Source organism: Miscanthus floridulus, chromosome 3, assembly GCF_019320115.1.
Source record: "Miscanthus floridulus cultivar M001 chromosome 3, ASM1932011v1, whole genome shotgun sequence".
Lineage (NCBI taxonomy): Eukaryota > Viridiplantae > Streptophyta > Magnoliopsida > Poales > Poaceae > Miscanthus > Miscanthus floridulus.
In genome coordinates this window covers 78718134-78790222 of record NC_089582.1, presented here as the reverse complement: position 1 = coordinate 78790222, position 72089 = coordinate 78718134, and the positions used below count along the sequence as shown (strand labels likewise).

General features: G+C 43.4%; 1 protein-coding gene and 1 long non-coding RNA gene across 2 annotated transcripts; one reads left to right on the top strand and one right to left on the bottom strand.

The window, feature by feature from the left end:
• Nucleotides 1-15942: 15942 nt before the first annotated feature.
• Nucleotides 15943-19053, top strand: LOC136545977 (uncharacterized). The gene is made up of 4 exons (XR_010781195.1): nt 15943-16221; nt 16923-16992; nt 18030-18106; nt 18795-19053. It is a non-coding gene; the product is annotated as an uncharacterized lncRNA (long non-coding RNA).
• A 21656-nt stretch (nt 19054-40709) lies between these two features.
• LOC136545976 (uncharacterized) lies at nt 40710-46646 on the bottom strand. The gene is made up of 10 exons (XM_066537953.1): nt 46559-46646; nt 46234-46416; nt 44722-44856; nt 44088-44227; nt 42752-42829; nt 42470-42592; nt 41602-41754; nt 41381-41482; nt 40880-41050; nt 40710-40791 (listed from the first exon to the last, which is right to left on the bottom strand). Exons 2-10 carry the CDS (start codon nt 46382-46384, stop codon nt 40738-40740), a joined length of 1107 nt encoding a protein of 368 aa, XP_066394050.1. The 5' UTR covers nt 46385-46416; nt 46559-46646; the 3' UTR covers nt 40710-40737.
• Nucleotides 46647-72089: the final 25443 nt, after the last annotated feature.

Here is a 72089-nt window from a genome sequence, read left to right as displayed (position 1 = left end):
GAGCATCTCCTCATGGACAGCATCCACTCATGGGTAGACTTCAAGCGCTTCTTTGTGTGGAACTTCTAGGGCACGTACAGGCACCCTAGAAATTCCTGGGATCTCAAAGTCTATAAACAAAAAGTAGGAGAGACTCTACGTGAGTACATCCACCACTTTTCCAAGCAGTGCATTGAGCTTCCCGATATTAGTGGATACGGATGTGATCAAAGCATTCATCTCTGGCATGACCAATGAAGCACTCGTTCATGAGCTTGGACACTGCAAACCATAGACAACACAGGAGTTGCTCGACCTCGCAACAAGCCACACCTCCGGCAAGGAGGTTGTCCATGCAATCTTCTACAAGTACAAGGGTAAGGTTCAAGCCAAACCCACAGATGAGGCTAAGGACCACAATCGATGGGGAAAAGGCAAGAAGGATAGCTGGAGGCACCACGACAGCAAGTTCATCACGGTGGTTGACAGGGTCCACAGGTAGAAGACTGGCAAGCTCAACCATGTTAGTTTCAACAAGATAGTCAAGATGCTATGTCACAATCATGGCAATCCAGTCAAGCACACCCCAAGGAGTGTGACCTCATCAAACACTACTTCAATGGCAACTACAAGGCAACTGGAACAGATGCGCCGACTGGATGTATTGGTAATGAGGAGAAAGGGGATGCGTATACTGACCTAAAAGGGTGCCTCATGTTCTTCGGTGGACCAGTGGCGTATGAGTCCAAACACCCATAGAAGCTCATGGCTAGGGAGGTCAATGCGGCCGCCCTAGGCGAAGCTATCCTAGCTTTCCTGAAATGGTTGGAAACCATGATCACTTTTGACAAAAAGGATCACCCCGACCACATTCCATAATCAGGATGCTTCCCCCTCATTGTGGACCTGATCATCGGCAAGACCCACCTATCTCGCGTCCTCATGGATGCCGGGAGTGGAGTCAACATGCTCTATGCCAAGACATACGATGCCATGGGGCTATCATGAGCTAGGATACGACCATCCGGTGCTCCATTCCACAGAGTCATACCCAGGCTCCAGGTCGTTGCTCTCAGGCAGGACAACTTACCTGTGACATTCGGAGGTCAAGCCAACTTTCACACAGAAACGCTCACCTTCGAGAAAGTGGATTTCCTCGGCGCCTACCATGCCATCCTAGATCTACCATGCTATGCCAAGTTCATGGTCATCCCAACTACAACTATCTAAAGCTCAAGATGCCTGGTCCCCATGGGATCATCACTATAGGAGGTGACCTTCAGTAGGCCCACCTCTGTGAACAGGAGAACTACGACACCATGACAGCAGCATGCCAACTGTTGGCATTTCTAAATGCAATCACCAAGTATGGAGTTTTTAAGTCTGTCCTTGACAACGGCACCAGAAATGCTTATTGGCATTTCTTAGCGTCACCACTTGGATTGGTGTTTCCTAGCAATGGCACCAGAAATGCCATGATGATATTTCTAAACACGTGCAGAAATATTCCACAAGCGCATGGATATATCATTGTAGCATTTCATATGAAAGTATTTAGGGTATAGTATTTTCCATAGGGAAGGCATAGGGGTAAAAGACTCTATCAGGTACATGTTGTATAGTATACCAAAGTTCATAGCAGGGGTAAGCCAGGATATATATAAGAATAGTGTGACACAAACAAGCCAAACTCAGAATAAGGAATAAAGAGTAAAGAATAAAGAATAAAACCTAAATAGGAGCAGGCATCCTAGTGTACACAAGGGTAGAGTTGATGAGGATAGAGATGGATTCCTATGATTTTAGGGTCTAAGGATAGATAAACTTTACTTCTACTTGCTTACTTCGGGCATCGGATCACACCTGGTCTGCCAGGTGATGCTAGCCTGTAGCTCTACGCCGTACCCAAACATGGGGGATTATGAGAGACGGACAGGGTTGTCACCAACGATTGCCTACCCCTCAACCAAAGAGTACGAGGCAAACGAAGGTAGCCTCTAGCCTAAACAATATGTCTACACTATCAACTACAACTCTAGCATTCTGGTAGGGTTATCCATCTTTATCAAGGCCCTCTACTAGAGTATCCACTACAAGAATAGACGATGAACCCACAAGCAAAAAAGAGTAAGGATTAACTAACCAAAGGACTTTTACACCAAAAGAACCATGAACACTTACTTAGTGAATGAATCCACAAAATAAGTGTTCGCTGAGGTGCAAGTGAAGGAAGGCTATCGACTAGTCTGGCTCTTCCCCAACTCTCCCACACATCTCTCTCCACTCAACTCTTACTAGCAAACCAGGGCATGAGCCCTAGGATTGATGCTCTTATCCCTAAGGATAGTGTAGCTCTTCTCCTTGTGTGTTGTATGAATGATAGAGCATAGAAGATCATATGCTAAACTAATAACATAAGAACCCTAGCTCTAAATCATGATCATAGCAACATTGATAGAATAAGAACAAGAACAAGATGAAGAACATGACATCAATCAAAATGAAGAACATTGTATTGATCATACCAAATATCTTCAAGGTGTTCTTGATCTCAATTACAAGCTTTGCCAAACTCCTAATACTAAAAATAGTAAAAAGAATACAAGTGGAGAGGGAGAATGGCTCTTGTGTGGTGTGTGAGGTGTGAGAGCCCTCCCCATCTATTTATAGCCTTGGCATGGTTGGTTCTGGTGCTAATAAAATAGGAAACCACCATAGACTGCCTTTGCATGCCGCCATGCAACCGTCGTAGAGAGCTGGGCCCGAGAGGCGGTGGTGGGGGTGTGGGCGCACCCCTAGTGCCACCACACCAGGGCTACCCCCCCTCACCACCATCTTCACGTGGTCAGTTCCTGAGGTGTGCTGGGTCATTGCTACGCTAGTGTTTGGCCCAGATGTGTAAGTTAGATGGGCCCTCTTTATCTTCCTTGGCGTGGATGCTTGCGTTTACGCTTTCGGAGTTGCACCTTTTGACTATATTTCCACCCTAATTATGTTTATGTCCTGCAAAACAATGATTCTCCAATACAAGTGGAAATATGTCAATAGTAAAGGTATATGTGTGTAAAAATATAGTTTCCTCCTTTTTGGATCATAGTTGGTTATTGGATTTTGTCGATAAGAACCACCAACAAAATCCCCCAAGCTTACCCTTTGCTCGTCCTTGAGCAAAAGCTAAGACGTTGGTTGTTGATCAGGAGTTGCTACTATGCCGATTATATTTCAAAAGTGCCATGTTGATAACAAAGTTTCTTCCTTGATTCGAATAAATTAGCATTCTATCCACCCCTTTATTATCTCGTTACTTGCAGGGCTTTTTTAGCCTTCTCCAAGTCTTAGGCATTGCATGATAGAATGGTTCATAGATATGCTTATCATTCGTTCTTTGATCGACTTTCCTTCCAGAGGTTTTGAAAATTTTGCAAAAATAAAGTTAAGTTCCCCAAATGATTCACTCGGTCGCTCAGAAGTATATGATCCTCACCAAAGGCTTTTTATGCTTGCCTTTCTTTTCATCCTACCAACTAAATGGCTTAAGTGGATCTTTGGGTAGTGTTGGTACAGAAAGTGACCAACTAGTGAATATTTGTAGTTTTGATGTACGTTGTGATCGGAGGTGGCCTAGCACTCAATGACACAGGATTTATACTGGTTCAGGCAACGTGCCCTACGTCCAGTTTGGGTCAGTCGATGACTTTATTCCTAAGCCCAGGTGCTCGAAGTCTGTAGTGGGGGTTACAAATGAGAAGGAGAAAGGAGAGGTGTTCAAGAGGCCCGGTCGGGTCCGACCGGAAGGGTCGAGGGCGATTGGAACTCCGCTATGAGCTAGAAGTCCAAGCGTGTGCTTGAGGGGTTGTGAGCTATCGATCTAGTGAGTCTGAGCTTGAAGAAGTCGACCTCTCTTATTGGAGGGAGCGCATCCCCTTTTATAGAAGAAGGGGATGGCTTTATAGGTGAGAGGGAGAGAGTACGGATGTTACTAAGCCTTGTTGCCCATGCCGATGGGGACAGTGATGATGGTAGGCACCCACAATACTGTTGACATCGCTGTAGAATGTCAGGTGTACATGGGAGGTTGCGTTGGCTTCTTTAGGAAGGGTGGATGTCGGTACCTACAAAATACTATTAGTATGTGGGGAGCCCTACCATGTGTACCAGGTATGGTGAATCCTGGTGCCCGCTATCGATGCCTAGAGGCATGTGGGGGGCTTTTTGCCATATGGGAGTCAATGGCGCCTACAATACTATAGACACAAATGTCAGCGCCTACAATACTATTTGTGTCAGGGTGGTTGTGGAGCAATGTTCCTACAGGCGTATAGGGTATGGTCCCGGTATGGTGTTTTGACTTTGTGCACTGCCTTCTCCGTTTGCCCCTGGTCCCTTCCGAGCGGACGTCCCCGGTCAGATGGCCCTAGTTGGCCCTGGCTGCGCCAGTCAGAGAAGAGCGGTAAGCAAGCTTCCTACGGGGTCCCCGGTCATAGATGCGGGGTCGGAGTAGGAAGCAATGTTTTGGGCTAGGCCTTTCCGATTGGAGAGATCGCCCAGTGGCGGCTGGTGCCCGAAGCGAGTGCTCCGGTCGGAGAGGTGGGCCGAAGAAGTTGACGAGCGGGCGCTTGTTCTTTTGGGCAGACCTTCCGGACAGCGATCGAACTGTCCTTCTGGCCCATCGTGTTTTAGACTCTTAGGCCGGCCCATGAACTATATGCTGTTTTCTTAGGCCGAGCCTTGGTGTGGAAGCCGGTCCCTGAGGGACCCTGGGTTTATGAACCCGATAGGAGCCTCCGAGCCCCCGGGTGATTTGAGCAGAATCATCCGGGGGATTTTTGTCTTGCCAGTGGGTGCGCGCGAGCGCACCCTCGGGTGTAGCCCCCGAGCCCCCAGGTGGTTCGGGTAGAACTGGCTGGGGGGGTTTCTGTGTTGTCAGTGGGAGAGGTTTTTTGCGTCGTGTCGGTGGGTGTGCGTGAGTGCACTCGCGAGTGTAGCCCCCGAGCCCCCAAGTGGTTCGGGTAGAACCGTCTGGGGGGTGTTGTTTTAGCGGGTGTGCGTGTTTTTTAGTTTGAGACGGAACTTTGTTTAACCACAATGTCGTTGCGCAGCCAAGGCGGTGAGGTGCGGGGATTGGGTAAAAAAGCAGAACTCACTGATCTTAGGTGTCGATGCGCACCATGGGATTGGGTGAGTTGGAGTTGTGAACGGACCCTGGCGTCGGTGCACGTCGTGGGTGGAGATAGCTTGGTCCGGTTGTGTCAGAGCTCACTGATCTTTGGTGTCGATGCGCGCCATAGGATCGGGCGAGGCGGAGTTGCGAATGGACCCAGGCGTCGGTGCGCGCCGTGGATCGAGAGAGTTAGTTTAGTTAGTTTAGGAATCGGACGAGCTGGAGCTCGTGGATCCTAAGTGAAGCCATTACGCGAGTTCGGAAGTCGCGGTCCCAGCAGCCATAGCCAAATGTCATAGTTCCTGTCGATGCGAGTTCAGGGTCGCGGTGCCAAGAGCCATAGCCAGATGTCATAGATCCTGTCGATGCGAGTTCGGGGTCGCGGTCCCAAGATTTTTTTTAGCGCAGTCGGAAGTGAAGCCGTTTTGAAGCCGAAGCTTAGTTAGTTTGGTTAAAGATTGAACGAGGCGATGCTCGCGGATTCTGGCGTCAGTGCGCGCTGTGGGACCAAGCGAGTCGGAGTCGTGGATCTAGCGAGTTCGAGGTCGCTATCCTTGGCGTTTGTCTTGAGCCCCTGAGCCTTATCGGGCCTTCGTGGGGGTCGATATTAGTATTGTGCGTTACCCCATCCTCGGTTCCTCACAACCAGAGGGGCTGAGTTTCGTCGCCTGTCCCGATCGCTCGGGCTCAAAGACTAGCTCGTTGAGCTCGCTAACGGGTGTGATCGAGTGGAATCTAGGTCCGTCGTTCGTGACGGGGTCGGCATAGCCCTCTTGTGACATTCCACTACTCCTTTACCTGCAACCTGACAGATGCCTAGGTCGTTTCGGAGACCGGCCTAGGTGGCCTAATGGCCTCCCCTTGATGGAGATTCTGTGGGCCTGGCGAGAGGTTTAGGATCAAACGAGAAGGTTGAGATGACCCAATCTGCCGGACTGGGCGAGGGCCACACGGTGCTCATCTATAGTTTTCTCCCCTGGCTCTGTTGGTTGCCCATGTCGAATGAGGCAACCGCCGCTTTGTGACGCAACATGGAGCGTTCTGGTGCATTTCGCTACACGTGCGATGCTTAGTTCCCGAGCCCCCGAGCGATTTAGGGCCTGAATCGTCTAGGAGGCGCGGGCATATGGAATGAATGCGCGTATGGATATATGAATGATTTATAAAGAAATACAGGGGTTTTTAGTAGTGTTTACCTTGATGACTAGAGTGACAGGGCTCAGGAGAGCTTCAGTCAGAAATGCCCGACCAGGACCCGTGCTCGTCGTTCATGACGAAGTCAGCATGACCTACATGGGGCGTCCCTTCGCTTCCTACCTATGTCTCGGTGTTTATCCTGAGCGATTCGATCGGCTCAGGGGATCGGTTGGTCTCCCGGTGGAGATTTTGTTTTTGGTCTCCCTAGGCCTGGCCTAGGGAAGCGAGGAGCTGCCTGGTCATGGTGACGCTTCGATTTTCATGCCCGGTCATGCGATAGTGGTGGGGCATACCCGGCCACACTTTGTCTTGCCAGGTGGCATTCCGTCTGACCCGGCATTGCTCCGTTGGTCAGTGCATGTCCCATCGTTTCCCATTCATATTGAATGGGGGTAGGTGGAGAGTTTTGTGCTCTGACCTTTTTTTCTTTAAATAGGGGGAGGGAGAGGGCTCTCCGTCACAGTCCTTTGCCTGTTCTCCAACTATTGTCTCTCTTCCTTCTTCCTTCTCACCGAGAGTGCCTATATGCCGTGGTGGTTCCTAAGTGAGAGAGAGAGTGAGCGAGGGGGAGAACTTACAGATCCTTTTGTGAACTCGGAATGTGATGTCGGACTGGAGGTGATGCTAGATCTGATCTGTGAGGCCTTCTTTGGGATGGAGCTGTGTGTAGACTCTCTCTGGTGGATCTTTACCAGGCGAGCCTCATCGGAGAAGAGGTTACTCCCGATTGCGCCGGTGGAGGGTTCCGTGCCTACAGCTGCTCAAGTCGGCCAGTTCATAAAGTTTGATGAGATTTCTTCCAGCCATGATGACCATACCTCATACCCAGGAGCTGCCTCGCCTACATGAGAAGGTTAGGAGCTCCATGTTCTCCTGCTGAGAATCTATAGGTGCGACGCCCTTGAGGTACCCATTGCATTTTGCTGAAGTTTTGAAGGAGCGGAACCGGGCGATTTTTGGCGTTTCAAGCGAAGTCGTCGAGTGGCTGCAGTAGTATTTGTAGCAGTAGAAAATGTAATAGTTAGGTTTTGTGGGTAGATCCCCGTGTAAATAGTTTCTTTGTATCAATGAATACAACCGCACTGCCCCTATGACGAAACCACCGTATCTATTTCCTTGTTTTTGTCCTAGCATAACCTTTGTTTTATCCTTTCTTTCTCATACCTTCCCATTTGTCCCGTAAGGTGCGATCTTGGGAGCCTGGAGCGTGGCCTGTGAGGCTCGGTTGCTCGTATCCATAGGGAAAGGCGGGGTGCGTTTGGTTTGGGAGTAAGAACAGGGTTACGTAGGGTAATCAAAGGAATGGAATGTGTTTCCGTTCGAGGAGAAAGTTGTATACCATGTGATAGTAAAGAGAAAGAGGGGTAATACTCAATATTTGTACACTTATGGAGCCCCTGAGCGACCCAGGTTGAAAGCATTCAGGCAGGGCCGCTCTTACAGGAGCATGTGTTTTAAGTGAAAGTGTTTAGACCAATTTTAAGGGAAAAATGACGTAGCTATTCAATGTTCCAAGTGTTGTTGAGAACATTGCCATAGTTGTCCTCAGTCGGTAGGTGCTAGGTCGGATTACTTCGGTTACCATATAGGGTCCTTCCTAGGGTGGAGAGAGCTTGTGTTTTTTTTCGTCGATTGGGTGCTTCGGAGCACGAGATCGCCGACTTCGAGTATCCTTCCTCTGATCTTCCTTTCGTGGTACCTACGGAGGGTTTGTTGATAGTGAGCGAAGCGGATGACGGTTGTCTCACAGGCCTCTTTGAGTAAGTCGACTACGTCTTGTTGAGCCTCCGTAGCTCGGTCGCGGTCGAAAGCTTTTACACTTGGTGCGCCGTGGTCGAGGTCGGAGGGCAACACGGCTTTTGCTCCGTAAGCCAGGAAGAAAGGTGTGAATCCCATGGATCGGTTTGGGGTTGTTCTTAGGCTCCAGAGGATCGCTAGGACCTCTGCAACCCATCGTCCGGCGTGTTTGTTGAGTCAATCAAAGATGCGTGACTTGAGTCCTTGGAGGACCATGCCATTGGCGCGTTCGACCTGACCGTTAGTTCATGGATGTTCGATCGAAGCCCAGTTGATTCTGATGCCGTATCCATTGCTGAAGTCTAGGAACTTCTTCCTAGTGAAGTTAGTCCCATGGTCAGTGATAATACAGTTAGGAACACCGAATTGGTAGATGATGGCAAGGAAGATTTTGACCACCTCTTCCAAGCGGAGATTGGTGATGGGCTTGGCCTCTATCCATTTGGTAAACTTGTCAACTGCTATGAGTAGGTGAGTGAAATCGCCTGGGCCTTTCTTGAGGGGTCCTACCTTGTCGAGGCCCTAGACCGTGAATGGCCAGGTGATTGGGATGGTTTGGAGCTCTTGCGCCGGTAAATGGGTTTGCTGAGCGTAGAACTGGCATCCTTCGCACCTGTGGACGACTTCCTCTGCATCTCGTAGCGCAGTGGGCCAGTAAAAACCTTAGCAAAAGGTTTTTTCGACCAGAGACCTTAGGGCCGCATGATGCCCACAGATCCCGGCATGGACCTCGAGGAGGATCTGCTTCCCCTGACTGGCGAGGACGCACTTCATGAGCACTCCTGATGGACTCCGTTTGTAGAGTTCGTCACCGAGCACGACGAAGGTCTTGGTGCATCGAGCGATTCATCGGGCTTCAGTTCTTTCAGGTGGGAGAACCTCCTCGAGGAGGTAGGCAAGTAGTGGTACTCGCTAGTCGGTTTGATCGAGTGCCAATACGGCGACGTCCGCGGGTGACGTCGTTATAGAGGTACTAGGATCAAAGCCCCTGAGTGCCGGCTTGGTGTTGGGGTCGGAGCCCCCGAGCGCCAACCGGGCATCAGGGTCGGAACCTCCGAGCACCGGCTGGCCGTCGGGGTGTGTCTGGGTTGGTCCTTCTAGGATGCGGGCGGACGGCTCATGGACGTCATTGATGAAGACCCCACTTGGGGATGGATCCTGCCTAGCGGCTAGTTTTACAAGGAAATCGGCAGCATTGTTGTCCCTTCGAGGGACGTGATGTAGTTCGATCCCCTAGAATTTATCCTCGAGCTTGCACGCCTCTTGGTAGTATGCTGCCATGAGGGGGCTTCTACAGGAGGACTCCTTCATGACCTGATCAACGACCAGTTCTGAGTCGCCATGAACTTAGAGTCACGTAGCACCGAGCTCGATGGCGATGCGTAGTCCATTGATAAGGGCATCGTATTCCACGGTGTTGTTTGAAGCCAAAAAGTGGAGGCGGATGGCATAGCAGAGCCTACTTGTGACAGAACCACAAAATTTATACAAGATCAAGTACAGTTGTCCCCGTTAACACGTTGACATGTGCATACTTTCACTTATATAAACCCGGTAGTCCGCCGAGTGTCCCGAAAGATCTCGGTAAATAAACATCACAACCAAGATCGCATGATTACGCAAATACACATCACATACGCAGAGTTGCAACGGAAATAATATTACAAATGAGTTCACAAATAATAGTACAAGTTTGGGTTTCAAAACCGATTAGTGAAAACAACATGGCTTTCAAATGATTACATTAATATAAGTTTCAAATACATTGCTAGCATAAGTGACATCCTCAGATAAAAGCATATAGATGAGATATAACATAGAGTCACCGAGCCCACCGGCGGTTAAACACCATCTTCAGAAGGTCGAAACCTCACCTGCAACATGGTGGGATAAACCCTGACTACTCGAATCTACTTAGCTAGACTTACCCGTCATAAACCAGAAATAAAATGACTCCAAGGATCTTGCAAGGCTTCATAGGTGGAGCTAGCTTGACAACATTTTGCATAAAAAGCGATTAACTCAGTTATACAATTATAGTTCCATCATCAAGTTAATTATAACTATCCATCTCTAGATTAGCAACTATCCTGTGCCAAACATGTGATATATCATTTTAAGAGCATACAATAGTAACCATAACAGGTATAGTAATTCCATGTTTATCCGAGTCATCACATTCCATAATACAATTACTATGATGTTGGGACTAGCCAAGTTTCTCACTATCCGAGAGATACGGCGATTCGAATCGATTTCAACCAGCTGGGAATTTATTCCAAACACAAACCCAGGCATACCAGATCAACGGTCACCTTAGGTCACCTTTGGTACAACTCAGGTCCACATTTCGTGAGTTCGTACCGCGCCGCACAATCAGGGACACCAAATGCCAGGACGTTCAGGCCTAGCCTGCCCTTGAGCTCAGTCTGGCTCCCCACAAGGAGCGCACAACAGAACAGGGCCCGGCCTGAGTTGAGCTACTCGGCTTCATGGTCGGAACATGTTATCTAGCCAGCTAAGTGATAGGCATGCGTTCAATCTTGTCAGAAGCGTCAACAATGGTACGGTCCTTAATCGGCACAGACGGGATCACATGAGTCAACCTACACATAGACTTCGCCCGGCCTCGATTTATATGACCCCATGGTTCTTTTCCACAATAGCAAATATAGCCAACCGTGCTTCAGTATCCACCTATATCTCGCAGGTGATAGGAAATCACCCGACTTCTACCGATCTAAGCATGGCTAAGCATATATTCGATCCTAGACCTACATAGGGTTAAAGGTGTATTTCTGGACAAGGAAATTATATGCATCAAGTGGTTCCAATCAACTCTTATAACCTAATGCATCAATCATAAAGAACTCGAGTAATATTTTGTAAAACACTGGGAGACTTAGAATGCTCCGGGGCTTGCCTGGAATCCAACACTAGGTCAGTGCTTGTTAGATGACGCTTGCTTGGTGAGCATCCCATGTTCAGGCATGTACTCCAGGGATCCTTCCATCTTTGGGAAAAGTCCACCAGACACCGTCTTTGGGTTCGGTTCCAACCTCACGTCCTTCACATGGTTCATCTAGCGTACCTAGATGAGATGCAAGATGCAAGTGCATGAATATGAATAATGGTAATATAAGATGCATCATATAATAGCATTCAAGGCAAACACAAGATTATACAAGACATAGACACCAATAGCTATTTAACTAACATCACACAACTAACTATAGAGAGAAAGCACATCAAGCATGACACAAGTTTAACAAGGTCACAAGTATCATAACTTGACCATCAACAAGGGCATAAGCCACACTTAGCAACACATGGAGTAAACAAATACAACTAGCATCTGTCTATTTCTGGACTGCAAACAATAGCTTCATGTTTGGATCATAACTAGAGTTATACAAATCCAATAGCCATGCAACAAGACATTTTGGAAAGCTTATGAAATTTTCTACAATTCATCTTTAATCATCTTAGCAAGATTCTCCAGTTAACTAAGTCAAATATACCCATTTATGGAAACTGGTCTAAACAAGACAGAGAGCAATCAATTCTATAACCCAACTTTAAACAGGCATAACTCAAAAAAATATTTGGCCAAATGCCCTGAAAATTTAACACAAGATGTTTAAGTGAGTTATCTACAAATTTCTTATTATCATCTTAAGATGATTCACAATTAATCCAATGAATGAATCTCTGTCTAAAACATGGACAGAAACTGATACGCCACTTCAAACAGCTACAAATGGAGTTATACATGTCCAATAAATGTGGTTCTAGACTTTTTAGAAATCTTAGCAAATTCTAAACAACTTTTTTGTAAACACCTAAAGCTAATTCTACTAGTAAAAAGGCCCCACAGTAAGAACAAGGAAACCCTGTCTGGGTTTGGGCAGAAACAGCCATAGAGATTTAAGAAAGTATAACTCAAGATCTACTTCACCAAAAATCATGATATTTAACTTTTTGGAAAGCTTACGAAAAGTACTACAACTCATGTATTTTCATCAAGTCATGATTCATAACTTAACTGAGCCAATTAATTCAAACATGCAAAACTATTTAGAGTAGGAGCAAAGCAATACTGGGCATTTGTTATTTTTATAGCTCTTAAAATATAAATCCTAAACTCCTGAAATTTTTATCAGACAGCAACAATCACCTGGTGAGCATCCCATAAAAATTTCACATTTATTTGAGCAAAATAACTTCAGTTATGAAAAAGACAAGACACAACTAGTATTACAAATCTAACTGTATAAATTGATTTTTACAGCAAAAACTTTAAACTAAATCATGCCATATTATAGATCTAGTGCATATATAATTTCACAAGGATTCCAAAAAGTCCTCATTTGCTATTTTAGGATGTTTCTACAATTTACTACGATTTTTCAAAGTGGATCATTCAAATCTGCCTAAATCAAAGAAAAAGAGATCTAAATCTTGCATCGGGGACCCTGGAGTTTCCATAAATTAAAAGCAAACAAACTGATCCTTTCTGGCACTATTCATCTAAGTCACTGCTTATTCACTTAACCCCCTCCATTCTTCCTTATTCAAACCTACAGTCCTTCATCTCCTTCCTAACGACGGTGGAGCAGGGGAGCGGCCGGCTCGCGGCTCCGGCCAGCTGTGGTCGTCGACGACGGCGGTGGAGTGGCGGGGAGGACTAGGGGGCCCGTGCTCACACATAGGGCTGCCTAGCTCGGCCCAAGGCGACTTGTGGTGGTGCGGCCACGGTAGCAAGTGGTGGCGACGGCAGCGGCTCCGACGACGAGCAGCACAGGCGATGGAGGGAGTTGGCTACGGGGTTTGACGTGCATGGCAAGTGAAGGCGAGGGTGCTGAGGCTCTTGGCTCGGGCTGAGGAAGGGTGGAGTGGCAGAACACGGTGGCGGCAGAGCTCGGCCAGCCAGCCATGGCGGACGCGGCCGCGTGCGGCGTCACAGCGCGAGAGAGGGAGAAAGGGCGACTGGAGAGAAGCTTGGCGAGCGCTCTGGTGCTCCCACATCGATGAGCAGGCTCAGGGCACGGTAGTGGAGGTAGACCATGCAGTAGTGAGCAGGGGCGCATGGCGGCCACGTCCACAACATGCGTCGCCGTTCAGGTAATTCCCCGAGCATGTGGCGGGCATCGGTGTGGGCAAGGAGGGCGCCGAATTGGCTCAGATCTGGGCCGATTTAGACCTCAGGCCCAAAACAAAGTTTGTTCACCTCGACATGCTCTATATTTCTTATTTAAGTTGCCAAGTCATTAGAGCTCTGGATCAGCAGATAATTAGTGTCCAATTAGCAAGTGTCAATGCATTGACATCGATTACCAAACTCCAAAAATTGGTGGTCAAGACAAGGTCCAACGAGTGCCATCCTTTTGCACGCTCTTCTTCCCGATGTATGCTCCAACTTTTATTTTGGGACCAAGTCAAGTTGCTTAACGAAATTAGGAGAACGCGAATGCCAATGTCGACGATGAATTCTAGACTTAAAAAAATTCTAAGTACCGAAAACAGCTGCTGATTCAACGTTTGAGCCTCGATTCGCCTTAGTTCCAAGTTGATCTGGCTCTTGGTCCAAAAACAAAGTTTGTTCTACTCTACTCAAACTTCAACTTTGATTTAAGGTGCAACTCCATGCAAGCAATATAAGTGATTGGTCAACACAGGTCAAAGTAGCATCACGGTAAAGCTTAAATCCAAGTTTTAGACCGATGGAGGTATTTTTTTGTCCTCCGCTCAACATGAACCCTTCATGACTTTTGTTGTAGAGTTCAATTAGAGTCATTTGGGCAAGGTTACATGGTTTGGTTGACGATCTAGAATTCCATTCACTTTATAAAACAATTCAAGCAAGGACATAACTTGTCATTTCATGTGACTTCTTGATTCCAAACTTCATGAAACTTTTCCATGGATCAATATAGATGGATATTGATGTGAGACACATGAAACAAGTACATCCAGCATTATTCAAGCATACTTTTTAGAAAGGCAGCATGTAAGCAATAGTGCATGGTCCAAGTTTAAGTGGTGGCTCATTTTCATATGTTGGACCTAACATCTCCATCACCACTTAACATGCCATGGTTGAGCTTAAACCCATTGCTTAATTGGTGACAAACACCTAGGGTGCTACAAGCCCTCCCCCTTAAAGGAATTACGTCCCAAGATTCAGGACGAAAGACTTTTATGGAAGAGAGACATGCTACCAGTTTCCAATATCAGCGATAGCTTTAGGCTACATAGCTTCAAGCATATGAGAGGCTAATTTGATCAAGACAATTTTCTGATACTCACTCTCCACAGTGGCTCTTGTCCGAAGAATTTCCTTTGTTAATTCCCATAAAGCATTTGTTACTTTGGGAGGAGTCCAAGACAGCACTGTCCTGCGTACTTCGTCCTCGATGTATGAAGAGTGATACAAGCATAGACTAAATACTTGTAACATCTATTTCCCTAGTAGATATAGCACATACCTTATGGACTTTGCACTAGACCGCAGTCTATTGATGGATATTCCTTGCAACGGTGCTATATTTGTTCCCAAGGTTTGAAAAGCAGTTCTCTACTAAAGTGGCTTGAGCACAACTTTCGATAAATGTAACACCCAAGGTGTTTGGCTTCTACTAATTGCATTTCATTTCATAAACATGTGCATCATCTATCTCATCATGCCTTTGTTACTGAAACATGCATATGCAACATTATCCAATTGTGTATGTTTCATACTTGAGTGTTGTGAATAGTAATGGTGTAACATGTGAATGCAACCTAAGTTTCTCATACCTTGAAACATGGCAACATGGTAGTAATGTGACAAGTATAGAATAACAACAAAGTCATGCAACATGTGAAACATTGCATTGCAACATATGAGTGAACTGCTTGTTTTAGTTGCTTTATCACATGTGATCATTAGAAGTTGGCATAACAATTTTGTAAAGTGGTTGATCATGGTCTATTACACCTTAACTACACTTAGGTTACTTGTTGGGACATTGTTCATGTAGATCAAAATGACCAAAATGCCCTCCAAGTGAAGGTTTGACTTTTAATAACCCTAGAGTGGCACTATTTGACTGATTCAAAAGACCAACTTAGAGACCTTGCATGGCAGTGCAATCTTTACCAAAGTTGTAGCTAATTTATTAAGGAACAAAAGTTGTTTTATGATCATTTCATGAAAATGGTTAGAACATGCTCAAACATGGCCCACAAGTCAGTAGTTCATGCTGATTTCACACTTAGAAAATATTCTAAGTCGTAGTTACATTTTCAGTTGCATCAAGCTCACTTTGGCTTCATGTAACTTCAGATCCACGACGATTTAGGTGTTGGTCCTTGAAAAGAAATTGTAGAGGGATGGTAGACCTACAATCTTCATGTACATAGTTTTTGCAAAGGGTCATTGGATTAGTCGTATTGACACGTCGAAAAGTCGCTGACAGTCATTGTCATCGTACACTGAATCGCCGTTTTCTGAAAACCGTCAGTGACAGTCATGGCCGACCGGCTCAGGCGACGCTCGCCGTGTGGCGTTCATGTGCTGCCAAGGTCTCCACATCGCGCGTCCGTGTTCCAGAAGAGGGCCAGCGCCTGCCCGAACGCGCTCACCGCTCCATTTCCCTCTCTCGCCTTCTCCGCCCGCAGCGCCGTGTCCACAGCAAGCTCCGCCATCGCCGACCGCGCACTACAAGAAATGTGTTAATCTATGACGGATTGCTAATGACGTTTTAAGAAACCGTCATAGTACAACATGAAGCCCACGATAAGCCCACCGTGGGCCGAACCCTAACCCCCATTCATTCCGCAGGCTGCTACGACACCCTATCTCTCTCTCAGCATCTCCTTCGTCACCCCACTCTCCCCCTGATTCCGGGCAGCGGTGGCGGCGCCACGGCCCGCACGGACGCCCAGATCTAGGGCCCCTGCCCCCGGCGGCGTGCGCAGGCCCCCAGCTCCTAGCGGTGCCTCGTCGCTGCTGCTCGCCCCTGCTACGCCCCTGGGGATTATCGATGGCGATGTCACGGCGAGGCGCGGATGCCGCTACCATAGCATTCCCGGCATCCAGCAAGGCAAGCTCCTCCCGTCCCGTCCGCTTCCTCCCACTCCCCCTCTCTCTCGCGGCAGCCTCTCTTCTCTGCACAGGTCCATGGCATGGAGGCGACGAGCGAGGTACCCAATAAATCAATGTCTTCTGTTTTTTTGCTCAGGTACTGGTACTAGATCTGTGTGGCTTTCCGCTCCTCTCTTCTGAATTATTAGGCAAATTTGATCCTACAACTTAGCTAGGAGTTGGGAAATGGTGGCATGGACAGGAAATGGTGGAATTATTAGGCACTTGCCAGGCCTGATCTCACTTACTGCACATTCAGTCACCTAAAGCAATTCAGTCAGGGAAAAATAAAACAATAAAGCCACTATAGGAAACAACCAGAAAAAAACTATCAATAATTTTCCATTCCCTAATACATGAGTTGCAGCACAGTCGAAAATTTCACTTGGTTTTTTTTCCTTTTAAAATGAGAAGTTATTTTCCATGACAGCCAAAATATTGGCATCACAGCACATTTGAACAGAATGTTGTTGGCTGTTTTGTAGTCAGGAGTGGGAAAAAGGTGCACAGCTATGGAATACCTAAAAAAGTGGTGGCTGTTCTGAAGTAGCTTGTCATAACTAAGTAGTTTGCGGAACATTGGCTCACTAATTCATTATTTAGGTTTTTTGCCTGAATAAAAAAAGTGGTGGAATAATTATGCCTTTCCCTTGGTAACAGGATGAGTGCGATGATCTTATTTCTTTGGCTGAGAAAGGACTACTGAAACGGGGTACTGTTGTAAGATCAGGTTCTGAATTCTTCTTTTTTTAATTCACTTGAAAATTGTTCTTTCAAACAGCAGCCATTTAGTTTTGTTTGTAAGCTGCAGCCAAGTGTTGGTCCGTCAGATATGTTCATTGTCACCTGAAACCAAAACCAAACATATCAGTCTATAGAACTTAGAATAAACAATATTCTGAAATGTGTGTTTTTTAACGTATAGCAGATAGCAACAGCATGATAACTTGCTGCTGTTCGGTGCAAACCATCACCTGCAGCTTGAGCTGATCTTGATTTCTTGGTTATGTTAGATCTCTGACTCTATTGCAGCAGCAAAGGGCAGCAACTGTTGTTGATTTTTCTGTCGACAGCTAGCTCTGCAGTTTCCTCTCTAGTGCATGCCTGGCTTTTGCTCTGAATTTGTTTCTGTGCAGCTGGTCAGCCCATCGGTAGTGAGCATCAATTTATTCCAACAGCTGGCAGCCTTGATTTTCATATCAACAGCAGAAGCTATTCTATAACAACAGCTGTAGCTATCTACTTTCTCAACCGTGATCAGCTCTACAACTACATAGTTTGGCTCTATTCTCAAATTTGCAAAACTGCAGCACGTTACTTTCAGTAACTCTTATTTGGAATGCAACAGTGAAGGAAATTGTCACTTTCAGCCACACATGCATGCTAGTTAGTAATAGTTTTACCATTTACTTATTCTTTTAGCTATCAGTTTAGTTTAAAACCTTTTGACTTCAGCTTAGCTGTTTGCTTGTCATGGTTTTCAGTACAGTAGCAGCAACAATAGAGCTCCCTGAAGCTTTCTGTACATGTTGATTATTAGAATATTCCTATGTATGACACTTGAAGTATGATTATTTCTTATTTATTCCAACGTTCAATATGTGATCTCCATATCTATTGATGTTCCCTTTAAAAAGTAGCCCAAAGCTTCATTTTTCTTCTCTAACAAAATGCACACACTTCTCTGTTTCTGGTTATCTGTGAATGTCATGTGCATGTGATCTTCTGTAACCTTTGTATACGCATCTGACCGTCTCTTTATTGTAGGTTTACAAAGTGAAGTGCAGTGAAGGTTCCTTTTGTATGATTTTGGCAGGCTCATGAATAGAAACCGACATGACATTGTATGTTCCTGCTGTACATAAAAGCATTCTTCAATAACAATATGCCCTGCAGTACTCCTAGAACTTTTTATTTTTAATACATTTTCTAGTATTTCTGTTACTGCTATTATATGTTCCTACAGTCATAAATTCTGAGTTCCTGCCTTGTGTGTTCCCTTTGGATCAGTTTAAAATACTAAACTTTTCTCAATAGGTTTAGCTTACTAAATATTTCAGAGGCTGCCATTTATTTATGAGTGATTCAGTTCCTATAATTTCTTTGATGGTTTATGTTAGAAGAAAGGACAAGTATTTCTTCTTTGCTATAAACGACAACTGAATTTTTCTAAACTGAAACTGAAAGCCCATCTATTACTGGTAGCAGGAGTTCATATTGAAAGGTCATTTGCTTTGTGAGGGTGACAAGTATGAATTCCCTTATTTTTCTGTCCTAGATTGGATTGATACATGCTAGTTTGCTGCTGCTATTACTGTCCTATCTAACCAATTACATCCAGAGTTTTGAGTGAGTATTATACGTTCTAACCTCCTGTTTGAATAGATGCATAAGATTTCTTTACAGGAATTAATAGTTTTTTGTGTTGTCATTTACAAATCAGTAGTGTTACATTGTCTTGTCTTTGCAGTGCTATCTATTAAGTTCTCTGAATGACCATTTGATTGAACGTTTCTTTTTCATGGTTTTCAGGAAGGGCTGTAGGGCAGTGCAAATAAGAATTGGTGGGTAAACAATATTGGAGAAGTGCTGGATGAAGGAACATCATTCCACCGAGGTGGTTCTAGGCAGTTGGCTGCATTGCTTTAAATCGCTTCATCATCAATGTGTAAATCTTTGTACATATAAACATATTTGACCCAATGGTTGTAAATCTATAACTGGGAATGCTAAAGAAATGTCAGCATATTTGTCATTCAATAAGTGGGCCACCTTTGATTTTAGCCTCTTAATAAATGTCCGGGATTTCTTACAACAAAAAAAAAAAGATGGGCTAGCTCGTGATGTAAGCATCCATGCAAGCTTTCTAGATGATGTGTCAATTCATCTATGACGGTTTAGAACTATCATAGGCATTGGGCTCGGGCTGGGCTAACTAGGCCTTGGGCTATTGTGACAGTTTAAGACCGTCATGGATTCTGTTAATCTGTGATGGTTTTTCGGAAAACCGTCACAGAGGTCAATCCATGACGCTCAATTCATGACGATATCTGAAATCATCACAGATATTGCATTGTGACGGTTTTTTGGTGATCCGTGACAGAAATTTTCCATCATGGATTAACAAGATTCTTGTAGTGGCGCGTCGCCATCATCGTGCGTGCTCGCCACCGCGAAAACGAGTTGCCCAGTCCATCAGTAGCCTCGCCGTGGTCTTCTCTACCCTCTCCACCTCACCGTCGGTCCAATCGAGTCTTGGTAAGGACGAACGTGTCGTTTTCTTCCACCGCCGCCGTGGCTGTTCTCGCCGGAGATGGCGCTCCACGCGGCCAGCTGTCCTCGCGCCCTTGCCATTGCTCCTCTATCTCATGCTAGGTCCTAGGAGTGCTGTCGAAGCTCGTAGGGTCACCGTTAGGGGCTGCGACGCCGTCGTCTCGCTAGAGCCGGCCATGCCGCGGTCGTGCGCCGCCATTGCTCGTTGCCAACCCTGTAGCCACAGCACTAGCCTCAATTGAGGGCACCAATAGATGCACACTGTTGTATTGAACGTAGTAGCATCGCCGACCTCGCCGGAGAAGCCACCGGCGACGAACTACGCCACCAGTCGTTCCTCCTCCCCTATTTCTCTCACTAACGCGCGGGCCCCCTTTATCAGTCGCCGCTACTGAGGAGGTAGCCAGCCTGGGCCACGCCGAGTGCTGGGCTGCGTTTGCGCGAGTTGTGGGCCGCCGGATCTGTTCGGGCCGGCCCAGTTGCGAAGTTGATTTTCTTGTTTTTGGTTTTGTTTATTTTGTTTTTCATAGAATTGTGTGCATGATTCAAAAATGTGTATCTCCTAATTGGTAGCTCCAAATGCTATGGTTCCAATTTTGTTGAGTTCCTAGTAACGTCTAGTATTTAATAAAAATATTATATGAGCACATGTTTTAGAAATTTTGGATGAATGAAATAGGACTTTGAAATGTGTTTCTAGGTGCATGCAAACTTGTTTGAATTTTATCTTGAGTTTCTATGGTCCAAAAATTATGAAATTTTGTGGGTAATCTATTATTGCTTAGTAGAAGCTCTGGTTAAAATTTCAGAGCTAGTGCATGTATAGTTTTTGAGTTATAGAATTTCTTTTTATTAATGGATGGATCTTGTGTGTATTTGGAATTGTATAACTCTTGTTGTGATTGAATTATGGGACTACTTGTATGCATATGAAACTTTAAATGTTAAATTATGTATACCTTTACTATTTCTAAGTTTGTGGTAATGTTCCTAGGTGTTAGGCCTTTAACTGAAGATGAGCATCTTTATCTTAGGTTATGCAAGTTAGGTAAGTTGATCTTGTTCTTTAAGTTAAGTTAGATACATGCTTAAAGTGATTTGAATAGGGCTAGTCTTACTCGGTAAACAAGTGTCCAGTGATGTTTTCGGTAAACACTTACTGTGATTCATTCATCATTGAGCATCATGTCATTCCTTATGTATCCATGATATTTATCTTGTGCATCGGCATGCAATAGGTGTACCGGAAGGAGTGACCCTGCTGGAATTCGAGGAACCGAGCGAGCAGCAGCAGCCGACACCGGAGATTCAGGAGGAGCAGCCTTCAGGAGAAGTGCCAGACGAGGTCGCCGTTGAGTGCCCGGATCACCGTCCTTGCAACTTTGTGAAAGGCAAGCCCCGGAGCATATTAAGCCTCCTAATTTCCGAAATGTAGTTATAGTATTATTGTCATATATATATGTATTGTTGCATTAAGTTTAGGCGTTGGATGCAAACACTTGCTGCATTGGTTACCCAATCCTTGTCCAGATATTGTTACCCTGAATCCTATGTAGCTCAGGCTCGTGTAGTGCTTAGCCCTGCTTAAACACGGTAGAAGTCAGGTGATTTCCTGTCACCTGCGAGATATAGGAAGATACATGTAGCACGGTTGGCTATATTTGCTATCGTGGAAAAGAACCAGTCTTAATTTGAAATGAAGACCGGACGGAGGCTTGTCGATTTGCAGTGACTCTGTCTGTGTCGCTTAAGGACTGATTCTTAGAGCCTTTCCTGTTCATGTTGAACGCATGCCTCTCTCTTAGTTGGCCGTGTCTGAAGACCGACCGCGAAGCCGAGTAGCTCAACTCAGGCCAGGAGTCGATAAGTATAAAGTATGCCTCGGAAGGGAGCCATAGGCGTGAGTCCAAGGGCAGGTGATTTAAAAGTCCTGATCGTCCTAGCAGAAGGGTAATCCCTGAGAGCGCTGGCGCTGATCGAACCCGTGAATTTGGTTCCTGAGTTGTACCAAAGGTAACCCATGGCTACCCTTGCTAAGTATGCCAGGGTGAGAGTTAGGAATACCCCCTCAGCTGAGTTGTAATTCGATTCGAATCGCCGTCTCTCCCGGTTAGTGAGAACTTGATGGGCTTATCTCCAATGTAGACACACTAAATAACATAATGGTTCAGAATTGATGATATGATGATGACAGCCTTATTATACCTGCTATGGTTAATATTGTTTGCTCCTAATAAGTGAGTGCTCTAGTACAGGTGCTAATCTAGTGGACAGGTAAATGATGAGAAGCTTGATGCTAAGTTTAAATTGGTTACTATAATCATAAGCTCTTTTATGCAACTGTGTCAAGCTAGCCCACCTCATAAGCCTTGCATGACCCTTGGTGTCCTTTATTTCTGGTTTTGACGGGTAAGTCTAGCTGAGTACCTTCTCGTACTTAGTGTTTATCTCCCACCTATTGCAGATGACCAGTTCTACTTTGGTTGCTACAAGTACTGCCTTCTCCCAGCTGGGGATGAAGACTAGACCATTGGGCGTGGTCTCTACTAGTTCTCGTACCTGATAATGCTTTTGTGGGACATGACTCAGACTTGGCAATGTAATTGAAAACTATGATGTTTTGTACTAAACTATGTTGCTTCCGCACACTCAAACTTGGTTTGTAATATTCTATTTAAACTCTGATGGATGTAATCCGAATGCTTATTATGAAATGTTGTAATGGATGATGTGTTGTGTTGAATCACTACGATCTTAGTTTGTATGTCGAGAGTTGGTTGAAATCCTTCGTGATTTCCGGACTACCGGGATTATGGGAGCTTAAGTACAGGAATTTGATCGCTTCGGTGATTGTTTTTGTACTTACGTTCTTATGATTTGGTCGGTTCTGTTACAGCTGGTATCAGAGCAAGATTCAACACTAAACATGTCATTTGTGTATTTAAAAGAAAAGTATTTGTGAAAATCCTAAATTAAATACTAAGTGTTGCCAGTGGTCATATCCCTTATGCCCAAATAAGGACTCTTAGGTGGCTTATTAAAGTACTAACTTGGGGGTTCCTGCTTGTTTCTGTTTCGTCGTCCATACGGCGTGTTATTGTATGGATGCCATCCGCTTGGGTGGTAATGTTTGGATCAAATACCTCTATGCTCTGGTAAGTGGGAGTTGTGAGAGCATGACCGTCCAACCGTCGGTCTAGGGGAGAGTAGTTGTGGTTGCTCGCATACTTACATGTTCAATCATGTATCTATGAGAGTACTTAAATGTGGGTATCTCTGATGGGTAGCTGTGATACTAGAGTATATGCATCAGGGGATGCATGTATGAAAGTATTTAGTTTACTGCTTGATTTTTATGCATTTTGGGAAATTACTGGGCTGAAATGAAATTTTCTGCAGGTACACTAACAACGTATCGTTGTAGATCGACTAGCTACCGTATACGAGAGAACATATGTATGCCACTGTATATTTTGCTAGCCTTTAAATTTTTCTAGGTTTGTGAGGACGTACGGATCGTGCATGCATCATGTTCAAGCATACATAGCATTTCTTGCATTACTCCCTCCCTTAAAAATATGATTGTCTCGACTAATTAAAATTTCGTATCCCTTAAATGATTCTCCCCTTATGTTGTAACTTTTTGCTACAGATGGCGCGCACAAAACTCACTGCTCGCAAGTCCGCTAGAGGCAGGGCGCCTTGTCACCGTTTAGCTCCTCATGAGCCCCGTCCTGAGCCTACTGAGGCGGAAAGGCTGAGGACAGAGCTAGCTCGGGTGACTGCTGAGAGGAATGCGGCTCAGCACCGTTTGGAGCAAGTAACACAAGAAAGGGACCAAGAGACCCTTGAGGTTCAGAGGTTGACAGTTGCTCACCGCAACTGTGAACGCATGTTGATTCACGTGATGAACCAACGGAATGAAGCCTGGCATGAAGAGAATGTGTTGAGAGCACGACAGGTGGAGTTAGAGCAGCAAGTGGCAGTTGCTGAAGAGTACAATGACCATCTCCATGAGGAGGTTCACCTGTTACACAATCAACTTCACCCTCTCCTGCCACCTGATGATGAGGATGAGATGGGTTCTGGTGTCATCATGGCTGAAGGTGATGATGACATGGAGGTCAATGGACCTGAGGACATTCCACCTGATGAGGAGGAAGATGAGGAGTTAGAGCCTGCTAGTGATGAAGATGGAGGAGAGATCTTCGACACTAACTCCGAGGACAATGCATAGTTTAGCTTACTACTTAGCTAATGCGCTAGAGCTAGTCTTTTGTTGATCCTCATGCATGAACAAGTAGCTTTGTATCAAGTTAATCATTGGGATGTAATATCGAACCCTATGTTACCCTTGATGTAAGTTTGGAACCTCTATGGCTTCGATGTAACCTATCGAACGTGTTATGCCCCACGTATGTGAGCTTTTGAGGAATTTCGTCCTTGTGGTCTATGGATCTCGATTGTTGGTTAAATTCATCGCATTTATGTGTCAATTGACGCGCTTGGATTGTGATGAATGATTGTGCCTCTGTTGATTATATAAATGTATTCTCTCCAACGGACTCAGTTGGCATAATTATACAATTCATCTACAAAAGTTTCCACATCGTTAGTGCTCATTGGCTATACATTTTGCAGATGGCTTATAACCTTCGTCGCGGTCGTAGCATGGGAGATGAGGAACAACCACCTCCTCCACCGCCCACACCAGCTGAGCTAATGCAGACAGTCGTGGAAAGTCAGCGTATGCTAGCTGAGGCTATGCGCCAGATGGCTAACCGTGAGGATTGGCATGTCCGCCAGGGACCCGAGCCGAACCAGTACAGCAGCTTTAAGGACTTCATGGACACAAAGCCTCCTATCTTTCATGAGGCAGAGGAACCATTACAAGCTGATGAATGGTTGAGCACGATAGATCAAAGATTTGGATTGCTCTATTTGACTGAAGGCATGAAGGCTTCGTATGCAGGACACCAGCTCTAAGGCCCTGCAGGCATCTGGTGGACCCATCATAGGACCACCTTCCCTACTAACGTTGAGATAGTTTGGGACCAGTTCCAGGCAGCTTTCAGGGGACACTCTATCCCTCCTGGTCTCATGGCCATTAAGCATACCGAGTTTATGAAGCTAACCCAAGGCAACAAGAGTCTTAATGAATACCTCCAGGCATTCAACAACCTAGTGAGGTATGCTCCCGAGTTCGTCGAGACTGACGCCAAGAGAATAGCTAGCTTCAAGAGGGGACTTTCCCCTAAACTGATGAAGTCTATGGGCAACTGCAAGTGTGTCACCTTCAATGAGTTTATCAGTGACACCCTGACCCAGGAGAACAATGACAAGATATATGCTGCTTCTAAGAACCGTAAAAGAAACTTTGAGGCTGGTGCTTCTCAGTCTAAGGCTCCAATGGTATCCAAGACCCAGTACCGTCCACCCAATGCTAATGTCCGGTACCGCCCACCTCAGAAGAAGAATCAAGCTAAAACTGGTTTCCGCAAGGGGTACACAATTTCCTTGCCAAAGAATACCTCTGGGCAGGGTAGCTCCAATGCCCCACCAGCCAACAGGCCATGCTAGAACTATAACCAGCCGGGTCATTGGGCAAATAAGTGTCCCTATCCTCCCAAGAATGCTCAAGGAAACATCCGTCAAGGGCGTGTGCACTACACTACTGTGGAGGAAATTCCTGCTGGTGAAGTGGTCACCGCTGGTAAGTTCCTTGTTAATGATCACCCTGTAGTTGTGCTCTTTGATTCAAGTGCTTCGCATTCCTTTATGAGTTCTACTTTTGCGTCTATGCATAAGATGAATATGATTACAATTGTCAAGGGTGGTTATTGTATTAGTGCTGCTGGAAATAATATCCTGACTAACCAAGTAGTTAAAGATGTAAAGATTGAGATTGGGGATCGAGAGTTCCTTACGGATCTTGTAGTTCTACCGGAGGTAGGAATCGATGTAATTCTAGGAATGAAGTGGATGAGCGGGAATGGAGTGTTGATCGATACCTCAACCCGTGTGGTAATGTTGAGGGATCCTGTGGATAAGAAGGGTTTTCTAGTGCAGTTACCTCGTGATATCTCTATCCACAATACATCCAATGCTACCCTAGCCAAAGCCATTGAGGATCTACCGGTTGTCTGTGAGTTTCCAGATGTCTTCCCTGATGACTTGCCTGGATTACCTCCGAACCGTGATATAGAATTCAAGATAGAACTCATTCCGGGTACGGCTCCTATTTCTTGAAGGCCCTATAGAATGCCGCCCAATGAGTTGGCTGAGCTGAAGAGTCAGTTGAATGAGCTATTGAAGAAAGGTTTGATTCGGCCTAGTTCTTCTCCTTGGGGTTGTCCGACTATATTTGTGAAGAAGAAGGATGAATCTTTGCGCATGTGCGTGGATTATCGCCCCCTAAATGCTATTACTATCAAGAACAAATACCCTCTTCCTCGCATCGATATTCTGTTTGATCAGCTCTCCAAAGCTAAGGTATTCTCCAAGATCGATTTGAGGTCTGGCTATCATCAGATCAAAATTCATCCTGAAGATATACCAAAGGCAGCTTTCTCTACTCGTTATGGCTTGTTCGAATACCTCGTCATGTCCTTTGGGTTGACCAATGCTCCGGCACACTTTATGTACCTGATGAATTCTGTATTCATGCCGGAATTGGACAAGTTTGTCGTCGTGTTCATTGATGATATCCTGGTATAATCTCAGAATGAAGAGGAGCATGCTGAACATCTGAGAATTGTTTTAACTCGGTTACGTGACAACCAGCTTTATGCTAAGTTCAGCAAGTGTGAATTCTGGTTGAACAAGATACCTTTTCTAGGTCATGTGTTATCTGGTGATGGAATTTTGGTTGACCCTACTAAGGTGCAAGAAGTCCTTGAGTGGAAGGCACCTACTACGGTCATAGAAGTCCGAATTTTCCTGGGTTTGGCTGGCTACTATCGTCGCTTTATCCTAGATTTTTCAAAAATCACCAAGCCCATGACTCGATTACTTCAAAAGGATGAGAAGTTTGTGTGGACTCCGAAGTGTGAAGAGGCTTTCCACACTTTGCGGACCTTACTGACCTCTGCTCCTGTATTGGCACAACATCGAGAAGCCTTTTGATGTCTACTGTGACGCATGTGGCATCAGTTTGGGGTGTGTTCTTATGTAGGAGGGCCGAGTAATTACTTATGCTTCACGCCAGCTTCGAAAGCATGAAGTCAACTATCCTACCCATGACTTAGAGCTAGCCGCAGTTGTTCATGCCCTGAAAATTTGGAGACATTACTTGCTGGGTAATGTGTGCAACATCTATACTGACCATAAAAGCCTCAAGTACATCTTTACTCAACCCGAGTTGAACATGCGTCAACGGCGATGGTTAGAATTAATCAAAGACTACAACCTTCAAGTGCACTACCATCCTGGTAAGGCAAATGTGGTTGCTGATGCCTTAAGCAGAAAGGCCCATTGCAATTCCTTAGTTAGTGAAGACTTTCATCTGGCACACCTCCTTCATCCTGTAGTACTCCACAATATCACTGTGGATTGCTCTCTTAGAAGTCAAATTATCGAACTCGAGAAGACTGATGTGGGTGTGTTTCACATCAAGCGAAAGATGAAAGAGAAAGAAACCAAGCACTTTAGGGTCGATGACAAGGGAATTCTCTGGTTTAATGATAGGCTTGTGGTACCCAAAGACAAAGAACTTAGAAATCAAATTATGGCTGAAGCCCATTCTTCTAAATTGTCCATCCATCCTGATAGCAGTAAAATGTATCAAGATCTCAAGCTATATTATTGGTGGACCAAGATGAAGAAAGAAATCACAGCTTACATGGCAAGGTGTGATAACTGTTGCAGAGTCAAGGCTATTCACATGAGGCCTGGATTATTGCAGCCACTCTCTATTCCTGGCTTGAAGTGGGAAGAAATTAGCATGGATTTTATTGTTGGATTACCCACTACCAAAAAGGGTTGTGATTCCATCTAGGTTATCGTAGATCGTCTAACTAAATCCGCTCACTTTATTCTGGTCAAGTCTACCTATCACCCTCACAATTATGCTGAGATTTACTTCCAACAAGTGGTACATCTCCATGGTGTGCCCAAATCCATTGTTTCAGATAGAGGACCGCAGTTCACGGCTCGCTTTTAGGAGTGTTTACATCAGAACCTTGGCACTCATCTAATCTACAGTTCTGCCTATCATCCACAAACATCAGGACAGACTGAGCGTGTTAATCAAATTCTTGAAGACATGCTTAGGGCTTGTCTTATCTCTTGCAAAGGCTCTTGGGAGGACTGGTTACCTCTCACTGAATTCTCTTATAACAACAGTTATCAAGAGAGTATCAAATGGCTCCTTTTGAAGCTCTTTATGGCCACAAGTGTAGAACTCCTTTGAACTGGGTGGAGCCCGGGGAAAGAAGATTCTATGGTATTGACTTTGTAAAAGAAGCCGAAGAGCAAGTCCGAACTATACAGAAGAATATGACTACCGCACAGGCTAGACAAAAGAGCTATGCTGACAAGAGAAGAAAACCTATTGAGTTCGAAGTAGGTGATCATGTTTATCTGAAGGTATCCCCTATGAAAGGAGTAAAACGTTTTGGAATTAAAAGGAAGCTGGAGCCTCGATATGTTGGACCTTGCCGCATTATCGAGAAAAGTGGAAGAGTAGCATATAAGCTCGATCTACCACGTGAGATGGGAGCTATATTCCCGGTATTCCATGTGTCCCAGCTGAAGAAGTGTCTTCGTATTCCCGAGGAAAGAATAGCAACAAGCAAAGTCAACTTGAAATCTGATTTTTCTTATGAAGAGAAGCCTATGCAAGTTCTGGATACTCAAGAAAGAGTGACTCGTACGCGAGTAGTTAAATTATACAAGATAGTTTGGAGTAATCATAGTGAACGGGATGCAACCTGGGAGCGGGAAGATTATTTAAAGGAAAACTATCCAGCTTTCTATATTAAATGGTACGCTTTCCAAATCTCGGGACGAGATTTTTCTAAGGGGGGAGGGTTGTAACACCCTAGGTGTTTGGCTTCTACTAATTGCATTTCATTTCATAAACATGTGCATCATCTATCTCATCATGCCTTTGTTACTGAAACATGCATATGCAACATTATCCAATTGTGTATGTTTCATACTTGAGTGTTGTGAATAGTAATGGTGTAACATGTGAATGCAACCTGAGTTTCTCATACCTTGAAACATGGCAACATGGTAGTAATGTGACAAGTATAGAATAACAACAAAGTCATGCAACATGTGAAACATTGCATTGCAACATATGAGTGAACTGCTTGTTTTAGTTGCTTTATCACATGTGATCATTAGAAGTTGGCATAACAATTTTGTAAAGTGGTTGATCATGGTCTATTACACCTTAACTACACTTAGGTTACTTGTTGGGACATTGTTCATGTAGATCAAAATGACCAAAATGCCCTCCAAGTGAAGGTTTGACTTTTAATAACCCTAGAGTGGCACTATTTGACTGATTCAAAAGACCAACTTAGAGACCTTGCATGGCAGTGCAATCTTTACCAAAGTTGTAGCTAATTTATTAAGGAACAAAAGTTGTTTTATGATCATTTCATGAAAATGGTTAGAACATGCTCAAACATGGCCCACAAGTCAGTAGTTCATGCTGATTTCACACTTAGAAAATATTCTAAGTCGTAGTTACATTTTCAGTTGCATCAAGCTCACTTTGGCTTCATGTAACTTCGGATCCACGACGATTTAGGTGTTGGTCCTTGAAAAGAAATTGTAGAGGGATGGTAGACCTACAATCTTCATGTACATAGTTTTTGCAAAGGGTCATTGGATTAGCCGTATTGACATGTCGAAATGTCGCTGACAGTCATTGTCATCGTACACTGAATCGCCGTTTTGTGAAAACCGTCAGTGACGGTCATGGCCGACTGGCTCAGGCGACGCTCGCCGCGTGGTGTTCATGAACTGCCGAGGTCTCCACGTCGCACGTCCGTGCTCCAAAAGAGGGCCAGCGCCTGCCCGAACGCGCTCACCGCTCCATTTCCCTCTCTCGCCTTCTCCGCGCGCAGCGCCGTGTCCGCAGCAAGCTCCGCCATTGCCGACCGCGCGTCGCCGTCGTCGTGTGCGCTCGCCACCGTGAAAACGAGTTGCCCAATCTGTTAGTAGCCTCGCCGTGGTCTTCTCTACCCTCTCCACCTCACCGTCGGTCCAATCGAGTCTTGGTAAGGACGAACGCGTCGTTTTCTTCCACCGTCGCCGTGGCTGTTCTCACCGAAGATGGCGCTCCACGTGGCCAGCTATCCTCGCGCCCTTGCCAATGCTCCTCTGTCTTGCGCTAGGTCCTAGGAGTGCTGCCGAAGCTTGTAGGGTCACCGTTAGGGGCTATGACGCTGTCGTCTCGTCGGAGCCGGCCATGCCGCGGCCGTGCGCCACCATTGCTCGTCGCCAACCCTGTAGCCGCGGCACTAGCCTCAATTGAGGGCACCAATAGATGCGCACTGTTGTATTGAACGTAGTAGCATCGCCGACCTCGCCGGAGAAGCCACCGGCGACGAACTACGCCACCGCCCGTTCCTCCTCCCATGTTTCTCTCACTAACGCGCGGGCCCCCTTTATCAGTCGCCGCTGCTGAGGAGGTAGCCAGCCTGGGCCGCGCCGAGTGCTGGGCTGCGTTTGCGTGAGTTGTGGGCCGCCGGATCTGTTCGGGCCAGCCCAGTTGCGAAGTTGATTTTCTTGTTTTTGGGTTTGTTTATTTTGTTTTTCACAGAATTGTGTGCATGATTCAAAAATGTGTATCTCCTAATTGGTAGCTCCAAATGCTATGGTTCCAATTTTGTTGAGTTCCTAGTAATGTCTAGTATTTAATAAAAATATTATATGAGCACATGTTTTATAAATTTTGGATGAATGAAATAGGACTTTGAAATGTGTTTTTAGGTGCATGCAAACTTGTTTGAATTTTATCTTGAGTTTCTGTGGTCCAAAAATTATGAAATTTTGTGGGTAATCTATTATTGCTTAGTAGAAGCTCTGGTTAAAATTTCAGAGCTAGTGCATGTATAGTTTTTGAGTTATAGAATTTCTTTTTATCAATGGATGGATCTTGTGTGAATTTTCATAATTTTTCTATAGATCCAGTATAGGTAAAATTTGGTTAGTAAGGTTCTTATGCTAGAATGATGCTAGGAAAAATGAGAAATCTGTTGCTTGACACTTTTCATTAGGGTTTCCTAATTATGCTAAAAATAGGCATGCCACCTGTTATTTTGGATACAGCAAGTTCTGCTTGCTCAATGGCTTTGAAATTTTTATGGTAGTCTATGTGAAGCATGAGATAGCTACTGTAAATTTTGTAGATTTTAATGAATAGTTTTACTATATATTGCTTTAATCACCTAATTAACTAAATAAATTGGAAAAGGATATTAAATAATTTATTTAGAAGTTGGCACTATGCTTTCTGATGTTTCTTGGGTATGAAAAACATGTTGGTAAACTTGGGTTGGTCCAATTATCCTTTTGCATCATCATTAAATAATTAATTTAGTAACACTGTCATTTCTGGACAGATTCTAGGTTTACTGGAATTGATTTGGTTAACATAAGAATCATGCTTTAATGTTTACAAATGATTTGTAGAGAATTTCATAAGCTTTCTAGAATGTCCTCATGCAAGTCATTTGGAATTGTATAACTCCTGTTGTGATTGAATTAAGGGACTACTTGTATGCATATGAAACTTTACATGTTAAATTATGTATACCTTTACTATTTCTAAGTTTGTGGTAATGTTCCTAGGTGTTAGGCCTTTAACTGAAGATGAGCATCTTTATCTTAGGTTATGCAAGTTAGGTAAGTTGATCTTGTTCTTTAAGTTAAGTTAGATACATGCTTAAAGTGATTTGAATAGGGCTAGTCTTACTCGGTAAACGAGTGTCCAGTGATGTTTTCGGTAAACACTTACTGTGATTCATTCATCATTGAGCATCATGTCATTCCTTATGCATCCATGATATTTATCTTGTGCATCGGCATGCAATAGGTGTACCGGAAGGAGTGACCCTGCTGGAATTCGAGGAACCGAGCGAGCAGCAGCAGCCGACACCGGAGATTCAGGAGGAGCAGCCTTCAGGAGAAGTGCCAGACGAGGTCGCCGTTGAGTGCCCGGATCACCGTCCTTGCAACTTTGTGAAAGGCAAGCCCCGGAGCATATTAAGCCTCCTAATTTCTGAAATGTAGTTACAGTATTATTGTCATATATATATGTATTGTTGCATTAAGTTTAGGCATTGGATGCAAACACTTGCTGCATTGGTTACCCAACCCTTGTCTAGATATTGTTACCCTGAATCCTATGTAGCTCAGGCTCGTGTAGTGCTTAGCCCTGCTTAAACACGGTAGAAGTCAGGTGATTTTCTGTCACCTGCGAGATATAGGAAGATACATGTGGCACGGTTGGCTATATTTGATATCGTGGAAAAGAACCAGTCTTAATTTGAAATGAAGACCAGACGGAGGCTTGCCGGTTTGCAGTGACTCTGTCTGTGTCGCTTAAGGACTGATTCTTGGAGCCTTTCCTATTCATGTTGAACGCATGCCTCTCTCTTAGTTGGCCGTGTCTGAAGACCGACCGCGAAGCCGAGTAGCTCAACTTAGGCCGGGAGTCGATAAGTATAAAGTATGCCTCGGAAGGGAGCCATAGCCGTGAGTCCAAGGGCAGGTGATTTAAAAGTCCTGATCGTCCTAGCAGAAGGGTAATCCCTGAGAGCGCTGGCGCTGATCGAACTCGCGAATTTGGTTCCTGAGTTGTACCAAAGGTAACCCATGGCTACCCTTGCTAAGTATGCTAGGGTGAGAGTTAGGAATACCCCCTCAGTTGAGTTGTAATTCGATTCGAATCGCCGTCTCTCCCGGTTAGTGAGAACTTGACGGGCTTATCTCTAATGTAGATACACTAAATAACATAATGGTTCAGAATTGATGATATGATGATGACAGCCTTATTATACCTGCTATGGTTAATATTGTTTGCTCCTAATAAGTGAGTGCTCTAGTACAGGTGCTAATCTAGTGGACAAGTAAATGATGAGAAGCTTGATGCTAAGTTTAAATTGGTTACTATAATCATAAGCTCTTTTATGCAACTGTGTCAAGCTAGCCCACCTCATAAGCCTTGCATGACCCTTGGTGTCCTTTATTTCTGGTTTTGATGGGTAAGTCTAGCTGAGTACCTTCTCGTACTCAGTGTTTATCTCCCACCTATTGTAGATGACCAGTTCTACTTTGGTTGCTACAAGTACTGCCTTCTCGCAGCTGGGGATGAAGACTAGACCATTGGGCGCGGTCTCTACTAGTTCTCGTACCTGATAATGCTTTTGTGGGACATGACTCGGACTTGGCAATGTAATTGAAAACTATGATGTTTTGTACTAAACTATGTTGCTTCCGCACACTCAAACTTGGTTTGTAATATTCTATTTAGACTCTGATGGATGTAATCCGAATGCTTATTATGAAATGTTGTAACGGATGATGTGTTGTGTTGAATCACTATGAACTTGGTTTGTATGTCGAGAGTTGGTTGAAATCCTTCGTGATTTCCGGACTACCGGGATTATGGGAGCTTAAGTATAGGAATTTGATCGCTTCGGTGATTGTTTTTGTACTTACGTTCTTATGATTTGGTCAGTTCTGTTACAATAAAGGATGTGATCATAGATGGGGTAAACATCCTTTGAGGGTATGAGAAGCTAGCTAACCAATAGCCAAGCTAGTTGTAGCGGTGCAATCACTCATATGTCAACTAATGGAAAGCTATATAATGTTCCATGTGTGCAGTGCTCTTTTTCTGATAACAACACTATATTATCTGAGTCTGTTGAGTGAGTGGTGAATGTAATAGCTGACTCTGTTGGCTCAATGTTCTCGATGATCATTCCTTAGGGAGCCTTTGTATCCAAGTTGCAACAGTTATCTGGGTTGAATCTGATGCAATCTCTTGGATAAAAACACATATAAGGTACCAAAGGCATATCAGCATTGGAGAACCATCGATGCAGAAGGATGTTAGCGAGGCTTAGAGGACAACAAAAGTTGCAAGTAATCACAAAACTAGGGACTAGTTCACTACCAAGCAGGTTGAGTATAATTTGCCTTTGTGGTGCAGTGGCGCAGTACGTTGAGTTGACTTGCACTATATCAAAACTATCTTTGTGGAACTACTTTTGACATTGGGGCTTCATTTCTAATGTCAATCAATATCTCCAAATCACAATTTTGAAATCTGTTGTTTGACACCTTTCCAATTACTTTCGATTTGCAAGGGTATAAATTGACTCGTAGAACACCTCGATTGCTCGAACATTGTTGATAGAAGAGGCCAAGAACAAGGTACAAAGGGGTCCAAGTAGCCTTCTTTAGGGCATCTAAAGGATCATCTAGCAACAATTATTGACCGCGCTACATACCTTGGTATCAATTGCAAACACAACTTTCGAATGCGAAGGATGATCACAGTCACAAAGAAATTACAGATTCTGTACTCTTTGGTTTTCTATTCATATTTCACAAACTAGTGCTCCATTGAGCATGGATTTTGGTAGAAATATAGATCCATGAGTCGCCTAACTGTTCACCAAAATTCAGCTCAAACGGACACTGTTTGGGTATCCAAACAATGCGGCTACCAAAACTGCTCTATTATGTAATTATAGTGTATCGTATTGACAAAACATCTCTCAAATCCGATGTTTCACTCAACCAATCCTCAAACAAACTTAAGGCATCGGTGTGTCCTAAGTGAGAAATGAGGTCACCAAAGTTTGAGGCCATTCCAACCATGTTTGAGTCACTAATCGTTGGCTTGAAGATGTTCGGTTTTGTACCCTAAAATCTGGACAGATTTCTCATTCTTCTCTTTCTTTGCTTCACACGTTGTGGTGTGTGTTCTATACTCTTGATCTCTTTGTATAGCAGTAGCAGCAGCACTTTTCTATGAGGATGTAGACTAATGTTTTCCATATGTGGTTCTCAGGAAACAACTTAAATCGTTTGACTTAGACACTAACTTGATGACGCACAAGCATTGGACTTGTGGCTATGTTTTTGGGACACAAAGCATACTCTACATGGAGGGACTGTCCTACAGAAATAAGGAACCATTCCTATATATCCTCTAGCACTTCGTCCAATAGAGTTCGGACACATGTGTTAGTGGCACCTAAGGGCACAAAGATGCTGACTAAAACTAGGGACGTGCTTTCGCTAGCTCCTTACGTAGCCGATACAATGTCCTATACTATCTGTGTGATTATCCAAGATGGAATTGACTTGATAGCATAGGTTTTGGAAAACAAAGCAGTAGTTACATTGCTAAACGGCTTGCTGTTACATTGCTTAACATTGCTCTGTGAGACATAACCTTTGTAATTAGCAAAAAGTTGTCACCTAGCTAGAGGTTAAGCTTCCGTCTAGTAACTAATCAGTTGTCTCTCAACACTAACAGTTCTAAATCTTCACTCTTGATAATAAAAATTGTGGTCGAAGCCTAACAGATGGTCGCCATTGAAGTCAGTAGAAAGGGGTCACACCAAAGAAGGTCGGTTCATCTACATGATCCTTATGCACCTAAAGATTGAGAACTTGGACAGGAACTCATATATACTAGGTGACATATTACAGCACATAATATCCTAGTCCATTCATCATCCGACTGATAACTTGTTCAACCTTAAGTGTGGTGCACCTTTCTGATCCAACAAGAATGACATAAGTTGCTCACTAGATGACCGACGTCATTACAAGGGCAGTCAAGTAGAGTCACTTGCCTACCATCTCTTGTAGTCTGTTAAGTTCGTGTTAGTGACCTGTTCTTCAAAGGTTAACCGTTGGACGACTCCAGAAGGAAGTCCTATTGCATCTGATTCAACATACAGATCTTCTACCATGATAACGAGAGATAACCAAGGAAGAGCTCATGTGAAAATAACACATCGGTGTAGTTCTGCAATGGATCGGGACTAGAAACCTCGATACCAGCGCGTGCCGAGCAGCACAGCCTTGTGTGTGCACCCACAGGGGCTCTCGGTTTCAGTCGCTGGCACCATAGATCGCTAATCGTGGCACCATTACTAAACATACAACCCACAAGAAATCTCACATGACACAAATTGGGTTGCATAGGAGCAAGCACTATGCGAAGGAGGGATAGCAAACAAAGGTAGTCACAAGGTTAGGAGTCAACAAGCAGAGGATCCGAAGATTAAAACACAGCGCAAGAGAGCATAGCCTATTTGCCGAAGGCAACTAAGCAGGAGACTCTTGCTGAATTTCTATATATGCCTTGTGTCCACCAAGTGATTATCAGATAATGATTAACCTGAGATTTGGTCTTGTCGAGCAGCAACATGAGATCAAGACTGATAAATGTTCAGAGACTTGAGAGAGTTGGAGACAAAATAAATGAGATTTGAGGGACACAGCCAAAGCACTGACTAGGGATTCAGTTGATAAAGCAATAACATGATCTACGAGGAAAAATGTTCTAAAACTAGGATAGATAGCGATTAGCATTGCACCAGATCATCAGTAGGAGGAGCAATGAGATCTAACAAGGATTTTTTGTAGCAGGGTCCTCCCACACAGGAGCGGGACAACCACGAACATGCAAGCAATTACGAAAACTAAGCTTGGGCCTAAGGTCAAGCAAAGGTATGGATAAAGGTCTTCGTAGCTGCAACGTTCAAGGGCTAACAACCTCGTGTACATGATCAGGCTCCTAAAAGAGAACTTAATTGGAGATGACAACCATGAGATCATCAAAACTTAGGACGTTGTCCCTAGGATAGCGCTCTTCAACACTCGTATGCTTACTGAGGACAAAAGGGGTGACAGCTATGGTATTACCTAGATAACGAGCATCTGCACCTACATCATGGTCTTAAGCAAGCATTTCAAAATACTCAATCTAATTAGCTTAAGCGACTATTACTAAGCACAAAGCTCACACCTAACAAGTAGTCACCTACAACAACACCACTACACATAAACATGCGAACCTAGTGGTAAGGTACTGTTATCTTTTATTTCCTTTGGAAGTAACACACAAGGTAAAGCTAATCACACACTATCTTCAAGCACAGCTATTCAAGCGGCATGGAAGAAGACATTTTGTCTAGCTTCACACAAGGAAGATAGTAGCATCACATTGCTCACAAGTTACTTAGTATTAGAACAAGGTGAGGGAAGCATATTTATGCACAAGCACAATCATGATGCATGCTCGTCCTATTCGTCCTCACAAAATTGCCAGCCTAAGGTGGCAATCACGTTCTATATCGGTGGCATAACACGTACTCTCTCGATATATAGCTAGTCGTCAGCTACATTCAATCTACGCATTCGTGGTTAGCGTACCTACAAGCAAACTCATTGCAGCCCATCCCCACAAGAGATAAATAAGCACCCAAGGAAAGCAGTAAACTAAGATACTCTCCATATACACATCCCACCAGAGATCTTAGTAAGCTGTTTACTGAACGTCGTAATATGCTTAAGAATCATGTGTTGTCTGTTGTTTCCTCTGTTGCACTGACTTTAGACATTTGGTCTGATAATGCTAAGGAAGACTTCATTACTGTTGTTGCTCATTATGTCAGTGCTGATTGGGAGTTACAGAAAAAGGTTATTGGTTTTAGGTTGATTGAGGTGAAACATACCGGTGAAAATATTGCTAAAAGAATTGCTTGTGTGATTGAGGAGTATGGTCTAATTGATAAGGTTTTCTCTATAACTTTAGGACAATGCTTCTTCTAATGCTAGGGCTATGAGTACTTTGACACCTCTGTTTGCTGGTTATTTTGGGGTTGATTCTTCACCTGAGCCTGCAGATCCTTCTAAGGTTAACTATAGTCTTATGCATCAACGTTGTGCTTGTCATATCATTAATCTAATTATAAAATCTGGTTTAAACCTTACATAGAAGATTTAAGATCTGCTATTAACTTCTTGAATTCCTCTAATCAAAGAATTGCTATGTTCAAGAACTACTGTACCGCTCAGGGTGTTAAACCTAGAAAGTTTAGCTTAGATATGGATGTTAGATGGAATGTTACATACCTTATGCTTAAACACTTGGTTCCATATAAGGATGTTTTTTTGTGTTCATTAATGCCAATTATGGATCACAATTGTTGTCTGCAAGGCATTGGCATGTAGCTAAGATATTAGAGTTCCTAGAAATATTTTATGAAAGCACTGTTGTTTTTTTGGTATTTATTATCCAACTAGTCCACTTATTCTGCACCATCTTCTTGATATTGCTTCATATTTGCATGCAAGTGAAAAAGATGTAAATCTAATTGTCTATTGTATATCCTATGAAGCTTAAATTCCTTAAATACTGACAGGACATACCTCTGTTATATTCATTTGCATTCATTCTTGATCCTAGAGCTAAGATGAGAGGTCTATTTAATGTTCTGCAATTACTTAAAGAGTACACTGGTTATGATTACAGTTCATATTATGCTGATGTGAGAACTAAAATTTATAAGTTATTTAACAAATATTGAGAGAAAGTTTGGTGCAGCTTGGTCTCAAAGGCCTACACAGCCTGCAAGCCATACAGGTAAAAGAAAACAGGCATGGGAAAGGATCTTTAGAGGCCCTGGATCTGGTGTTGTTGGTCCTTCTCCTGCCTCTGCCCCCATTTCATCTACATCTAGTTCTGTTATGTGTGAGCTCACAGTTTATATTGACAGTGACAATGTCACTGCATATGAGGATGATTTTGATTTACTTCTCTGGTGGCGTGACCACAAACTAACCTATCCAATCCTATCTATCATGGCTAGAGATATTATGTCAATTCATATTTCTACTATCTCTTCATAATCATGTTTCAGCTTAGCATGAAGGATCATTGAGGAGCGGCGACGACGTTTGTTGTCTGAAACTGTGGAGATGCTGACTTGCATAAAGGATTAGGGGTTAGGAGAAAGAAGGTTACAACATGCTGTTGACAACCAAGAGTTGAAGGATTCCTTCAAGAATTTATATCTCGATGAAGATGAAGCTGGTACATCCGGGGGTGCTGCTGCTAGTGCATTTGGGGGTGTTACTGTTGGTACATCTGGAGGTGCTGCTGCTGGTACATCTAGTGATGCTGCTGGTTGAGACTAGGGGTGCTAGTGTTATATCTGGAGGTGCTGCTGCTGTTACATCTTGAGAGTTGAGACTTGAGAGTTGAGAGTGTGGTCTGTAACTGTAATCTGTATCTATTTTCTATGAGACTTGAGACCATTTGAACATATTTAAGACTTAATTAAGAGCTGTGCTGCACTCTTTTTTCTTTGTAGGGTTTCTCACAAGGGTGAGTTTTATCTAGAAAAGTTTTTAATGAGGCAGCATTGCACAAACAGCTCAGTTATCTTAATTGTCTCTCTTGTGTCTTTTGTTTTGTTGGATTTGGTCATTTGGAGTTGAGTTCAGTTTTGATTTGTGAATGTGAAATTTGGTAAGTGATCTGATTGAGTGACCTGTGAATGTGAACTTAGAAGTTGTAATCTATGAACTTAGAACTTATAATTTGTGCTTGTGATCTGATTAAGAATGTCATATTTGCTAAGTGTTGTATGAGATGAATTTTTTGAGGTGATTTAAAGGGACCGGGACTGTGGGCTGACACGGCCCGCAGAATTGGCCGTGCTCAACAGGCCGGCACGGCCCGACTACCGGCTCATAGGGCCGTGCCTGGCCGTAGAGCAGGCACGGTGCACAATTCGGCATGGCCCGAGCAGCCCGCAGTGCCGTGCCGGCCCGAACCGAGCGGGCCGGGCCGTGGCCCGATGGCCATATATGCCAATGAGTCTACTTTACGGTTGGCTCCTTGCAATTGGACCTCAGTGCCACCTGCAGTGACTTAGGGGCTATTTGGACGATCGAAACGGTTCTAATTCTGGTTAGAATCTCAAGAAACACTTCCAAACACATTAAATGTGAATCCTTTCTACATCGGAATGTTTCTAGCTTTTTGCCTGGCTGAACGAAACGGCTCTAGTGTGGTTTTGCTAGATTCTGTTTCTGATTCCTCCTATAAACTAGCAACAATATTTTTTCTAGTTATCATTTTTTAAGTGAAACAAATTAAAATAAGTTGTATTTAAATTATTCTTTGTCTGCAAAAAGTTTTAATTTTTTTGGAACTTATTTTATTTATATATATATCTAAAAATCAGAATCTAACTTACCATCCAAATGGTTCCATAAAAGTAATTCTGATTCATCATCTAAATCGTTTCTCGATGAAGCGAGAATATGGTCCCTCTCACATCTCTGTCCCTAGGTTTTTATTTATAAAATAATGTCTCTTACGACCAATATGATGGACACAAGGTTAATATATCATAACAATACCATACCAAAACTCACAATATCAGTATTACCACTATCATCTGTTTTAAGGTTCTCGTGCTTTCAACAACTGTTTGATCATGTCTAAATGGTGGGCCCAGCATTGGACCACATTTACAGCTCAGTACATGTACATATAACACGTATATAACACGCAATAGCCGTTCAAAACAGGAACAAGTTCCACACTGAAGAAAAAGCAGGATCCAACAAAAACACAACACCACATGTTTTTTGGACGGATGCTCATCCGTCATTATCTTGTCTGTGCCACTGTATTACCTAATCGTATCAACAACTAAGAACTAAGAATCTCTGTTGTTGCCTGTGCAGTAGTACTATACGACTATACGAATAAGCGTAAGGAGTAACAGCTAGGAACCTCTGTTTTTCCTGTGCAGTAACAACCTTCTTTCTTGCCCTTACACTAACAACCTTTCTTCACGGATGGTCCTTCCCTGCAAAATATGGTGGAAACTTAGAGCACAAGTTAAGCACACAGACAAACTCGGTTAAGTGTTAACTTCATGATTAGTTATTTCTCCTAACATAATTGGAAAACAAAGATTTTCAACATTGGGGTAAAAGTACATAAACCAGTCATACATTAGGGTACTAATATGTTACAAACTTTGTTTCTTTCCATATGAACAGTATACACTATTGTAAGACATCCATCCTACCGTATTCGAACATTCTATTTTAGCAAATATATTCAATCAAAGAATAAAGGCAATCAAGTGGAAGTTACCCGAACTGCTTTGTCAGTTGGTTTGCTTCAAAAATCCGAGTTCAAGCCAGGCAAGAGTGCTTCGCATGTTCTGCCATACTCCTAAAGACAACAGAGCGAATAAATAACGATGGAACATGACACAGATTATGGAAAATCAAAAGTCATTGCTATTTGTATCACTCCCCACCTTGACCAGAATAAGAGCTGCTCCTTGCTCATAGCAGGATTTTGATAAATCCGGATGCATATCTTTGTAGGTAGTAGCATCCTCCAAAGCCTCTCCTTCATAGCCTGTGTACAGAAAGCAAAGGCTCCTCTTTGCATACAAGGTTGAATTATCAGGGTCAATTTCCATTGCCTGCATCCATTTAATGATTTAAGTTTACTAAACCAAAGATCATGTTAATCCTTAACAAAGAAGGCCAAGAAGGCAGTAGGACATAGCATAACAATCACCCCGTGCTGAAGGATATACTACCAGTTTTGCTTTCTTAGAACTTATATGGATGTTATGTTCATTAAAATAAAATAAAGGCAATGACCATATGTTAAGGTAACCTAACACTACTTTATTGATTGATCAGGACAGTCAGCTACAGTGTACTAGGCGTTATGTCAGAAAGTGAGTTTTTGTCAGCAAACAGAAGTTCCTCTCATGTCTAAAGAGACGTGTGATACAAAAATTTACCATAGTATAGAGAGTCAATGCATGAGAATAATCCCTTCTACAGAATGTGGCATCCCCTTCTGCTTCATAATCAGGTTCATTGTCTTCATGGAGCACAGGATGCTAAATAACATGCACAACCGAAAGCCAAATAAAATATGAAATATATGATGAACTGAAACTATAAGTTCTAAAGTCAAATGATGTCATGATTTTAGCAGTCCACAAGTTTTTGTCCATACTTGTGGCTTGGAACTCATAAATCTTGCATGTTGAAGTAATCCATCAATGCTCCAGTCTGCAACTCTAGCCAAAGGGGCCGTGACAGGGAAAAGAACCTCGACACATTCTTTCCATCCTTGGATTGCAGCAATTTCTATCGCAACCCTACCATTCTGTTTAAAAGAAGAATGTCATGGAGAACGTTATCAAATAAATATACAAGAGTTTAGGGTTAAAATTAGGCTTTCTGTTTCACAATCAGTAAAAAAAATGTGGAAAGCCATTTTACTCTAGCAGAATTAAGGTCAGAAATGAGTGTATGTTAGGAATCAGAGGCAATTCTCCAGGCCAGGGCATGTATTGTGATAAAAGTTTGTACTAGAATACAGCAATTAGCGAAGTCTATACAATCGTCAGGTCTCCATGACGGATCCCACCATAGAGGTTAGTAAACCATTCTGAAACCTCAAAACCTAAGGTCAGGAGAACCAGGAAAGGGCTCCCTTTTCCCTACTCCAATATTGGATTCTTACTTAAGAATCATGGTTTCAAGAACAAGTGATCTCCCATCTCTGCCAATTATGGCCCAATTGTGAGAGCTGAGAGGATGGCTAATGTGCCCCACATCTCTACTTACTGAATGGTGCCAGGGAGGGATAATACAATTTCAGTGTCAACAACATTACAATTTTGTTATTTCCTTTCTAAGAAAAAAGAGATAACATAGGACTTCAAAGTGCAGCATTTTACCGTAAACTGTTAGTAGCAAACACACAATATTACAAGAAAGTTCCACACTAGTCAAACTTGAAAGTATGATAAACTCATAGACAACAAATAAGCTCTTCAAAAGTGACAATGAAAACTAAGTGTTAGGATAAAACTGACATCATCGGGTATGTTTGCATTTGCGTCAGCTTTCAACAAACACTTGACAAAGTCAGTTAAGCCAGCAGCTGCAGCTGCTATCAGTGGAGTTTCAGGCAGACCAATATTAACAGGGGCGCCAGCCTGCAAAATAGAGTGATACAGAATCTTAAACACAGCTTTTCTTATAAAGCTTCAACTTGTGCTCATCCTAGAAATGACAAATCAAATTTATCCAGTTCCCTTGGTAAGATCTTTGTAGGGAATCAATAATAACAACTCTAACAGGACAAGTCATTGCACCTTGATAAGTAATTCCAAGCCTATCAATGAACGAGCAGAGATTGCTGCTTTCAGCGGTGTGTATACCACATCTTTAGGCTGGAGATGAGAAAAAGAACACATTACTTGTACAAAAATAATGACATGGATACTGGAGAAAAAAAGAGCAGTTCAATACGAATTTTAGAATAATAAATAGAAGACTTAACCAAAAGTACCATATCTGATTTGACTACTTTATAAACACGCAGATGGGAAACACTAGTGCCCACAATAAAATTTTCATATACATCGTTGGGCGTAAATGCCCCCTTTAGGTAAAATCTAGCTTTCATTAACAGAGTTTGGCATGTTGTCTCAATGCACTAATCAAATGGAACCTCAAAAAAGATACAACAAAATTAGGGACCCACGCTCCATGCTCGTTAAAACATGAATAAGCTTATGTCCAGACTGTATAGTATAATCTGGCTTTACCATGGCTATCCTTGGAGGTTGTTCGGATTTCACTTTTTATCGATTTTTTTAATCCAGAATCTGGAATATAAATCACAAGCAAAAAAAAGAAATTGTTTTACAGAGGAAAACAAATACAGCAGAAAATGGCTTTCTAAAATAAAAAAGGGCGTACCCAGTGCAAAGAGCTCCCGCACTGTGCGGGGTCTGGGGAAGGGTGTCAGTGGCAAGCCTTACCCTCGCCTGGGCAATGCGAGGAGACTACGACTCGAACCCGGGACCTTCCGGTCACAGGCGGTAAGACTCTACCGCTTGCACCAGGCCCGCTTTCTAAAATCAAATTACAAAAAAAGTTTTACCTGTTTCCATGAAACTCAAAAAGTAACCAATAGAATAATTGAAAGCTTGTTATAGATAATGATGTTTTACTGCATCCGCTATCCTAACTGTATAAGAACTGAAAATCCATGTCATAAAAATATCTTTTCTCGAACAGCGCAGGATAATTCATGCAATAATATGCAAGACTAGAAAAGTGACCGAAATGCGGAATCCAGAGTTTCAAACGACCATTAGGAAAATATACAATATGATCTTGTTTTACAATGAGTTGTCATATGGAACATATGCATTCAATTAAATGGTAACAGAACAAAAGATGCAAAATCCAATCAGATTTTGAGGCAGACAACAAACAAGATTTCATGTGGAACCCTCAAGCCTCGATGGAAGAAGTGAAATATGGTGAAGAAGACAGACACGAGCATTTCTACTTCCAAACAAATTAGTCCAGCTGTTACTTCTTTGGTTTATTTATCATGGATACAAATTAAATACTAAACCTGTACACCGTGTATTGGTAAGAAGAGCAAATTAGAGCTGGTAAGAAAAGAACTATTACCTCTGCGTTATGATGCAACAATAACTCCACCATTCTTGCATTTCCATATTGGGCAGCAATATATAGTGGACTTTTAGATTCCCACAGTGGGTCAACACAAGCTCCTTTTGACAATAACAATTCTGATATTTCATAGTAACCTGGGTCAAAAGAGAGGGAAATAATCATGCCGTGTTGCATTTATGGGTATATTAAGTGAGATGTGTTTCTGTTTCATGACTAAAATACCTAACAGTAACCATATGTTAACAGCAAAAACAAGTTTGGAAAGCATTAGGAAAACTAGTTATTTACCGCAAAGTGAATGTTTAAGGTTTCCAGCAACCAAGGAAGCAGCATGGTCAAAACTCAAAATCAATGTTTTAAGTCAAGCAACAGTGCAACAACAGCACCATGTCCCTCTCTCCCCTTTTTTTCTCCAATGCCTTTATTCAGTGGTGGTTTATAATGACTTATATATGTTCTAGTAACCAAGTCAACTCTTTAGATGACCACAATGTATGTCCAATAGGCATTAGGCAATAATAAACCTAAGTCCTGAAATTTACCTTACATAACACATTTGGCATGATAGTAAAGCTCGAAGAACAGCAAAAGGAAGTCCAAATTTCGCATATTCAAGGGTAAAGAGAACCTCTAATCGCTGCAATGTGGAGAGGATAACTCCCATAGATGTCTGCTCTGTTAGGATTAGCATCATGATCGAGAAGAAGCCTCACAACAGCTAAAGATCCACCACCATGTATTGCGAAAACTAGTGGTGTCGCACCTGGCAAGTGGCAATCAGAATGATCAACACTTATTGCTTATAACCAAATGAAGTCATATGTAATAGAAACATATAGTAGTATTACAGAGGTGTATCCTGTATTCCTGTATCATGGCATAAGGATCAAACCAGGGGCGGAGCTTTCTTAGGGCTAGAAAGGGCCATGGCCACCCCTGGTTTGTGTACTTGTTTAGTATAGACAGTAGTGTTTGAATCATTAGTTCATTAGTAACTTGTTTATGGCATTGCTCCCCCCTAATAATCTGAGGCAAGGTCCGCCATTGGATTAAATTAAACTAAACAATGAGATCCATGACTCACACTGCCATCACAGTTAATGTTACCTTATATATATCATTTTTTTATAATGGTAGACTTTATTAAAACTCCATGCATTTCCCACAAAACAACCCTTTGCCAAAATTTTGCCAAGCAGACAAAGGTTTACCTCTTTATTAATACTATAGAAACAAAATATAAGACTGGGAACCCGGTTCACATCAAATGCGAAAGGAACTGCCAATAATCGCATACCATCTCCATGTAAATATGATCCTCCAACCTCACATGTTTGTATATTTCTCAATGGAAATTGGGAGAGATTGGTGAACTAAGGCCTGGGCAGACTCTGGATAAAATACCAATTGCACTCCAAAATACTTGGGAAAGACATGATTACTGGTGACGTGCATATTACAAGATTTCATCTGCTATCATGCACACCCAGCTTGTGTCAGAACTTAGAAGTCACATCAGTCACCATAGTCAGTTTCCAGCTATTTTCTCCAAAATCCATGAGTCAACGTGCATTTTATTTCACAAACACTACTATTTGCAAAAGTTTTCGTCAAACAGATAAAGGTCCCCTATTCTGGAAACAAAAAATAATAATTAAGAGTGGAAACCCATTTGCGTTAATGCAAAAGAAACTTGAAATCGCATAAGATCTTCACATAAACCATCCTTCAGCCGCACAGGTTTGTATTTGTCAATGGAAATTGGGAGGGATTGCTGAACTACAACCTAGGCAGACTCCGAATAAAATACAAATTGCACTCCGAGAAACTGGGAAGAAATAAGACATGATTACTGGTTACATGGATGCATATGACCACATTTCATATACTATCATGCATGCATACCTAATTACCTATGTTGTGACAGAACTCACATCGGCCACCATAGCCAGTTTCCAGTAATTTTCTCCAAAACAAATAAGCGAGCAAATAAACGTAACCCTCGACCTATCCCATAAATCAGATCAAAGTCTCCCTTCCCGTGCTCAGAAACATGATCCAACGGTCCAACCATCCCGTCCCTCCTAGTGCTTACCCAGCGAACGTCATGCAAAAGCAAAAATAGAAAGAAGATACGAACCATCGGTGCCAGTCGCGTTGACATCGAGCCCGAGATCGTTGATCAGGTACTTGCACGCCTTAAACTTCCCGGCCGACGCCGCCATGTGCAGCGGCCCGTGACCCTTACTCCACGGGGCCTGGACCCATCTCACCGCCTCGTCCACGCTCATCTCAGCATGCTCCTCCAGCCGCTTCGCCAGCGCTGCGCAACAACAGCAACCCACAACAATTCGATCAGACCCCGAAACGCGAACCGTACCAAAAGCAAAAGCAGAAAACTAGAGTCAACAGATCATCCAGAGCACATAGAAACCGTAATCGCCGTGTCCATCTCGAGAGCTCACTCTTGATTTTGGGGACGTAACCGTCGTGCGCGGCGCGGAGGAGCAGGGCCACCCTGTCTTCGACGGAGGGGTTGTGGCTGGCACTAGGGTTTCCGAATCCGAGCTCGAGCGGGGACGGCCGGATTCTCGGTTGCACCGGTGAAGGCCGCCCGGAGGAGGAGGAGGAGGCCATGGAGAGAGGGTTCTGGAAGCTTCACTGCGCAGAGAGAGAGAGAGAGAGAGAGATGATGGACGGGGGGGGGGGGGGGGGGGGGGGGGGGGGGGGGGGGGGGAGGGGGATGGAAAAGAGCGGGAAGCGCGAGTCAGGCACGCGGTGGTTTTATAGGAGAAGCCAGCCAAGTCATCGGGACCGGCCCAAGTGACAACGCCTTCCATGGGCCGACGGTGGCGTGTTGCGCTGGACTCTGCTCTGCTGTGATGCGTAGTTTATTTTCTAAGAGCAATAACAAAAGTAGTTTTTTCAGTTTACTATGTACGTCCTCTGCTCTAAATTATAGATGGTTTTAACTTTTCTAAATATATAATATAATTTTTGTTGTGTATCTATATATATGATGTGTCTAAATATTTAATAAAATTTTAGAAAAAACAAAAATAACCTATAGATTAAAACGTAGGTAGCAGAAAACTATATTGTTCACAAAATAAGAAAAATATATTGATATATTTTGAAAACAGAAGTACAACGACGGAACGGTGGCCGCGCAATCTTGTATCGTATTGTATCTTTTTTTAAAAAAAAATTGTTCTAGCATTTTGTTATACCCATTAATATGGGACTTTTTAACCATTTGAAACGAATTATAATTATAAAGGCTACTTGGGTTAAAGTGCTGTCAGAATGCCTTAAAACATAGGTTTATTTGAATTCATGACATTATAATTTTTTAAGTTCTGAGATCTGCCATTACAATTCACATATTCTGAAACTTATCATTATAATTTTTCGTCTATGTGATCCTTACCATTTTCTACGTCTTTGGGTGCCCGGGCCCACTCTTAGACCATTGTACGCGTACGCATTTTTCGTATGGACCAAAACACCCTTGCTTCTCTCCCTCCACTCACTGATGTGTGGGTCTGACGAGTCAGCTTCTCGCTCAACCTCCGGCCATCCTCCACCACACAGTGGGCGGGTCATCGCCCCGTGCTACGCCCGCTGCCTGGTGGGGATGGCTAGAGGTTGAAGGAGAAGCCGACTCGTAGGGCCCTCATGTCAGCGAGTGGAGGGAGCGAGAAGCAGAAGGGTGTTTTGGTCCATACGAAAGATGCATATATGTACGGTAGTCTGATAGTGGGCCTAGGCACCTAGGAGACTTAGAAAATGGCAAGAATTAGGTAGATGAATAATTATGGCAAGTTTTAGAATAGGTGAATTGTAATAGCAGATCTAACTTTGAAAATTGTAATGGTGTGGATCCAAATCTATATCTATACCTAATAATAAGAGGCAAAATTTCTTGCGCAATCGTCCCACTAAGACATCGACTCGTTTATAGTTTACGTTTTTCTGTTTTCGTGTTCGAGTCCTTTTCTTTTTATGGATTTTTTCCCGGACCTCCCCTGACTAGCTATGCGGATGGTGGTTTGACAATGAGTTAGTTCAACTGCCAAAGATTTTTCCAAATCGAATCCACCACGAATAGGTCTCCCGATGAGGCACATCGATGGATTGATGATGGCGACGCGAGTTAGGATGATGTTCCAAAGCACACTGCATCATTGAGAGGATGCAGACAGCAATCGCGACGTAGTGGAGATGTAGAGATTCGTAGCGCAGCATTGGACACAGGTTCCTCTGAAAGCTTGGCAGCTACGTGGCACTAGTTCTGCTGCACGCCGTGGTGCTAGGTGGTTGCGTGGCGCGGCGCTGGGGCCGGGGGGCGGCGGCGGGCGGCACTGGAGCCAAACGTTGTCGGATGAATGAGTAGAGTCAATGGGAGAGGAGAGAAATAGGCCTGCAGTCGACAATCAAATGGGCCTAGAATCCGATGAGCCATGTCCTAATAATGAGATAGTCAATGCAAATGGACCTGCAACCCAAACGCTAGAATGCATTTGTATTTTCTTATCAAATCTATAAAAGATTAGCATTACTATTCTCCGTGCAATCTATTTTTTAAGGGAATCCGTGCAATCTAAAATTATAGTACTAATAAATATTTATGTAAATAGATATATCAGAATCATGTTCTCATTTCAAGCTACGTATCAGGTATATTGTCCAAATTATCTAGGGACCATGTTCCACTTTTCGAATCAATTGTCCCGAAGAGATATACCCTCACGAGTCGGGAAGTTTAAATTTTCGATCCACGTACCCGTTCCTCGTACCCTTCCTATCGGGAACTTTGTGTCACTAGTACGAACCAAACCAAAATAAAATGAAAGCAACAACATGTTCGATCTGCTGTCCCTGGACTTCTTCCCCAAATAAATGTTGTTTTTTTATCCGTGCCATAAGTTTGACTAAATTTGTAAAAAAATACGTGTAGTTTTTGTATCTCCAAATAAATTTATTATAAAAATAGATTCAACAATCTAATAATACTAATTTTATACTATAAATATTAATATTTATATATATATATATTAAATCAAAATTATTTTTCGAAGGAGTCAACCCTGGCCCTCCAAGAAAGAAAGAAAGTCACGTCTCGTACGCCTCATAAAGAGCCACCGCTGCTGCCGCCACCGCTCCTCTCTACTCCACCGCCACATCTAGGGCCCCTCTCGTTCTTCCTCTCCATTGTATCTGCCTTAGACAAGAAGGGGAGGGGACCCATCCTTTTTTCCCACAATTTTTCTATCTACTAATTAATTAGAGTTTGATCCAATAAATCTTCTAGCGAAATCAGATAATTTTCGGTCGGCATCGTGTTTCCTGCGATGACTTTGGTGACTGCCACGACGAGATCGCCGTTGCAGACATCGATTTCATCAGCAGGCGGCCAATTTGTGGCCTTTATCTACAAGGGGATGGGTGCTTCTGGGAGCCCCCTACGAGGACAGCGACTCCAGGTCATCGATCTCATCGTCGATAGTCACGGAGAGGAATTCAAGGTCTCCAAGTGATGATTCTGCAGCCTATGTCATACCCGACGATGCAACTGCCAATTTTCTTCCAGCGATTTAGATGCGTTTTGGACTAGTTCCGAAGCGTTGGATCTTGCGACATGTCTAATATTTTGGGGTTGGTCGTTGAATTTGGTATAACGACTGCACTTTGGCTCCGAGGGAATGCATTGGGGAGGAAGGCGATGAAAAATTTTAGATAGAATACTATATATTTTTTATTTTAGATTTGTTTCATGTGTAATTTGGGGGATGTACTTTGCCAATATAAGCCCCCCTTCCTTTCGAAAAAAATATTTCTCGAGAAATGAAAACGACGGTTAATTAGGGAATTATAGGGAGCTGGCATGCAGCCGACCAGCTGAGCCGCTCAAGGTCGTCGACGATGGGCGAATGCCGGACGGCCACATCTAGCTTACTCCCTCCATCCAAAAAAACTGCAATTGTAGGACCGGAGGGAGGTACAAGGACCATGGCAAATGACCTAAATGCCCCTATAAGTTGATATGATATATTCCCTCCGTTAAAAAAACTGCAATTGTCGGACCGGAGGGAGGTACCAAGGACCATGGCAAATGACCTAAATGCCCCTATAAGTTCATTTGACATACTCCCTCTGTTAAAAAAAACTATAACTGTAGGACCGGAGGAGGTACCAAGGACCATAGCAAATAACCTAAATGCCCCTATAAGTTGATCTGACATACACTGCACCAAGGTTGAGGTTGACAATCATTGCACACAATTTGGCACTAAAAAATTACAGCCAGGAGTACAGGTTATTACACGTGTCAATACAAAAGATTGGCACAAGTTTTGGCCAGAAGACTCTAGAGACAGCACAGAAAAAACCAAAGCTTCCCTCAACTCAGTTTGTGGCTGAGAATGAACCGCGCCGAGTACCAAATTTGAACTGAACCATCCCCAAGTAATTTCCCGTCTGTTGCCACCCAACGTCACCTCATATAAGTACAGCACTCCCTCATACAAGTGCAACACCTGTTGGCCCGTCGATTTCTGGTACGGAGATATCCGACCACTCTCTAATGTTGCCGAACACACACTAGCGATGCCGACCACGAACTGTCGTTGCCGACCACACACTATGGCTAGAGGTAGAGGAAGGGAGGGAGAGCAGAGCACACACACAGTAGAGACACCAGTATTGGCCGGAGCTCTGTATAGGAGATGGTAAATCTGAACTATCTCTTTACTGAATTGCAGTGGCAAACTATTTATACAACTCTATTCATCTAGTCCTAGTACAGCTGTCATGCTGCTACAGTGACTAGAGGTGACAGCAAGGCTGACTTTGGCGCCTGCCCCTGCTGTGGCTACAGTGCAGCAGGTGACCTGTTCGGTGTCGGCCCCTGCAGCTACTACAGTGCAGCGAAAGGGTGCCCTTTTCGGTGCCGCCTTCCCTTGTTGTACAATCATACAAGGGATGCAATAGATTATCTAACAATTCTTCCCCTAATCCTGCTGCTAACCCTAGAACCCCCTCCATGCTGATCATCTTCTTCAGCTCCGTGAGTCGAAGACGGCCGAGCAGCTTGGTGAGGACGTCCGTGAGTTGCCGACCAGTTTCGACGAACTCATTGACGATCTGCCCTCCATCGACACAGTCCTTGAGAAAGTGGAACTTCACGTCGATGTGTTTGCTTCGGTCGTGGAGAACTGGATTCTTTGCGAGGGCGATGGCGGGCTGGTTATCCACCATCAGTGTTGGTGGGTGAGCTTTCGCACCGGTCAGCTCGCCCAGCAGCCGATGCAGCCACACAACTTGGCACGCCGCTGTGGCCGCCACTATGTACTCTGCCTCGCACGTAGATAGCGCCACCACCTTCTATTTCAGCGACAGCCATGAAATTAGAGCCGACCCGAGGAAGTCGAGAACGCTAGAGGTGCTCCGTTGTCCGTCGATGTCCCCCGCCATGTCTGTATCGCTGAACACAGTGAGCTGCAGCCTACTCCCACCAGTCTTGAGGAAGATGATTCCCTGATCCACCGTCCCTTGACGTAGCACAGTAGCCGCTTCACCACAGCCCAGTGCTCCTCTCTGGGATCCTCCATGAAGCGACTGACGTAGCCCACGGCGAACGCAATGTCCGGCCTCGTGTGGACTAGATAGCGCAGACCACCAACGATGCTCTGACAGAGTGTTGCATCTACTTTCGCCGTAGTACTAGCTTTCATCAGCTTAAGCCGCTCCTCCATCGGAGTCACACACGGCTTGCACTCAGCCATGCCATGTGGAGTTTTTCTTTTATTTGCAAAATTTATATCTTTACATTCCGAGCTCAAAATATAGCAAATAATATATCTATTTCGATTAGTTCGACAAGCTCTTCACAATGGTGCACTCTAATTCATGATTTGAGATAGTTTTGTTCTGTGAAAAATTAAATATCCTGCGAGACAAGTGATAGCACCAAAACTCGTGGAACTTGTTAGAATCAAACCCTATAACTATGTTTGGTGATGGAATTAAGTATATATGCAGGTTATGTTGATGGTTTATAATTGATATTAACAACCGCCAACAAGTTCCCCGAATCTTAACCTTTGCCAGTCTCTGAGCAAAGCTAAACTTAACAATGGATCAAGAGTTGCTACAATGTCTTCATGCTTCAAAAGTACACATGCGTTCAATCAAAAATTCTCCTTCGGATTAGAATAAACCAATATGACTTTCAAACTTACCTATATTACCTTCAACCATGGGGCTTCTTAGCTTTCACTTGGGTCTTGAGCAATTGAAAGACAGAATGATCAAGCCAAGCACTATGCCATTTTCAATTGTGCATTTTTTAGATATCTCACACACTTGTTCATTTTTTTCTTAACTCTTTTTTTTCTTTCTTTTTTCTTTTTTTATAAATAACTTTTGCATAGCCCTATGTCTCTTTTATGCTACAGAACTTTGAGAGAGATATCAACAAAAACTTGGAGCATTGATTTGGTGGATGAAAAATCTAATAAGCATGTTTTTGTGTTCACTCCCAGTGTAGGAGTAAAACATCTTTGAGTCGATTTAGATGGCAGACATGTTTTTAAGCCTACCCGTAGTGTAGGAGTAGTGCATATGTGGGTGGTGTGTATGTGATCTCGATTTTAAGAGCATGACAAATCTCTCATAAGGGTCAATAAATCTTGACAAAACTCAATGCAATAAAAGTAGCATATATGTGGAAGTCTTCCTAGCCTAAATAACATGTATGGCTCTGGTGGGAATTCAAGCTTTGTCATACAGGAACTCATCATGTAGCATTTTTATGTTTTTCAAAAGAAATCTCTAGAACTTTAGTGTCACTTGGAATAAGATAAATAACAGCTCAGACCTTCTTATATCATATCTATCAATTACCTAGACTTAGATCAAGCATATGCTACCCACGAGTTTCGAGTTTAGAGTAAATCCTTATATCAAATCAGTTTTATCCAAAACTCGAGAGAATTCAAGGTTAAAAACTAGGTACTTAAAAGGAATTATAATAGAGCAACTATTCATCATTTCCATTATAAGAGATTATCTTCATAGCCCCTTTTTATTTATTTAGCTCTTAAAAGAAATTAAAGCAAACTAGACACACTCTTTTTATTTTGTTTTCACTTTTTTATCAAGCAAACTAAATAAAATAGAGGAAGAGAAATACTTAGCTGGATACATGGGGGTGCCTCTCCCCCAAGTTGGTTGATGGTAAACCTAGCCAAGGACGAAGTGCAAGGCTAGCAGACCCAAGACAGGTCAGCCTACCTTTCTTGTGGTTCTTTCGTCATTTGTCGATGCCGTGCCTTTCTTGGGAGGTTTGCCTCCCCCACACTTGAATTCTGTTACCTTTCATAAATAACATGTGGAGACAAGCACCAACAAAAGACTAGAGAAATCCTGGCAATATACTTTAGCAGGTAAACATGGGTTTTTTTAGAGTAAAGAAGAAGAGATGAATTGAAATGTTATTTAAATTCTATAAAGTTAATTATATCTAATTCTTCTTCTAGCAATTGTATGTCATAGAAAACTTTTAAATGCTAACCATTTACCTTGAAAAGCGTACCTTCATCATTTTGAAGTGTGACAGCTCCATGAGACGATGTGCTAATTACCTTGTAAGGTCCTTCCCATTTGCTACGTAGTTTCCCACGTCCAAACAACTTCACTCTGGAGTTGAAAAGCAACACCTTGTCACCTGGTTTGAATTCCTTCTTTTTCAATCTTTTGTCATGCCATCTTTTTGTCCTCTCCTTGTAGAGTTTTGCATTATGATATGCCTTTTCTCGCCATTCCTCTAGCTCAGAGAGTTGCATTTTTTCTCTTCTTTCCAGCTAGCTTCAAAGTCCATGTTCCACCTTTTTATGGCCCAATTGAGCTTTGAATTCCAACTCGACTAGGTAGGGTGACATATCTTCCCATAGACAAGTTGGTATGGTGACATTCCAAGAGGTGTTTTGTAAGCTATTCTGTAAGCCTATAGTGCTCCATGTAACTTATCTTTCCATGCTTGTTCCCATCTCATTGACAGTCTTTTGCAGAATGTTCTTGATTTGCTTGTTTGATGTTTCTGCTTATCCGCTAGTTTGAGGATGATATGGTGTCATGATGTTATGATGGACCCCATGACCGGATAAGAATCATCGAACTTTCTATCAATGAAGTGAGGACCTCCGTCGCTAATTACCATGCGTGGAACTCCAAAGCGTGGAAAGATAGTCTCAGAAAACATCATTTTGGCATTATTGGAATCTGCAGCTCGACATGGTAAAGCTTTAACCCATTTTGAGACATAGTCGACTGCTACTAGGATGTATTTACACTCCTGAGATTTTGGAAATGGTCCCATGTAGTCGATTCCCTAGACAACAAAGAGTTCTAACTGAAGGTTTGTGGTGAGTGGCATGGCGTCTCTTGCATTGATATTCCCATGTTTCTGACATGGGATGCACCTCCGTATAAGTTCTTTGGTGTCATCGTACGTGGTTGGCCAGAAGAATCCACTTTGCCAGATCTTAGCATTAGTGCGGAATGCCCCATAATGTCCTCCATACGGTGATGAGTGGCATCTTTCAATGATCTTGGTTGCTTCCTCGGTCAGAACACACCTCCTGAGTAGTCCATCGGAGCAGACTCGGAAGAGGTACATTTCATCCTATAGGTGGAGGTGACTTTCATGGATGAGCTTGCGCCTATTCTCCCCTAGTAGTACATAGCCTGCAACCATAAAATTAACAATATTTGCATACTAGGGGTCGGATCCTGCGACCTTTAGGAGCATGTCGTCCCATAGGAAATCATTGATGGGCATCTCCTATGGATTCTCAAACTGCATTCATGACAAGTGATCGGCTATAGAATTTTCTATTCCTTTTTTATCTTTAATTTCTAAATCAAATTCTTGAAGCAAAAGGATCCATCTTATAAGCCGAGGCTTAGCATCTTTCTTAGTAAGGAGATATTTAAGAGCAGCATGATCAGTGTAAACAATAACCTTTGCTCCTACTAAGTAAGATCTAAACTTGTCAATAGCAAAAACAACAGACATGAGCTCTTTTTCAGTTGTTGCATAATTAAGTTGAGGTCCTGTTAGAGTTTTACTAGCATAAGAAATTGCATGATGCTTTCTATCTTTCGTTTGACCCAAAACTGCCCCCACAACATAATCACTAACATCACACAAGATTTCAAAAGGTAGCAACCAATCAAGGGGGTTGAATGATTGGCGCAGAGATGAGTGCTTTCTTAAGGATTTGAAAAGCATTTAAACACTCATCATCAAACTCAAAGGGAGCATCCTTGGCTAACAAACTTGTAAGGGGTCTAGCAATATGAGAAAAATCTTTTATAAAACGGCGATAGAACCCTACATGACCAAGGAAACTTCATACCCCTTTGACATTTGTAGGAGGAGGTAGTTGTTCTATTACTTCTATCTTAGCTCGGTCTACCTCAATCCCACGTTCGACACCAAGTGTCCAAGCACTATGCCTTCTCTAACCATGAAATGACATTTTCCCAATTAAGGACTAAGTGCTTTTCCTCACATCTTTGCAAAACTTTGTCTAAATTTTCTAAGCAATCATTGAAAGTTTTTCCATAAACAGAAAAATCATCCATAAAAACTTCCATGATTTCTTCTATCATATCAGAAAATATAGACATCATGCACCTTTGGAACGAAGCTGGAGTGCTTGCATAATCTAAAAGACATCCCGCGATAAGCATATGTTCCATAGGGACAAGTGAAAGTAGTTTTGCTTTGGTCATCAGGATGGATCGAGATTTGATGATAGCCAGAATACCCATCAAGGAAACAAAAGAAAGAATGCTTTGCAAGCCATTCCAACATTTCATTGATGAAGGGTAACGGGAAGTGATCTTTCTTTGTTGCCTTGTTAAGTTTTCGGTAATCAATGCACATCCGCCATCCTGTGACTGTTTGTTGTGGGATTAATTCATCCTTTTCATTTTTTACCACAGTCATGCCCCCTTTCTTTGGTACAACTTGTACTGGGCTTACCCACTCACTTATATGGCATGAGATAGATTATCCCTACATGCAAAAGTTTCAAAACCTCTTTCTTAACAACTTCCCTCATCGCATTGTTAAGCCTACGTTGGGGCTCCCTAGAAGGTGGATATGCTGGATCTATGGGAATGCGATGGGTGCAAAGGGCAGGACTAATCCCCTTGAGGTCTTTGAGTGAGTAGCCAAAAGCAGAGCGATGCTTTTCTAAAATGGTAAGGAGCCAAAGGTCTCGTCCTTAGAGAGTTTATCACTAATAATCACAGGAGACTCCCTATCGTTGTTTAGAAAAGCAAATTTCAAACCTGAAGGAAGTGGTTTGAGCATAATGGGGGATTTTAGCGGCTCTTGAGTTTCATCTAGGGGAAAAGAATCTCACGGTTATTCATCTTGGATGAAATCCTGGGCATCTTCTTCGAGATCTTTGTCAGAGGCTTCTAGGAGAGATGCTGCCATAATCTCCTCCATTGGATCTTGCTCGGGACTCAACTCTAGCTTAACATGTAATGAGCGAGTGATGGGAATATAAAGGTTTAGGCTTTTTCCGAGACTTACATTTATACTCCCCTTTCTTCCTTCATGTAGAAGTCTCTTTATTGGATGCCCTATCAAAAGGTCAAACTCCCAAATATCAAAAACATAAAAAGTAAGATACACCTTGGTTTCATCTACTTTGATAGGGATAAGGTGAAAAATTCCTTTGCTAGGAAGGATTTGGCCTGAGAGACTTTTTAAGAGTTTGGTTGTTGGAGTTAATTGCATATTCCTAGGAAGGGTATGTGCAAAATATTTAGACGTAAGATTTACTCCTACAACCAGATTATAAAAAGCATTGAAGGAGGTTTTATGAATCTAACAATGAATTGAGGTAGAGGGAGAATCTAAATGAATGACTTCTAGAGAAAGCTTGGATTCTCTCAACCACTCATTGCTTATGATCATTGTCAACTCCTTCACAGTCTTTTTAACGAACTTCTCTTTGGTTCGGTCAGGGAGATGCTGGTTAGGTGCTGATGGTTCTAAAGATTTCTTTATTGCATAATAATTCGAGGTGTTTCCAAAATCGAAGAAGAGCTCATTCTTGAATTTAAACATATTTTCCAAAGGCGGAATTTCTTCATCCTTTGGTGGTTTAGGAACTCGGATGATAGTTGAGGCTTCAAGTGGAGTAGCTAAAGGTTTGGGCTCAACTATCAAAGGTTCTTCCTCAGGAGTTTTCTCAACTACGTCTTTTAGGGCATCGTCACGCACGCTGGTGTAGGGGGTGTTATCTAGGATTTTTCTAAGGATGTTTCTCCCTTCACAAGCAGAGCAAGTGTAAGAAGGCGCCTCTAGAAGTTGTATCAAGAAGCTACGCGGTCTCCCCACTAAGACCCATATAAGCATATGGTCTTGAATGGCAAGGTCAGGGCCAGAATTGACTAGGTCATTAAAACGTGCCCATGCCGCACCAAGAGATTCTTTTTCTTTCTGTTTGAAAGATAGAACCTCTATTCAAAGGCTAACCACTCCAGAGATGGGGAAGAAAGATAAGCAAAAGCTAGAGCATAGAGCTTCCCAATCTCCTTGTACACTGTCTACGGTTCGGGTATACCAGTGTTTGGCTTTTCCTGTCAAAGAGAACGAAAATAGCTTCCACTTTAAAGTTTCATGTGACATGCCTAGCGATATGCAAGCATGCACAGGTTTGCTCAAACTCTCATAGGTGGGTATATGGGTTTTCATCATCTTCTCCTGAGAATAATTGTTCCTAGACCAAATTTATTAAACTCGGACGCAACTCATAGCTAGATATAAAGATAGGTTTCGAAGATTCTGGTGGCTCTAGTTGTGCGCTGGTGGGAGCAGCGAATTGATTGATAGGCGTGATGTTATCAATGCTTAAAGATAAAATAAAAGATATAAGGATAAACCTGGTTCGATGAAATCACAGCAACCGTTTCCCCGACAATGTCACCAGAAAACTTGTTGACACCCGTAGAGGCACACAGAGACAAAATCCGTAAGCGCACGGGTATCAAAGTAGTTTTCACCTGGAGTATTATCGAGTATCGTATCCATGGGGAAACGTGTGTGTTGTCTAACAACTAGTTTGTCTAGGGATAGCAATCAAGGTTTAAGATATGAGTAGAGAGGATTCCTATGGTTATGACCCTATGCAAAGCAAGGCTTATGATTATAGTGTTCACTTTGGGACGCTGCTTAGACGATAAAGCACCAATAATAGATAACTCTAACGACGCGACTACGGTCCTACTAATTTAAGAACCTGCTCAGTTCGGTGTGGACTACAAAGGATAGACAGGACTGTCACCTCCCGCTGCTACCACACAACAAAGAAACAAGGAGTAAACACAGGTAGCCGATGGCCTAAGCACCACGCTTATGCTAACAATTACTACTCTAATCCAGAGATCTAACAAGGACTAGAGCACTCAAAAGAACTATGAACCCATGAACAAAAGAGCATGAAACTTACTTTAAACAGAAATCAATTACCAGAGGTATCTCAGATGTAGACTTGGACAAGCCTAGATCCATCAAAGTACAAGTCGTAGAAGTAGCACTCTTCCCTCACTCTCTAACTCAATATTTTTATTTACAAGACTATATCGTATAAAGGACTAATCTTCTCTTGATGCCCTGATCCTGGGTTGAGGATATGAATTAGGGTTTCAGGATCTGCTTCAGGGAGGGGGGGGGGTAGAGGCTGCTATTTATGAGGGGCACCAGACACCCTCTCTCTCTGAATAGCCTTATTGGTACTAAACTTTCCACCATATCTCATTAAAATGCACATGGCCTTTATGGGCCAAATTCTGAATTGTGCCCAATTAATCCCGTAGCTCATGATGTAGAGTTTTTCTTTTATTTGCGAAATTTATATTTTTTTATTTTAAGCTTCAAATATAGCAAATAATATATCCGTTTTGATCAGCTCGACGAGCTCTTCGCAATGGTCCGCTCTAATTCATCATTTGAGATATTTTTGTTCTATGAAAAATTAAATATCCTGTGAGACAAGTGATTGCACCAAAACTCGTTGAACTTGTTAGAATCAAATCCTATAACTATGTTTGGTGATGAAATTAAGCATATATGCATGTTATGTTGACGGTTTATAATTTACATTAACAACTGCCAACACCTTGTGATTGTAAGATAGACAAGGCTGCCAACCATTTTATGATATCTAGAGGGATCAGCAAGTGGCATACCATCACTAAGTTGTAGATGAAGATTAAGCTCCATAGTCTTGAAGATATTTGTGTTGAGATAGATAATAGTCATGAGAAGTCGATGTGACTTCTAATCCTAGAAAGTAGCTCAAGGGACCCAGGTCTGACATCATGAATTCCTCATTTTAAGGAGTGCCTTTACGAAGGCAATACATTCATTATCATCACTAGCAATCAACATATCATCCACATAAAGCAATAGTAATGTGTGTCCATGCTTAGAAATATGCACAAATAAACTAAGACATGATAACCAGGAGTAAAACAAGAAGCTTTTAACAACCGAAGTAAATCGCTCAAACCAAGCACGAGGTGCTTGCTTTAGGCCACAATGAGCATGATGAAGGCGACAAAACATGACCATTAGTTACTGTTGATGCTGGATTTGATCCCGAATCACACACTAGAAAGGGCTAGCATGCCCTAGGTTGCAATCAACCTAACACACGTAGCAACAACTCCGGGATCGACAAAACCGATCTAGAGATCAATTAGGCTCATCTAGAATCCGTGCTTCGCCGCAAAAGCCTATGAACGCCTCCCGGGAGGACTAGATGGGGAGGAGCATGCCTAGGGTTGTTCTAGGGTCGGCAAGGCCACCTAGAACACCGATCAATCTCATGGAGAGATGCAACGAACAACAAGGGGGTTGGAAAAGGGCAAAAGTTGGGTCATGGATGTAAAAAAGACGATTGAGTGATCCTTCAGTCGGTCATAATCCTCTGATATATATATATAGGGGGTGGTCTTATATCCTAATAGAAAACGAGTTCAAATCGTAATCTCCTAGTTTCCTATGCAAAAATACATCAAAAACCAATTTAGAAGGAGTTCGGCTCGGACTACATTAGGGGAACCGGCCTAGTCAGATCCCAAACTGGCTAGGCCGGTTTTGTTGGGGCCAAGGCAGCCTGGCCACATAGGGGAACCGGCCTGGCCGTGTCCCAAACCGGCCAGGCCAGTTTGGTAGAGGGTCTAATAGATACTCTCAATAGAACATCCAATGAGTGCCACATGGGTAGCCGTGCGACATGAGTCCACATGCCGGATCATCTAGTGGACCACAACCACGTTGGCCATTTGATCGCCTGGTGCCTTTTTCCATAATGGAAAGAGTATCTGGCTTTATCCCCTTGAAGAAGAATCAAACCAATTTATTACAATTTAACAACTCTGGTAGATGAAGTTTTTATAACAAAACCAACTCAAGACCAGATTCTAAACAAAGAAGGTCATCCATAGGGCGCAAAGAGACTTATTTGTCGCAGTCTCCAAAGTTCGACAAGCCCCCACCATGAGCGCTTGTCGCAATTGGGTCCAGAATCCAAACCAGTGAGTCCCTCACCTGTAGAAGAGAACAGGGTCAACAATAATAAAAAACAACTTTGTTTCTTGTAATCCATATTAACTATAAAATAGTCGTCAACAATAATAAGAGATCAAAAATTCTCATCTTTCCGAGAGTTATCGCCCGGTGCCTTTACTCACTTCTTTCCCTTCTCTAGAATCTCTGGTAGTCTTCGAACCCTTTAGCCACACCGAACACCCGATTGGGTCTTGGCTAGTTAATAAAAGATTCCTCACAGGATTGATTAACCTATTAATCCAGTGGTTTCTGCAATTCATCCCGTAACTAATTTTAGCAGGTTCTCTTCACTCTTCAGGTATCTTTCTCCGAGTTTCATTTCTTCAATGCATTGGGTTACTTGTGCAGGTTCTGGGGTCAACTTGTTTTGTCGATCTTGCTTTGAGGTTTCTTCACCAAAGTCCATTTATCTACGTCCATTTACTTAGGACCTGTTTAGATCCATTAGCACGAAAAAATAGCAGCTAAAATTAGTAGTAATAAATCATACAAGTGTGCTAATGACCTAATAATTATTAGCTAGAGAATTGCTAACTATTAGTTACATTAACAGGTTTGTAGTTGCTAATAGTTTATATTTACCTTCAACTCACACTAGTACAGAAACAAGCTGTACTCTTGGTTGGGAAACCCCTTCAGTCCCGGTTTTTCAATCAGGAGCACGAATCTGAGACTAAAAGGCCTCTCCTTTACTTCCTGTTTCTCGCCCGGGAGGTAATACCAACTGGGGCTAAAGAGGCCTTCCTACCTGGCCACGTGGGCCGGGACTAAATGTTTTCTTTTCTTTTTTTTTGTTTCTATTTTCAATTGATGATTCGTTTTGGTTTTCGAATAGGCTTTTGAATACGCATTCTACGCTGCTAATAATATATGTATTCTACACGCTTATAATGTTCGAACATTTTGTACAAACTAAAGTATGAAACTAAGGTATATATTATATGCATATACATATACATATATTTATTTTATGTACATATAATATGTATATGTATATATATATATATATATATTATAAATAAAGCTTGCATTGTATATTCTATCATATCCTTGGGATAACAAATTCACTCCATCTGGTTTGGCTTCCATGTTTCGTTCATATCATTGTAGAACTCGTCAGTGGGGTTTAAGACCTGGTCATTAAGAAATCCTGCTATGGTCTCTTGAATTGCTTTCAGTTGATCACGTCGTATGACTTTTTCCTTCAACCATAAAGTCTTCAATAAAAGTTAAAGAAAAAGTATTAATATATATATATATATATATATATATATATATATATATATATGTTGGTCACGTGATTACTTATATATATGAGCAATAAAAGAAATTGTGAATATATGAATATATTTATATAACGTACTTTGAGGATTTCTTCAGGAGTTCTTTTTGAGTACGCTATGATAAACTTGCAAACATAGTATCCACAGTAGTTGGTCCCCAGTTTTTGCCTCAGAACCCGCTTTTACGAGAAAAAAGATTCGGTAAATTGAAAGCATGCATGGTGTTAATTGAATTATATATAAATGTAGCTAGTACTTACTTTATGTGTGATTACATTCAGTGGCGCTTTGCAATGTTTCATATGGTGTTCCTCAATGAAACTTTCCAAACACTGCGTCCAATAAAATAAAAAATTAATTTAGTCTTTAATAATTATTGCAGTTAAGAGATCGGGGTATATATAGTTGTTAGAGAGACCAAATTACCCTTGGATAATATCTATCATGTCTTGGTACTCTGTTTGTTCTTTTCTTAACGAGTCTAAGATGCTCAACCGACTATTGGCCATATCGATGACCATCAATATCCAGTGATTGCTGCATATGTTTTTATACACAAATATGATCGACATTAACTAGAGTCAACATATATATATATAGAACTATTACCCTGTAGCTGGCTACAAAATAACTTATTCTGTAGCCACTTTAAGTTACGATAATTACTATGTTAATTTACGAGATTATAGTAACTCCTTACTAAGTGGTTTACTATAATGTTATGGTAAATATCCCATGTGTTATAGTAACCCAACTATCGTATATATGTATTGACATTATCGTAGCCAGCTATAGGGTAGTAGTTATATATATATATATATATATATATATATATATATATATATATATATATATATATATATATATATATATATATATATATATATATATATATATATGGGAGATAGCTTAGCTAGTAAGCAAATAATTGAACAAATGTCCATATGATCGACATTAATTATTTAACACTCACTTGAAGTTGTAGGGGAAGAGTATGTCCTTGCTTTGTTGGTTCACTAAGAACCTCATTTTTCTCGAGTTCAGCTTTCCATTCAGACGGGGGATTAGGGTGTTTAAATACGACATTTGGATCAACGAAACCAACATCATTATCCTTTCTCTTTTTGAGTTCTGTCATCTCATATCTGCATATATAAAAATATAGTGTGAGGATATATAATTTACATATATATGCATGTAGCTTTATATATATACACTTTAATAGTAGAAAATAATCACACTTATAGACAATAGCAGCTAATGAGACTTTTATCGAGAGAGTCCAGGTGGCATAGTTGGTGTAATTCTAAAAACTCGACATATATAACGTCATCGCCATAGAAGTAATGTTGGTTTCTAACTCTGACAGAAACATAGGTCGTCTCTCCCCGTTCACACGCCGCCATGTACCACTTGTTTAGCAGGTATATTTGCGTACTCAGTTCATCTAAAGCCTCAGGGTTGTATAGACTCTTTCCATGTTCAAATTTCTTCCAAGGATCCACTTTCGGAGTAGATGGTCCTTCAGCGAGCACTTGGGCAAGGTCCAAACCAGTATCCTCGTAAAACCGAACCAGGTCCTCAAAATCAACATCCAGTAAGTCTAAGTTTGAACCATATTCATTACGAATCACAAGAGGGGGGACTGATTGTTACGATTGTTGTTCAAGTTGTGCAACACCTTTCCCTGCTCTAGTCTTTTTCTGCGCCGCCTCAAATGACTTGGTGAGAGAGCGGTCGTAGTCCGATTTTGGCAGGGTCTTTTGAGATTCCCGCTTTTTCTGGTCCACCTTCTTTCTTAGAAGATCTGGAGGTAGGTAGAAGTATAGTTTCTTCGAGTTCTCCCTCGCTTCTCATTGCTTTCTTACTTTTTCGAAGAAACTGTTCACATCTTTTTGTACTGCAGCATTTAATTCCTTTTCACTTTTCTTGTAAGACAGTTTTTGGAGAATAACTGGATTATAGGAGTCTTTCTTCTTTGCCGGCTGGTGGGCCAATGGCTTCGTTTGCGGGACAGACCTCTTAGGAGCTGGCTGCTTCTTGGTCATCAAGGGAGGCGGGGTAGCCGTTGGAGGCCTCCTTGGAGGTGGCGGCGGTGGCGGCGTTGCATAATCATTGCCCAGAGCACTATGATGATCTGGAGATTGAATAATTGGACTTAGGTTGGTGGAGGCCCTGCTGTGTGAGTACAAAAAAGAATAATTAGGTATAAAAAATTGTTATTATTAATCATGCATGTCAATAGAAAATTAGTGAAAAAAATATTTCATTCACTTTTGTCCGCACCTATTGTCTGGCAGTTGAGGAAGCGGCGGTGGACTAGAGACCCCGGGAATAATGATGTAGCACTTGCGTCATAGTATGAATGTCTTCTCTGCTTCTCCTAGAGTCTTCTCTCCATCACCTCCTAGAATGTCAAGAGCCAGATCACTAAAACATTTGTTAACTCTATCTACTGAGATGCTAACATATCTGGGTGATATTATTGCCCCATGGATTCTCGGTGTCTTGGTAGGATCTGGAGGAGAAAAAATACCGAGAGCCACCATGATTGTGGCATTCCCTTTTGGAATATGTAGCTCGCATGATGTAAATGGTGCAGTGATGTCATCCACGGGGAAACATAGCATTGCGTCATCTTGATTTGGCAACTCCGTGGAAGCGTAACTGCTTTTCAACTGATCAGGGGGCTAATATTAATGTTGATTCCTGGATCTGATGCCTGCCTTTGGGCACTCATTGCTATTTGCACTTGCTTTATGATTTCCTCTTGCATTCTAGCTTGTATGTCTTTTTCGCGCTCCTATGCTTAAAGCAACGCCTCCCGTGACTCACGAACATATTCCTCCAACCTGCTGATCCACGTTGCTTCCTCATCCTTCCTTCTCTACCGACTTCTGTAGGTATCTCTGTCATTAGGGAAACCATGCTTCCAAGAAATATTCTGTCCTAAACCTCTCGCTCGGCCACTATGTTCAGTAGTCCCGATGACATACGTCAGTTCATCCTTCTCTCTATTAGGCCTAAACTCACCAATAGCTCTAGCTTGTAGAGCATAAGAAAATCTTTGTGTTGCTCTTTCAAGTTTTGGGCCATGAACCAGCTTCCCGATCTCTAGGTCCAGTCTTCCCCCATGAGCAAAAAATCAATTCTTCACACGTTTGGGCCAATTGAGTGATTCTGGTGTGATACCCTTGGCAAGAATGTCCGCTTCCATTTTTTTCCACTTAGGAATGGCAGTCGCGTAGCCACCTGATCCCATGCCATGGTGGTATACCTTCTGTCGAGCATTCTCTTGGTTCCTTCTCACCCGTTCCTCACCCTCTTCCAATGTCTTATACTATACAAAATCATTCCAGTAGGGCCTCAACTTCACGAGTGGCCCCTAGTATTGAAATTGGGTGTTAGGTTCTTCTTGACATATTTCATGTATAGGGATTTCTTCCAAGTCTGGAATTATGTGGCCATCTTCTTCATAGCCCACTTTCGAACTAGCTCCTTCAATTCATCATCGTTGATATCATCATAATCATTCGCTTGCAACGTGAAATGTTGAAGGATATCATCCCAAATTAAATTCTTATCAAGATCAGAGATAAAACTAACATGAGGCTCGTTGATCTTTTGCTTCCATTCACGGGCACTGATCGGAAGTCTGTCCCTTACAAGGTACCGACAGTGTTGCACGAATTTCCTTGCATGTGGACCAAGTGGTTCGCCTGTCTCGATATTGAATTCCAATATTATGTAGCGCCCCTCCAATGGCTTTTTCGGGCCTCGAATATTTTTGCTTTTCACCGTTGTGGTCGTCGATCCAGAGGGCTATGTATAAAAAAAGAATAAATAAATATCATGTGTACACATAATAGATGATAGATATTCAAATATATATATATATATAATATTCAAATATATATACATCGCCAGTATTTTCTTGCACAATATTTTCTTGCTTATTTTCAAGAGCCAGGTATTGACTCCCGTTATCTACATCCTGCTGGTCACCATCGGCAAATTGAGTGCCTGTGTTGATAATATCCATCATTTCTTCATCCATGTTGTCTCTCGGGGCAGCCATCTAGCTTTTACACCACTAGATATATCTATAAAAAATAAAAACCATATATCTATAAAATGGATCGAGTCATGTGCTTAAAATTAATTAAATAACTACACTCAAAATTCAAGTCTCCAAAGCATAACTTTGATTTCTTATTTTGTAGAAATATTTATCGACAAGTGATATATATAACAAATTTATATATATATATAACAATATAAATTTAAAACTCTCTAATATGTATAACAAATATATATATATATATATAACAATACAAATTTATAACTCTCTAATATGTATGTATAACAAATTTATATATATAACAATATAAATTTATAACTCTAATATATATGTATAACAAATTTAGCTATATAACAATATAAATTTATAACTCTCTAATATAGATGTATAACAAATTTATATATATAAAAATACAAATTTATAACCCTCTAATATATATATATAATAAATTTATATATATATAACAATACAAATTTATAACTCTCTAATATATATATATAACAAATTTATATATATCAATACACAGTACGTTGGGGTCGGCGGCATTGGTGGCGCGCGGGGCGGCCGGCGTTGGGGCGGCCGACCGGCCGTCGTGGAGGAGGCGCACGGGGTTCTACGGCGGTGTTGGTGGCGCGCGGCGCGACCGGCGTTGGGGTGGTCGGCTGCCATCACGGAGGAGGCGCATAGGGTTCTGCGGCGGCGGGAGCCGCGCGACGTCGAAGAGGTGGCCACGGGCGACGGTGATGAGGGCGGCGGCGACGGCAGTGGCGATGGGTGATGAAGACTGTGGGGGTATTAACCCCTATACCTTTACGGCTAAGCTTGGGCTGGCCCAGATCAGAGGGTCCGGTCCACCAAAAGACGACGCGTGGCCCGGCCAACCTGTTCGGAGTCCTGCGCAAGGAGTCAAGACAGATTTGGCGATCAAGCAAGATCCTGGCCGGAGACAGGGCCGTCTCTGGAGACATTGAGCGTCAACATGACTGGTCGAGGATTTGCATTAAGTATAGTTGTATATTATCTTTAAGATGGTATACATGGACAAACATTATTTGAAGAATAATCATGACGAGGACGTTGTGGAGAAACATCGTAATGAAAATTACATTAAGTATAAATATTAGAAATGTACTTATCTTTGAATAGAAATATGGTTGATGGCGATGAAGTTGTCTGGTCCTCGAGCTTTCCGACCTGTCGTCATGACGGTGCTCGCGGTTGTCGTAGCGCCGTTCTTCGCGGCGATCATCATCGCGACGTGGTCTGGGGATCGATGTGGTCGGAGCTCGGCAGAGCCGCTCAGGACGCGGTTGACGTGGTCCGTGGTGTGGTCGACGAACCCAGGACGAGGTCGAGTAGATGAACGCAGCTTGGACGGCTTGTTCATGGTTCGATGCGGCTCGGTCAGCGGCTCGCTTGGTCTCGATGTGGCTCGCTAGATGGCTTGGTTGGCTCGACGTGGCTTGTTCGTCGACTCAGACAGCTCGCTGATGGCTCGTCGGATCACCTGCATTGGAGTCGAAGTCGAACTCGGCATGGTGCTCATCGATGATGCCGCTGATAAAGTTGTTCATGAGCTGGACATGCCTTTGGACTGACCAATTGGCTAGAAGCGCGAGCCTAGTCGCAGCTGTGGATAACCATAAACCAACATATAGATGCGCAGAGATATATAAACTTGTAATACAATATTAATTTGAAGAAAGGAATAAGACTTAGCTTGTGTTCTATATATGCGGATGTGGCCCATGTATGTGCATGCTTGCATGCAAGTTGAAAGATCATGACTATCCATAATGAACTCGTATTGCCTTGCAGATTGGATCGTAAGCCTCCTGGTTCGTTGTTGATAGACCACGACACGCCTTCGTCACGCTGGCTTGTTGCCATGCGATGGTTTGTACAGAGCGATCTAATATTGGACTTGTACTAAGTATCAGATGCTATGCAAGAAACGGTGACATATACATGTATACGCACTCCATTGATGCACGGCCCTGTACCACATATATGCTTCCTTGGTTGCATGGTTCTGTAACATAGCACGGTGGCTCCTTGTTTGCTTGCATGGCCATGACGTTCACATGCATATACACGTATACGATGCATGCATATATCCATATATTCATTGGCCCTGCTTGCTTCCTGTTTGCTCGTAATAAGAGGAAAGTCTTGGTCGACGAAACCTTGACTGCTGTGTTGGAGATGGAGACGGCGTTGTAGTCCGACTTGTGCTCTGATTATGATACTTGCGCTTTAGATCGGATCTCGCCGTCTCGCGGAGACAGGGCACCGTCGACGTGGTGATCTACATGACAAACTGTTGCTTTTGCTAAAAATCCATCAAGACGGCGATGAAGTTGTCCGGTCCTCAAGCTTTCCGACTTGTCGTCACGACGATGATCGCGGTTGTCGTAGCGCCGATCTTCGCGGCGATCATTATTGCGACGTGGTCTGGTGATCGATGTGGTCGGAGCTCGGCGGAGCCGCTCAGGACGTGGTCGACGTGGTCCATGGTCGACGTGGTCGGAGCTCGGCGGAGCTACTCGGGACGTGATTGGCGTGGTCTTTGGTCGACGTGGTCGGAGCTCGGCGGAGCTGCTCGGGACGAGGTCGACGTGGTCGGAGCTCGGCGGAGCTGCTCGGGACGAGGTCGACGTGGTCGCGGTCGACGTGGTCGGAGCTCGGCGTGGCTCGCTCAGCGGCTCGGCGTGGCTCGCTCCGCGGCTCAGCGTGGCTCGCTCAGTGGCTCGCTCCGTGGCTCGGCGTGGCTTGCTTGATGGCTCGCTCAGCGGCTAGCCGTGCTTGGAGTGTATTCCTGTATATGTATGCACGATAGATACATACGTGCACATGCACGTGCAAGTATCCTAGCTGTTCGTAGTTGGCTTGCATGTCCGACTGTGGATCCTTGTTCGTGTTGATACAGACATGCAGATGGCTAGCATCGCCTATCATTGCGTGCTGAATTTGACGAGTCCGTTGCTGATCGGACTTCGGGTAGATCGCGGCGACTTGGTTGACTTGCTCTAGGGAAAGCCTCATGTTGCTAGCTTGCTGCAATCTACAGCGGTAGCGCTCGTTGCTGGGCTTGCTGGAGTCGGAATCCTGTGCGGATGCCGCGTTTAGGGTCGGGCACTCCGCATCCAGCGCTGAACGGAGTAGGACCGATTTAGATGAGGTATTGGCCAACTTCATGATGAAAGGCATCTAGATCGATGTAGTCGGCGAGTTGATGTTGACTTGATGTTGTCGACGAGTTGACCATGTAGAACGGCGGGGATCAGCATGGGAAAGCCGAGCTGCCGTGGAAGGATGATGATCTTGAGTTACGCCATCTGGTTCATCAGGGATCAGCGCGCACGCCCCCTAAAGGGGTCCCCTACCTGGCGCGCCACTGTCGACGAAATATGGTCGGCAGTCCACCGAGGGGGGTGCCCATGGTGGTAGATTATCAGTAGGATGCGTGTAATCAGGAACCAGATGGTGACACAAGGCGCAGAGACAACGATTTAGACAGGTTCGGGCCGTCTGATTGACGTAATACCCTACGTCCTGTGTCGTTGGTGTATTGTATTGAGATGTATACTGTCTGATCTATTTGGATTTGTCCTCTAGGGGACCCTTGCCCCTCCTTATATACTCTGAAGGGACAAGGTTACAAGTAAAGTATCCTATTTGGTACTATTACAATGTCTTGATCTCACGGGCCGGGCCACCTCGGATGGTGCGGCCCATGTACCATCTTGTGGTACCCAGGGGTCTATCCCCCACAGTTAGAATAGGAATCCTTATCCGGCCATCTATGGCAATTGTAACTGGCTAGGATTAGTTTTCAGATCTGTAACCCTGCCCCCAGACTATATAAGGCGGGCAGGGGACCCCTCTAAAAAACATCTCTCATTGACATACAGCAATACAATCAGACACAGGACATAGGTATTACGCCTTCTTGGCGGCCGAACCTGGATAAAACCTCGTGTCTGTCTTGCGTCACCATCTTGTTTGTGGCTTGCGCATCTGTCTGCTGACAATCTACTACCTTGGGCATACCCCTAGGTAGACTGCCGACCATATTTTGCCGACAGTGGCGCGCCAGGTAGGGGGTGTGCGTACTGCTCTCTAAGCAAACAAGATGGTCATCATCTCTGGCTCCGTGGCTACGCCGAACGGCCTCACGTTCACCGTCGGCCAGATCACCTGGACCATCGGCTCTGATGACTTCATCGCCATGACCATGGAGGAGGCGCGGGTTCAATCTGCATCGACCACTGCTTCACCTGCATTGGCTACGGCTCTGACCACGGTGGATATGGCTCTGACCACGGTGGATACGGCTCCGACCACGGTGGATACGTCTACAACCACGGTGGATACAGCTCCGACCACAATGGATCTAGCTCCGACCACGGTACATCTGGCTCCAACCACGCCTGCATCATCTTCAGCCACACCGACAACCCATCGTTCGCTTCCCCGCTACAAAGGGAAGCAGATCGACAACACCGACCTGCTCGACTCCATCGATCGGGTCGGCACCAAACTCGCTGAAACCCTAGCTCTGGTAAGTACAATTCAAAGTCAACCTAATGAGCAGGTAACCGCTCCCCACAACAGATCTACCCGACCAGCTCAGGCCAGTCGTCCTACACGACTTGGTATAGATCTCGTGGTCATATCTACTCCTAAAGGGCGCTCCGCTCGTCGTCGGCCAGCCTCCACGACGGGTCTCCAGCTCTCCGAGTACGAAGCTTCGACGGAGAACTACCAGGCCCAGCCCTATGGCCTGCGGAACACTGCCTCCAACTACGCGTATAATATACAACGCTGCTCGGATCTGTGTTTTGTACATCGACCTCGGCCGAGGCCACACAACTTCATCAACATGATCTGGATTGAGGATTATCAAGAAGGATCCGTCCACACGATCCAAGAGGGTGACTCTAGCTCCTCGTCTGGCATCGCATCTAATGCCTCCATCCACACCGAGCTCCAGCATCACGACGATGAAGGCGTCGAATATGATCTGGATATCCCAGACCACGCCCCGGGGTTCCCACAATTCCCGTCTTTCCTACCAAGGTGAGGGGATTTGATCAATGTTGTTAGCAATGATGAACCACCAGTAGTTGGTGAAATAGAACAAGAAAGGATTGCACGCGAAGCACGCAATATTGACTGGTTTAATCGCCAACAAATCGAAGCCGAAGCAGAAGAGGAGGCACGACGCATAAGGGTCCAGCCATGCGACCTCAACAATGCTTTCGACAGGGTGGGGGACAAATAGGTCTTCAGGACTCCAAGCGCCAATGTAGCCGTTGCTATGGCAATGATGCAACGGCTACCCAATACCCCGGAAACCCAAGCAGTTCGTGATGAAATACAAGCCTATCTGACGGTTGCTATGGCCCAGACCGTAGAGATTGTAAATCAAGCCCGGGCTCCATCCGTTTCAGTCAAGTCAAGCCACAGCCGCCAGTACTCAAGTCGCTCATAGCCACCCAACCAATGTGGCTCGCGCATCAACAACCCATCAGACAGCCGTCAAGGTGGAAATGGTGGCCATGATGGTGGTCAGGATGACAACCGCCGTCGGGAGGACAACCGTCGCGACGTCCGGGACGATAACCGCCGAGACAACCACGACAATCGCCGTGATAACCACGGTCGCAGGGCTAATCTAGATGGCAACCGAGATTGCCGCGATGGCAATAACGATCTCCGCCATTACCTCAGAGGACGTGATCTGCGTGCTCGCATCAACCAGAGAGCCAACGATCGTGCATCCCATGAAAGCTATCGCCGTATGGAATATGACACTGCCCATGGCCTGCCGGGTTTGAAGCAGTTTACTCCACACCTTCGCCAAGTCATATGGCCCAAGAACTTCAAGCTCGAGAAACTTCAGAAGTACGACGGCAAGGAGAACCCCGAATTATGGGTCATGCTCTACGAAACTACATGCA

What these genes read in the sequence shown, in the direction of transcription:
- LOC136545976 (XM_066537953.1), bottom strand. Translation starts at nt 46,384, where the DNA reads ATGAGCGTGGACGAGGCGGTGAGATGGGTCCAGGCCCCGTGGAGTAAG. An exon ending in ATGCAAACATACCCGATGAT is followed by an intron (nt 41,755 to 42,469) that starts GTCAGTTTTATC and finishes TCTTTTAAACAG; the next exon opens with AATGGTAGGGTTGCGATAGA. An exon ending in CAGCTCTTATTCTGGTCAAG is followed by an intron (nt 40,792 to 40,879) that starts GTGGGGAGTGAT and finishes TGTTGTCTTTAG; the next exon opens with GAGTATGGCAGAACATGCGA.